We start from the raw sequence: 60673 nt of genomic DNA, 5'->3' as shown, positions 1-60673 counted from the left end.
AAGCTGACACCCTTGTTCTTTGTGCATTCATTCATTCACTAGTTCATTTATTCATTCATTCAACATTGCCTATGGGCCAGGCTCTGTAGTAGGCACTAAGAGATAGAGATGCCCAGGAAATGATCCCCGCTCTCCCGAAGGCCCAGCGTCCAGTGGGGCATGATCATTAAAGGGGCGTTTAGTGTTCTGGAACCTGGGCTCTTGCCTAACTCCCCACTTATTCCTTAACTGCCCACTGGCCATGAGCTTGAGCATCCCATAGCCATCTCATCTAACACCCACAACGGAACTCTTCCCTAGGCCTGTGCCACCCACAGTTTTGCCATCTCAGTATATGACAACTCCATCCTTCCAGAGACCCAGGACGAAACCCTGGTGTCATCATTAACCCCTCGCTTACACTCCACATCATAGCCACCCTTGTCAGCTCTACCTTCCAAGCACATCCTGAACCCAATCACTTCTCACTACCTCTACTGCCACCAGCCTGGTCCAGGTCACCACTGATTCCTGCCAGGGTGTCACCTTAGCCTCCTTACCTGTCTCCCTTGTCTTGGCCCTTACATCACCTCCTCTTCCTCTCCCCAGCTCCCCTCTGTCCAAGCACTCCTACCTCAGGGCCTTTGCACTGGCTGTTACCTCTGCCTGGAAGGCTTTTCCCACCCCCACCACCCCCTACCTTTTTTCCCCATAGCTCACTCTCTCACCTCCTTCAGATTGTCACTAAAATATCACCTTCTCAACATGACCTTCACTGAACTCTATTTAAAACTTACCGCTGACATCCTCTCTCCCCCTGTAGCATGTATCAGCACCTATATGCCACACTAGGTCTTTTTCCTGTTATCTTGTTTTTGTCTGTCACCCTGCCTACTCTCCTCTCACCCAGAAGATAAGTAGCACAAGGGCAGGAATGTTTGCTATGTTCTCAGTGTTTAGGACGGTGCCTGGCACACAGCAGACCCTCAGTAAATGTATTTGAGTACATGAGTGAACAGAAGAAGAGCTATGGATGAGGCTGGGGCAGGGACCCCAAGTGGGGGGCATTTTATGATTTCTGAGGCTATAGATCTTTTACAGTATGGTCCCTCACCCCACTATGGGCAGAAAGGTGCAGCAAGGGGGTTCAAAAAGTTGCTTTCCTTCTTTTTTCTCTTCCTTCCTTCCCTCCCTTCCTCCCTCCCTCCCTTCCTCCCTTCCTTTCTTCCTCCCTTCCTCCCTCTCTCCCTCCCTTCCTTCTTCCCTTCCTCCCTTCCTTCCTCCCTCCCTCCTTTCCTCCCTCCCTCATTCCCTTCCTCCCTTCCTCCTTCCCTCCCTTCCTTCCTCCCTTCCTCCCTTCCTCTCTTCCTCCCTCCCTCCCTTCCTCCCTTCTTCCCTTCCTCCCTTCCTTCCTCCCTCCCTCCCTTCCTCCCTTCCTTTCTCCCTTCCTTTCTTCCTCCCTTCCTCCCTCTCTCCCTCCCTCCCTTCTTCCCTTCCTCCCTTCCTTCCTCCCTCCCTCCNTTCCTCCCTTCCTTTCTCCCTTCCTTTCTTCCTCCCTTCCTCCCTCTCTCCCTCCCTCCCTTCTTCCCTTCCTCCCTTCCTTCCTCCCTCCCTCCTTTCCTTCCTTCCCTCCCTTCCTCCCTCCCTTCCTTCCTCCCTTCCTCCCTCTCTCCTTTCCTCCCTTCCTTTCTCCCTTCCTCCCTTCCTTCCTCCCTCTCTTCCTTCCTCCCTTCCTTCCTTCTTCCCCCCTCTTCCCTCTCTCTGTCTACCCGCTTCTCCCCTCCTCTCCTTCCCCCTCCCTCTCTTCCTTCCTCCTTTAGTTTTACCACATGAGGCATGCCTAAAGAATTTTCATTTAGTTTGCCTTCTTTTTGATGGTTATAAACAAGGCATCAAATGGTATGTAGTCTTTGGAGACTCGCTTTTTCACTCTGTTATGTTACCAGGATTTATCCAAGTTATTGCACATAGCTGCAGTTCCTTCACTTTTCACTGCCCTATATCATTCTAGAGTGTGGGTTTCACCACAGTTTATTTAGCCGTTCTTCCAGTATTGGACGTTAGGGTTGTGTCCAGGTTTCAGCGTCTTTATGTTGACTTTTATGAACACAGCTGCTCCGAGCCTTCGCGTATGCGTCTCCCGGGGCCCAGGTGTGTATACACCTAGGAGTGGAGTGCTGGGCCAGAGGTATTTAAATCGTTCAATGTTACAAGACAATGTCAAATTGTTTCCCAGTGTAATTGTGCCAATTTGTACTCCTTCTAGCAGTGTGTGAAGTCCCATCAATCCTTTTCCACAGGTGGTGGTTAGGCGTCTCGAATGGGCATAAATGGCGGCACACTGTGGTCTTTCCCAAATTCTTCACACTTCTTTCCACCTTCACCATTCTGCCGCTGGCCTGGGGGTGGAGCGTCGGAGTTTGTTTTTCTAACTGCCAAACTCAGCCCTCAATCCTTGACCCCAAATGGGGCCAGGGCCCCACAACCTTGGCGCAGACTGCCTTGAAAAGCCACCCCACACACACGCACTTCTGACCCTACGAGGCCTCGCTTTCCTCCTCCTTCTCCCCTCCTCTCCTGGAGCCCTATGTAGTCCCTCTCACCTGGTCACCCTCACACCGTCCTCAATCCAAATAAGTATTTTCATGAAAATGGGCCAAAGCCTATTCCAGTGAGAGAGAGAGAGCGCGAGCTCCCGCGTCATCTACAGGCCATATCAACAGCATCCCTTGGGGAAAAATCCAGTTCGCTCTGGTTTTGGGTTTTGCCACGCCTTTTCCCCACCGCTCCATCTGCCCAGTCCTCCTTTGTCCCTTCTGCTCACTAACTCACCAGGTCCCTGACCCAGGCCTGGCCTGGGAGAGGGAGCAGGAGGCAGGCCAGGGGCATGCTCTGTGGTGTCTAACGTGCCAGCTCCTCTAGGTGCTTCCACCCCCACCCAGGAGTAGAGCCTCCTCCCTTCCCTCTGGCTGCTTGCTGGGCCCACCTCACACACTCTGCAGCAGCACAGCTGGAAGCAGACGCCAGGTATCCTCGCCCCCTCCATGGACACTGCACCAGGCCCCCCAAACTCAGGCAAGCCCTGCCTTCTCTTTGCTGCCACTGCCCAAGGTGAGCTTTTGGTCCCACCCTGTCATCTTACTGCCGCCGCCCCCCCGTCCTCTCCTCCGGCACACACATGGTTTCACCCAGCTGGTCAGAGCTCAAAGGCTTCCATCACTGTCTGCAGAGGTAGCTGGCACCAGCCACGGGCACGGGCGCTTCTGCTGGCTTGGCACGGAAGGTTCATTAGTCAGGCTGCTACAGACACCTCCAAGTTCATTTCCTACTTCCACCTTTGGCTCCTCTCCCTGTCCCCACCTCCCTGTCAAGTCAAGGATTCTTCCTCCAAGCTCTCTTGATCAAGAGGAATGAGAGCACTTGAACTTGGGACTCCAAGTTCACTATTCAGGTCCAGGACTTTGCTCTTTGTGCAGACATGTAAATTCCACCCTAATTGCTCTCCTGAACCCTCCCGGGGATGCGGAGAATTGGCACCTAGCCGGTTCCCAGTAAATATTTATTAAATGAATGAATGAGCTGTTTTCCTTCTCTTTCCTGGGAACACAGTCCCTGAGGAGTTTCTCCTAAACTGCTCCATATGTTAGGCCCACTCCTTGCTCCTTCCTCTCTGATCAACCAGCGTCAAATCCTCCAGCTGTCTCCCTCCATTGCTCATGTTTTCTCATCCTCTCTTTTCTGAGAGTTACGTCCTGGCTCAGCCTGAGCAGCCCCCACCCAGGGAGGCAGGATGGCTCAGTGGCTGTGGGCTTTGCTGTCGGGAGCCAGGCTGTGTAAACAAGGATCAGCACGTGTGACTTGAGTGACGCATTTGCATTCCCCTTCCCTGACATGCCTTCCTTTCGCTCCATCACTCTGCCTCTAAACCCCAAGTAATTGCTCAATCTAATTTAATAGACGTGCCGAATGGCGGAGTCGAGTGAACTCTTCCCTGCTTTCCCCAGGGGCAGGCATGATGGGCATGTTTGGAGCCTCCTGCTCACTGTGTGGGCCCCGGGGTGGGTGGCAGCAGCAGAGGGGCTGTTGCAGAGCTGCCTCAACAGCCTCGGCCCACTCTGGCCAGGGGACAGGTATGGACAGGGCCCTGGCAGGCTGCCCCTTCCCCTGGATCTGCAGGCCCCTGGCACAGCTCCCCCTGTCCTCTGACAAGCCCCATCAGCTGCAGACTCAGCTTGACCAGTTTCCCCTCCAGGTCTCGGGGCATCGCTGTGCTCCCCCAAACCCTCCTCCTCCCTGAGAACTAACCCAGGCTCCACCATCTTTAGGAATCTCCCCTGCTCCCCCTCCCACCTCACTCCCACTCCCCAGACGATGGCCCTTCTTCAGACCAGTGATTTCTATGATAACCCTAACCAACCTCTCAGCTGCCCAGTGTCCCCAAGGTCTCTACGCTGTGGCTGCACTTGCATCCCACCCGCCCGCTGTGGAGGCCTTAGATGTTCCTGATTCCTGCCCATCCGTGGAGACAGGTTTTCGTGGCTGCCTCTCCCTCTGATTTCCTGCTGAACTCGGGTTCTGCCTGGCATCAGTCTTCCGGTACTGCTGGCTTCTCCCTCCTGGCATCGAGTACTGCCCGTTTTCTTTGGTTTCCGCTAAGTCACCATCAACACAAGGCATTTGTGTGTACTGACCTTACTGGGGTTCAGGAAGTGGGAGTGGAGAGGAATTACATTGAAATCACGCTCTTCAACGTCCAAAAGACTTGGGCCCTTCCGCCCAGGAACCCAGCATCCTATCACGTGGCTCGGCCCTTTCTGCCCCAGCCTTGTCTCCTCTCCACTCCCGAGTCCACCCTTTCCTCTCTCCTAGCTGCTGCTGAAACTCCACATTCTTCTACTTGGTTTTGTAAAGCAATTCCCCTTCTTCCCTCTTTCTGGCTTATCGTGACCGTGCCGTGAAATGGGTAGGACTGCAGTGGGCTTCACCTTTTCTTTCCCGAAGGGCCTTGAGGCACTTTCCCAAACAACGGCAGCTTTTTTTCTAAGGAGAAGCTCCGCATCTGGCTTTTAAAATAAGCCGTTATCTTGAAATCTACTGACCCTTACTTTCTATTGTGCTTGATCATCCACTCAGCAGCTGACAAGCCCTTGCGGAACACCTGGTGATGCGGACACGGCAAGGACATGGCCCCAGTTCCTTATGGGGCTCTAGATGGGGCGGGAATGCGGTGACACCGCCCCAGCAAAGGGGGAGATGCTTTGCCAGGGGCCTGAGCGAGGAGCTGCGGGACCACAGGGAGGAAACGCCCGGGGTGTGCTGCTTGGGTTGGTCGGGGCAGGTTCCCTGGGGCCGACTGCACCCTCAGGTGGGTCTTGTAAGTCGGAAGAAATGTGTTGCGGAAACGAGTCCAGAAGGGCATTCCAAGGAGAGGAAGGAGCCCGGGCAAAGGTGCGGCAGCACGCACGAGTGGGGGGAAACTGGCAGAACGTCCAGCTGCTCAGTGTGACTGGGCGACAGCATGCAGGGGCGTGGGGAGGAGACCGAGGCGGCAGTGAGGCCGGGGAGGGCAGTGAGTGGAGTGGGGGATAGAGGCGCCTCGCAGGCCCAGCACAGAAACGGGAGGCCCATCTTCTCATTTGTCTTGCAAACGTCCCATGGACGGGGGAGCCAAAATATCAGATGGCAAAACTCGTTTTCTAGATGACAAAACTGAGGCTCAGACACATTAAACGACTCTCTGTCCGGGTAGCTGACCCTTATCTTGCACTGCTCCCAGACAGGCCTCACGTGATTTTGTTAAGGTTGATTTTAATTAGTTAGCTAGTTAGTTAATGAGTTAATGAATGAATGAACTTTGGCTAAATCTTTTAGACCTTTGGCTGGGCCACATGTCCCCAGAGAGCAGGGCCCCCAGACCCTCCGTGTTCACCCAGCAGCGGAGAGGGATGTCCAGACCCTCTCCGACTGGAAAAAGAAAGCCTGCAGGCCCCGGGGAGCTTTGGCTGGCCTCAGTAGCCAGCAGGGCACTTGTCTAATCTCCAGAGAAAGGCAGAGAGAAAATGGATTATGGAGCAAAACCCCCTCTGCACACAGCCCAGGGGAGAAGACGCGGCTGCAGGAAAAGGCTTAACAACGTCCAGGACCCTAAGACCCCGATCTCCCTTGGTTTGTCCTCTGCCTCCAGAATTCTTTCAAAGCTGTGCAGAAATGGGGGAGGCCATGGATTATGCCCCTAGATGTTCTGAGAATTGAATGAGGGATTAGCTACTTAATGGCCATTGACTTTGATGATCCAGGCTCCCAAATCACCACGTGTTCTGATGCTCAGGAGCACATGCTGTTTCCTCGCACATAGCAGTGTACGTGTGTGCGTGCATGCCACACGTGGAGGGTGAGTGTGCACAGACCCGTGCAGCGATGGTGCACACTCATCTCTTGTCTGTGTACATGTGGGCAAGTGTGTAAGTATTTGCGTGTGCACGCCCGTCTGCCTGCCGGGGTGCCTCTCGGTGCGTTCTCCTGTTCATTTGCGTCTATTTCTACCAAGGCCATCCCGATTCACATGGCTCCGGGTACTGCTGCGTACTGCTCTGCGTGTTTATGTACACGTGTGCAGTGCGTGTGCTTGGTGAGCATGCTCGCTTGTGTGCACATCTCTCTGTAGGTAGGTGCAGTCTGTGTTCATATGAACAAGGATTCCATCTTTTGATCCCTTGAATGTATGGAACCCTTTCCTGCCTCCAGGCCTCTGCATGTGTGTTCCCATGCCTGAAACACTTCCCCCTGCTATCGGCCCCCTCATCCAACTTAAAGAACATACTCCCTGCTACGTTTTCTCACAGCGGCCTGTTATTTTCCTTCTGTGCACTTATTTCCATTTGTTATTATATATGTATTTGTGTGTTAGCTTGTATACTCTTTGTTTCTCCATGAGCGTCTAGTGTATAATAGGTTTACAACAAGAATTGACTGGATGAATCTATGGTGTGTGTGTGTGTGTGTGTGTGTGTGCGCGCGCGCGTGCACAGGCACCATGTACCTCTGAGTAGGGGAATATGTCTCTCTGGATGCCCACACCTATCTGTGTGCACAAGTCTGTGAGTACATCTGTATAGTAGGCACCTGTACACATCTGTACGTGTGACTGCATATATTAAAAATGGCAGGCGTTTTATTTCTTCTGCTCATCCCTGTTCCAGTGGGGATCTCCCCAGGTCCCAGATGGACTCTAGGGAAGGAAAGCTGGGGTGCCCAGAATGGCCGAGGAATGGGACACTGTGCCAAAGGCAAGCAGAGAAAACTCCCAAAGGGCTGCCCTGCACCCCTGGCAGTGGAGACCTACGTTGGGGAGACTGCAGGTCTGAGCAGACACTAGCAGTATAGACCCCAGGAAAGATCTGGGCATGTAGGTGATGAGCCGACACCACTGTTATTTTCTCACAAATGCTCCGTCAACATCTTTACTGAGACCCCGTCTGGACCATACCCTGAGCTGGGTGCTGGGGTGGACCCCAGCAAGGTATTCCCAGGAGCCACGACAGGACAAGCAACCCTCAATCCTCCCACATCTAGTTTATTTGCCCTCCCCATGCCCCACTAGATTCCGAGTTCCACGGGGCAGAGACCAGGTCTGTCCTGTCTGCTGCTGTACCCCCAGGGCCTAGCGCTGCATGATGGATATTAGTTAAATGACTGAATGAATAAGGGCATGGGCGGCCCCTCCCCCATATGAACAGAAAAAGAACAACTTCCATTTGTCTGCTGCCTTAAAACATGCAAAGAACGGCATCGTCCACCCTGCTGTGTTCCCTCCCCAATGTCAAGCCCCTCATGAGTCTCTTTCATCACTTATAAAAGTGGGGAGAGTGTGAACACAAAACTGGGGCAGGGGAAGGCAGCTAATAGAGCCAATGCAGCAGTAGAATGCTATAAAATAAACTTGGTTGAAAGGCAGTAGAGACTGAAGTCTACTAGTAAGACATACTTGGGGAAAACAGCTAGCTGGGCTTAAAGAAACTGCTAATAGCCCAGCCTGAGAGCCAGCGGGGTCATTTCAGCTAAAATGGCCACAGAAGCCCCTGCCCAGCCGGTCTGGACTAAGGAAGGCGAAATCACTTTGGGAGGCTGCCCAGGTCAACCTGCCACTTAGAGCTGCAGTTTTCTCCCCAGCAAAATGCAGGCGAGAAGACCCACGTGCTGACTAGAAAGTGAAGTGATAAGAGGCTGGCAGGTATTAGGTGTTCAGTCCATGCCAGTTTCTTCTTTCCTTACAGACTCTGCCACAAAATAGCTTCTGATGTGTCTTTTTATGGTTGGGATTGAGCAGACCCAAGTTAATAATCCCAGCGAACACATTGATTTATTGAGCATTTATTCTGTGCCAGATGCTGGGCTGGACACTTTACACGGGACCTCATTTAATCAACAGAACAAATCTATTTGTATTCCCATTTAGTCAGTGAGGAAACTGAGTCTTAAAGGGGTTGAGGGGCCTTAATTGAAGGTTAGTTACACAAGCTAGTGAATGAAAGGAGATGGTTTGGGGGGGCTTGTTTCAGAGCCTGGCTTTCTAACCCGTGTGCCATTTTTCTCTGAGCCTCAAATTCCCATTGTAGGGCCGGCCGAGTGGTGCGTTGGTTAAGAGCTGGTTTGGGACACCTGAGGGCCCCCGTTCGGATCCCACATATGAGGGCCAGTGACACTGCTCTCCACAGCTAAGACGCTGAACAACAGCTCGACCTGGAGCTAGGCTGCCGTGAGTCGCTGGCAATGGCGTAGGCTGCAGCCCCTGTGGCAGTGGGTTGCCATGGGCTACCGTGTGTAGCCAGCAGCCACTGTGAGCCGCCGTCCAGAAGCCGGCGACTGATCTGCCTCACCCGGAAGAGCGCAATGATTGTGCCAACTTGGGCCAGTGAAGCAACGCCCTCCACAACTAGACTGAAGAACAAAAGGACAGCAACTTGTCTGTTCCCCTTCCCCCAATTCCCCAGCGATGTTCCCATCCCCCAATTCCCCAATAAAAATCTTAAAAAAAAAATCCCATTGTATAAAACAAAGGGGTTAGAGTAGACCACTGGGTTTTTAGGATTTTCTAGCAGCTGAACACTTTTACTCAAACAGAACCCCAATGTGTAAAATAAATAAAAAGGGAACTGCCCTGATTGACATGGCAGAGCCCAGAGCCTCTCCGCAACCCATGTGCTGACCCCCAAGGCAGCCCCTGAGGCGCCTTGGAACTCAGGGGACAGACAATAGAAAACGTAGGAATAGACCATTTCTGTGGGCCCGGCCCTGCTAGCTCAGGTGTCCTGTCCTGGAGAGTGCAGAGATTAGGAAGGGTGGCTCTAGAAGCAGAAAGAGAGGAGGCAAAGCCACCATCACCCTCCACTTCCATTTATAAAAGTGGAAATCAACTAAAAACACTAAGATAATGCGAAAAGGGCCGGCCAGGTGGCGTGTTGGTTAAGAGTTGGCTTGGGACGCCAGCTCTGAGCAGCAGGGCCCTGGTTGGGATCCCACATGAGGGCCAGTGACGCTGCGCCCTCTGCAGCTAGGATGGTGAACAGCAGCTCGACCTGGAGCTGGGCTGCCGTGAATAGTCGGTGACAGCGTAGGCTGAGGTGAGGCTGCAGTGGGTTGCTGTAGGGCTACCATGAGTGGCTGGCAACCAGTGTGAGCAGCCAGCAGCCAGCGTGAGCTGCCAAGAGCCACCGTGAGCAACTGTCCAGTGGCCGGTGACCGATCTGCCTCATCCGGAAAGAGTGCAGTGATAATACCATGGGCCAGTGAAGTGACGTCTTTCACAACAAGACTGAAGAACAGAAAGACAGCAACTTATCTGTTCTCCTTCCCTGATTCCCCAACACTGTTCCCCTCCCCCAATTCCCCAATAAAATCTTTAAAAAAAAAAAAGATAATGAGAAAAAACTAGCTTGGAGGGTACTGGACAGAAGGAAGCCCCAAGCTGGGGGCGTGGCCTGGATGGGGTGGGGGCGGGGCTTGCCTGATTGGAGAGCTGTTGTTTGAAGTCCTGATTTAGGCAGCTTCTTGCTGCAAACTATGCATTCCATTGCCAGGGAAGATTCAAAATGGTAAAATAATTGTGGTGGCAAAATGATTCACGAATCCATGCAGGCCCAGGGCTTCGGGAAGGCAGTCAGATTTACACATGAGCACATGGTGACATGATTCAGGCTAAACAGATAAGCTTGTTCCACACGTGACAGAAGAAATTCCCCAGAGACTGCTGGGTAATGCCAGGCAAATTACACACCCAGGCCGCGCAAGAGAAGGCACATCACCATTGACAGTTTTTTTGGTTTTTGTTTTTTGTTTTTAGCTGAGCCTCCCTGCCACCTATTGGCAGCTCAGCAGCAGCTCAGCTCAGGCGGGGACTCGAACCGCTGTTGCTCAAGAGTGCGAGCTCTTAACCAAGTGAGCCACTCGGTGAGCCTGGCACATCACCATTGAGGGTGACACGCGGTGACAATGGGACACGTCAGGCCTGAAGGGAAGGGCCTTGTCCTCGAGCCAGGAAGCCATGTGGGTAGTGATTGGGGTGCCCTGGAGGGGACCGGGTTGGGTCTAGATCTGCAGCCAGCCAGGGAATCGGCTGGCCAGCACATTAACCAAACCATATTGGGTCCATGAGGGAGGCAAAGGTATTCTTCAAATGACAAAACGGCCTGCCCCTTCGGGTGGGCTGCTTCCATTTGGATTGGATCAGGCACCAGATGCCAGGTATGTCATAATGATTTTATCAATATCTCTATTCTCCTGCCCCCAGTCTTTGCATGAATACTTTTCCCTTCTTTTTTCTTTTTGGCCAGGTTAAGTTGCTTTATATGGCACTTTACCAAGGAGGCAGGTGGGGTTTTTTTTTATATTCCCCACAACAGCTTTCTCACTCTTATCAAATAAAGCTGGCCATGATAATAGCTAACATTTGTTGAATGCTGTGCTAAGAATTTTAGACACGTTATTTCATTTTAACCCTCTAAAGCAGTAATTCTCAAACTTTAGCATGATTCAGAATCACCTGGAGAGCTCAGTCACGGGCTGCTGCACCCCAGCCCCAGTGTTTCTAGCTCAGGAGGTCCAGGGTGTGGCCTGAGAATGTGCATTCTAACCAGTTCCCAGGTAATGCTGGTGCCGTTGGTCTGGGGAATAGGCTTTAAAAACACCAGTCTAGGGGTGGCCGGTTAGCTCAGTTGGTTAGAGCATGGTGCTGACAACACCAAGGTTGCCAGTTCGATCCCCACATGGGCCACTGTGAGCTGCGCCCTCCTTAAATTAAAACAAAACACTGGTCTAAAGAAAAGTAGGTACAATGAAGCGTAAGAGGCAGTTTTGTGCTTGTTCTGCAGCCTTACATGAGTTCAGATCCTACATTCCTTCACTTCCTAGCTGTGTGACCTTGGGCAAGTTGCTTAACCACTCTGTGCCTCTGTTCCTCTATCTATAAAATGGGCATAATAGTAGTAACACCCTCATAGGTTCATTACCAAGAACAAATAAATTAACACATTCAAAGCTCTTAGAAGAGTGCCTAGCACATGGAAAACACTTGATAAACGTGAGCAGACACTGTAATTTCCCATGTTCACACAACGGAAGCCACATCTAGCTCCCGTGGCCCTGACTATGACATAGTCTGGTGAAGCTGTGGCTTATGTGGCTGGTGGCTTATGGCAGGAGGCCTCAGAAGCACAGCAACCTCCAGAGGCACCGTAGGGGCCAGTCAGGGGTTCCAGGCTTGAATTCTGACACTGCTGCTGCCAGCTGCGTGTGCTGCTGGGAGAATCAAGTTTCCCCTCTGAGCCTGAGTTCTCTCATGTGGGAAAAACCTGGGCCTGCTTGTGGTGAGCTTATGTTCGAGGTGGATGGACTTTTTCACCCCAGCGATGGAGCCAGATCATAAAACATTCTAACTGCTGAGGAATTAGGGCTTGGCTCCAGAGGTCAATGCTGCTCAGACTTTTCCGCCGACGGACCCCTGCTAGACAGAAGCATTGCTCAGAGCCAGGCGGCTCCTCTGAAATCCTGTGTTTTAATCTTAAACACGCACACATATTTGATATTCTCCTCTCTAATATTGCCATGTTTGTTTGCACGTGAAGATAATAACATTTTTTTCCCCTGAATCTTCTAATAAAATAGGCATCCGGGAGCCGTGTATCATGTTTGCCTGGGGCTTCGGATCCTCCTTAGTACGCGTCTGAACACATCTGCGGAGGGCTCAACTACAGGAGAAGGAGCAAATGCCCAGATTCCCGGAGGACCTGGCCAGCCTGTGTCCTCCCCGGGATCATTTCCTAAGCCCCAGTTTCTTGGAAGGGTGGTGCCAGACCACGCGCCAGGGCGCCGTCCCTTCCACCTAGGGAGATGCCATCAGCCCCACACTGACGGAGGCGCCTGTTCGTGGAGAGGTTTTACATCAAGTGCTTTTCATTCAGAATTGGATGCTTTAATATATTTTACAGGAAGCCCTTTTATGTGCCAATAAAAAACGAGCGATTATAGCAGATGATGAAAAGCAGCTAGTGCCTCGGAGCCACTGTATGTTTAGAAAGTGCGGATACATTTCTCCCGAGAATGACACGATCGGGTCCCTTCTCGTTCATTATGGAATCAGGCAGAAAGGGGCTCTTGTTAAAGAAACGCAGAGCTTTACACAATCGCTTCACGTGTGTGCGTGTAGGGGGGCACAGAACAACCATCTCTGGCTCTAGTAGTTTAATACTTTCCTTTCTCCTTTGTAGGAAAGGAGATGAACATAAGCCAAGGGCAGTAGCCATGACCACCAGGGGCAATTAACTCAGCATTTTAATGACTAGTCCTTCTCTGCAGACTCCCAAACCCTCACCATTTCTAGAATCAACAAAAGCCAGAGTGAAGAGACCTTGAAAGGTCATCCCTCCCCTGTGAGCACAGTGGGACTCTCTCATGTTCTTAAGGAGAAAGGTGGAATCCTTGCACTTTTCCTAGGAAGCCATTATGGGGGCGAATCCCCTTCCGCCAACCTGAGGCTGGGAGATCAGGGAGAATCCTGGGATATGCTTGTGAACCAGGGTGGCAGTGCACATGGAGCGGCCATGTTCAGGCCCAAATGCTAAGCCCGGCCAGGCAGCCAGGAGGTATGGCCACAGCCAGGAGCCGAGCAGGGTTGGAGGGCCCCTGTGCTGCTCTGGACAATGTGCACCGCTCTACTGCCCGGCTAGCCTCGCTTGGTGCTGAGAGAAAGGCCGAGGTGGCATTAGATTTTATGAGGTATAGACTAAAGTTTTAGCCCTGACTTTAAACTTATAGTTTAAGCCAGCACAGGTCGAGGCCCAGAAAAGGCATCAGATAGAAGAAAGCAGAGGGAGGACCAGGCGTTGCCTTCCTGGGCCCTAATCTGGGCTTGGCCACTCATCATCGTATGACCTTAGGCCAGTGGTTCTCAGCTGGGAGTGACTTTGCCCCTCAGGAGACTTTGGCAATATCTGGATTCATGCTTCATAGTCACCACTGAGGGGGTGGGGTGCTATTGACACCTGGTGGGCAGAGGCCAGGGATGCTGTTAGCATCCTGTGGTGCACAGTCCCCACAAGGGAAAAGCATCAGCCCAAAATGACAACAGTGATGAGGTTGAGAAACCCTGTCTTAGGCAAACCCCTGAATAATTTTGTGCCCCAGGTCCCTCATCTCTGAAATGGGGGTGGCACTAATGGCACCCTCCTCATAGGACTATTATGAGGATTAAATGAACTAATGTATAATGTATATAAAGTGCTTAGAACAGTGCCTAGCATAGAATAAGTTCTGCAAATATGTGCTGTTCGGCCGGCCGAGTGGCGCGATGGTTAAGAGCTGGCTTGGGATGCCAGAGGGCCCCGGTTCGGATCCCACATATGAGGGCCAGTGACACTGTCCTCCACAGCTAAGATGCTGAACAACAGCTCAACCTGGAGCTGGGCTGCCGTGAGTCACCGGCGACGACGTAGGCTGCAGTCCCCTGGCAAGGTTGAATTCAGTGTCCTAGAATTGTAAGTTCAGAGCTGGGGAGGCAAGGTGAAGAGGAAATGGGTCGAGGGAGAGGGGTCCTGAGCAGTTGTCTCAAACCCTGCTGATATTTGAGGGTTCACTCTCTGTAGGGTGGACAGCCAGGGAGTAGGGCCCCCCACAGTCCACTGCTGCAGTGGTTTGTGCTTACACTCCTCCATCCCTACCTGCCCCAGGGCCACCCCCACTTGCCCCATGAGAGCTCAGGGTGGTCTTTTTCCTCCGGCACTGTGCCGAGAAGGAGGACTTGAAGCAGCTCAGGCTCCAAGTTGCAGGGACACAAGAATTGAGTTGGGTCCTATAATAGTTTGAATTGTGCCCTCTAAAATATATGCCCAAGCTTTCAGCATCTTGTCCTCAGATAACCTTCGAATGTGAATTTATTGAAATAGGGGTCTTCGCACATGCAATTAAGGTAAGGATCTTAAGATGAGATTATTATCCTAGATCAAGGTAGGCCCTACATCCAGCAATGATGTCTTTATAAAAGATGGAAAAGAAGACACAGAGATGCAGGTGGGGAAGCTCAGGTAACAACGAGGCAGAAATTGGAGAGATGCAGCTATAAGCCAGGGACCACCAAGGACTGCTGGTGGCAACCAGAAACTTGGAGAAAGGCATGGAACAGATCCTCCCTCAGAGCCTCTAGAAAGAACCAGCCCTGCTGACACCTTGATTTTGGACTTCTGACCTCCAGAACTGTGGGAGAAAACATTCCTATTTTTGTAAGCCACAAGGTTTGCGGTAATTGGTTACCGCAACCCTAGGAAACAATATATTGTAATTCCCAAGACAGAAAGACCTCAAGGCCAAGAGGCCCCGTCAGACCAGGCAGCTGGGTGGGGAGCTCAGAGGTTGGCCCTGGCCCAGGGTCACCTTTCAGGGCCTGGGACAAAGCTTTCAGCATCTTATCCTCAGAGAACTGCCCCATAACAGGGACCTTTTCTTGCTCTAATCTCAGACCTCTCCACACTTGGCAAGATCCAAGTTTCTGGGCCAGTTAACAAGGCCACTGGACGGTCAGGTTTAGGCAGCATAAACAAGCCACTGTGTGGGGAGAAAAGAAGAAAAGAGAAAAAAACGAAGTACAACCAAAGCTTTATTAATTGTCCAGGCTATTTAGCAGTAGGAGTTGAAAAGGAAGTAGTTAGCTGTTGAAGGAAGAAATGGAAAACTCTGGTCTTTCATTAATCTCGCTGCCCTCTGTGTCAAACGCCTATTGTCAGGGTGGACCCAAAGGCTGCCACAGTTTGCAGCAGAAATGCTAAGGGCCAACCAAATGGGAATGCATGGGCCCGAGAGAGAACGGTTCAATACGGAGAGTGTTTTCTCTGCAGCCAGAGGTGCCCATTTCCAGTCCTTTTCAATTTGTACACTTTTCTCCAATGACTTTTCAATTTGTACACTTTTCTCCAATGACTCCTCGAGGGTAATTACAGTTCTTTTCACAAATGAAGTATGGAAGATACGAGAGAGAGAGAGAGAGAGAGAGAGAGAGAGGCAAAGCTGTCAATAGTCCTGCAGGAATGTGCGGTCTGTCTCCTGCAGACACAGAAAGCATTGATCCTCCTTCCTGTGGGACTTGGAGCGTGAATGGAAGGCATCCCTGGAGGGAGGCTGGGGTAAAATCGCCTTCACCTCTGAGGGGCCCCACTGGCTGAGGAGAGGAGGTTCTGAGCCCCAGGGAGACACCTGATATAAGAGATGGGTCCCTCCCTCCCCCTGTCCCAGCCCCTAAGCAAGTGTTTGAGGACCCAAGGGCTTGCATCACTTTTTTGTATTTTTCTTGCTTGGATGTAGGATCCCAGGGCCCCAGCTATAGGAGCCCTAGTGGCCCAGGAGCTCGCCTTTCCACCAGTGACTTAGAGATTATTACCAAAAGGCACCTGCTTGCAGACAGGTACACAGGACACAGCTGCAGGAGACTATGGAGGCACTACTGCTGAGGAGGTGGGATCAAACAGATGTCCTCAGGCTGCACCAATAGGCTCGGATTTACAAGACGAAGTGTCACAAGTATAAATGTGCAATTTTGCCCGTGGGTCCCAAACCCAACTTCTGACTGACAGCTGCCCCCTCTGCATAGCGCTAGGGCTGTAGGTTAAGAGTGGGCTCAGCATGTCAGCTCTCTGCCATGGGTACCAACAACAGCACACACTTTTTGAGTACATTCTTCAGGCCAGGTAGCTCCTTAGAGAGGTGCTTTACAGCAATGTCCCACTGGATCCTCACCATGGCCCTACAAGATACTATTATCCTCCTTAGATTGCAGACGAGGAAACTAATGTAGAGAGCAGTTTAGCAACTTTTCCAAGGACCATCCCTAGAGAGTGGAAGTAAGATCTGAATTACAGACAAGCTGGCTGCAAAGCCCATTGCTCAGGTTGCTCCAAGCTGCCCCGAAAGACTACATGTGGGCTGCTTCATTGGAAGCCTAACACCTATTCCAAGGTTGGTGACTTGTTCTGCCCTGCTCAGGCCACAGCACATCGGGATGGGATGCTCAGATCTGTGCACCATGCTTCTGGAAGAATACTGACAGTTGAGGAAATAAAGCATAAAGCAGATGCAATACCCACCTCTGACTCTCCCTGTGGACCCTCATTCCCACTACCTTTAGCCCTTGACCTCTATCTCTGAACTCTCCTTGGTGTTTCAACCCACTAGCTACTCCCCAGAACAATTGCTTCCTTCCCTGCGTACAAGCACTGCCACTGCGTCCCAATTGATCCCAATGTTGATACACTCTCACCCTCCTTGTCCTTTTTTCCCATTTCACCCAGCAAAACGCCAAGCCCGGTTTAATCCAATGGTTCTTTTCTTTTCCTTAGGGACTTGGGTTCTTCAGGGGAGCAAGGTTGGAAAATATTGTACTGTAAACTGGGGACATGACCAATTCATAGTCTGCCCCTGGCGCGGACCCTCAGCTCTGCCAGCAATGACCTTCTACACATCAGCTTTGTCTACAGTCCCCCAACCCACTGGCTTTTCCAATTTTTGTCCCTTCATGACAAGATCCCTCACCCCAGCGCCACATTCCTCACTCTCAGCATATGACCTGAACTCCACTGGAGAGAAACACGCCAATTTATGGAGATGAGAGGTACTTTGTCACCTTATTGCTCCAATCCTTAAAAAAAAAAAAACAGCTTTATGAGGTGTAATACATACACCATAAAATCCATCCATCTGAAGTATACAATTCAATGATTTTTAGTGTATTGACAGAGTTGTGCAACCACCAACACATTTTAATCTTAGAACTTTTACATCACCTCAAAAAGAAATCCTGTGCCCATTTGCATTCACTCTCCATTCCCAGCCCTAGGCAAATGCTAATCTGCTTTCTGTCTCTATAGATTTGTCTTCTCCGGATATTTCATATAAATGGAGTCATGCAATATGTGACCTTTGGTGTCTGACTTTTTCCACTCAGCATTATGGTTTTGAGGGTCACCCAAGTTGTAACATGTAACTGTACTGGGTTCCTTTTATTGCAGGGTAGCATTCCATTACATGGATGTAACACACATTTTGTTTTTCTTTCCACCAGTTGATAGACATTTGAGTTGTTTCCACTTTTTTGGCTACTGTGAATAATGATGCTACAAACATTTACACACATGTCTTTGTGTGGAAATATATTTTCATTTCTCTTGGGCAGATACCTAGGATATTACCCCAGATCTTGCAGGCTAATCTGTATCTTTCCCATCTTCTTCTCCAGCACCAAAGACTAAGGTGTCTCTCCTCCAATGCTAGGAGAATACCTCAGTTAGAAGACAATGGTGAGCTTCGCCTTCCTCCTGGTTGCTTTAGGGGTCTTGCTTATCAGTCATCTCTTCTCTCTCATCACCAGCACTCCCCTCCATAGAGCAGGTATCCCAATAAGACCCTTCTCACAGTGATTCTGTGAGAATAAAATGAGTTAATACACATTAAGGTGGACAGACCCTAGGGTGGTACCCATGATCCCCACCTCCTGCGGTTCAGGCCTTTGTGTAATTCCCTCCCACAGTGTGGGCAGGACCTGCTTTTAACCAGTAAAATATGGGATGTCACTCCCATAATTATGGCACATTATATAAGACTGTGTCTTAGAAGATGGAGATATAGACTCTCCTTGATGGCTTGATAAGGTAAGCAGCCACATTGGGATACTCTGAGCCTCCTCTAGGGACTGTCGGTGGCCTGTAGCAACTGCAAGTGGCCTGTAGGACCTGTAGGTCCTAGGACCTCTAGGGAAGCCTCTAGCCAATAGCCAACAAGAAGGCAAGGCCCTCAGTGCCCCAACCACAAGGAAGCGAATTCTGCCAACAATCTGAGTGAGCTTAGAGGTGAATTCATCTTCAGTTGAGCTCCAGGTGAGAATGCAGCCCAGCTGACGCCTTGATTGTAGGCCGTGAGTCTCTAATCAGAGAACCCAACAAAGCCATGTCAGGACCCCTGACCCACAGAAACTGAGATAATAAATGCTCATTGCTTTAGACTGCTAAATTTGTGGTAGTTTGCTACATAGCAATAAAAAATGAAAATACAGAAATTGCTTAGAAGACAGCCTGGCACAGCTAGCAGGCTATGATGTTAGCTGGTGCTCATGATGGTACCAGATCAGCTATTTTCCCTTAGATTATAACCAAGCAAAGCCCATTTCAAAAAAATCAATGAAAACAAGTGAGAGTTTCCATTTTTGACAATATTCTTCCAAGAGCTTTCTGTATTCACTTCCTGCTCTTCTATTCACTCCCGTTTTTCTGCAATTTAATTCTTCTACTTCCTCTACTCCACTGAAGCTGTTCTCTTCAAGGTCACCACTCATTTCCTCGTTACTAAATCTGATGGATGGTTTGGGTCCTTCCTGGACTTGACTTCTCTGTGGTCTTTGGTGTTGGTGACTAAAGTGACTTTAGAGCTCTGTCCCAAGGAGACACTCACTAAATCTAAACCTCTTTCAGGAGGACCCAAGAGGAGGACCCTGACAGCCTGGCTCCTGGCAACTTTTATTCATTCGTACATTCGTTCATTCATACACTCACACACTTGCACACTTCAGGGTACTGCACATGCAATACTAAACCTCTCAGTAAAATAGAGACAGTCCCTACTTTCAATGGAGATTACGATCTAAGCATAGGGGCACAGGTTAAAATAAGTCAATGAATAGACAAGCAGTAAGATTTCAGAGAGTAATAAAGATTATGATAATAATAGTCAGGGTAAATTGATACAGAATATTACATAGCAGGGCTACATTAGACTAGGTGGCGGGAGAGGAATTCTTTAAGGAGGTGACATTCGAGCTGGTGTCTGAATGAAAATAAGGAACCAGTCACGAGAAGATCTGGGGGAAGAGCATCGTAGGGGGGACAGCCAAAAGTGGGAAAAATCTTGGGGGTGTCTCAGGAACAGAAAGAAGGCCAGACAGTGAGTTGAATGAGCAGTGAGTTATGGGATGTGAGGCCAGAGACATCAGCAGGGCCAGACCATATGGGGTCCTACAGACCCTGGTGAGGAGTTTGGCTTTTATTCCAGGTGCAGCCATGAATCAGTAGAGGTTTAAAGCCCATGAGTCATTGATGTGATTTTTATTCTATAAATATCATTCCTGTTGCTATATGGAGACTAGATTATAGAGAGGCAAGGGCCAAAGTAGGGTGACTAATTGGACGGCTATTGTAGTGGGGGCAGGGAATCATGGTGGTTTTGACTAGAGTGATGGAGGTCAGGTTTCCCAGGAGACAGACTTTCAAATTCTGTGATTTGCATGCAGGTAATTTACTGGGGCATGAACTCAGGAACATTTGTGGGGGAATGAGGAATGCAGGATTGGGCAGAGGGAGAAATCAAACTGTGATGAAGTTGCAACAGAGCCCTCATCCCAACCCAAGGGAAGCTCTAAAGCTGGGAGGACCCCTGAGAGCTGTCCTGAATTGAGGCGAGAGGGCCAGGGTTTCCTATCCTAGAATCAACCCATCACTGGATGTGGGATGTAGGCTTGGGGAGGAGGCATAACTCTAAGCAAAGGGGTTCTCTTAGCTGAGGGGAATTACTGGAGGATTCAGAAGCTGGAGGAATGAGGGAGTGGACAAGCCACAGCATCTACTATGGGTGGTACTGTAGAAATGCAGAAAATTAGACAGAGTCAGAATATAATTTCTAATTAGAATCAATAAAACTCACAGTTGGCCTGGTTGTAGGAGAGAAGAACAAGGAAGCAATCTAAGGTAACTCTGACTGTGAGGAAATTAGGAGTTCAGTTTGGGCCATGTGCCATCCAGAAAGCCTGATAAACATCCACGGGACCCTGTCAACTGTGGAGTAGGACAGGTGAGCAGGGGGCTCAGCGGAGATCAAGACTGAAGGCATAGTTTGGGGAGCTGTCAAATAAAGGATGGGGAACCTGCAAAGGACACTCAAGAGAGGCCCATGAAGTAGGAAGGAATCAAGGAGAATGTGTGTCCCAGACGCTAAGAGAGGAGCTGTTTTAATGAAGAGGGAGGAGCCATCAGGTTTGAGTGCCAATGAGAAGCTACCAAAGGATTTGGCAAGATGGGGATCACGGGTGATCTTGACAAGGGCAGTTTTGGTGGAACTTTGTGAATGGAAGCCCAGATAGGAAAGTTCAAGGGGAGAATCAGAGGTGGAGAAGTGGTTATAGTGACTTGACAATTGTTTATTTGAAATGTCTTGCTGTGCAGAGAAGCAGGGACATGGGACAATAGCTGGAGGGAGATGTCTGGTCATTGGAGAGGTTTTTAAAAGATGAGTTATTCCAGAACACGCACATAAACAGATGAGGATTATCTAGAACAGGGGAAGGGGGTGGAAGGAACAAAGTCCTTCAGAAGGCAAGCTGGGGTGGAATCCGGGGCATAACTCCATAAGGAGGATTTAGACATGATAGGCACAGGAGTCCTTCACCCATGTAACTGAAGGGAAGATACCGAGTGTAGATTCAGATACCAGATATCATCAGGCTAGGTGATTTGGTGGGGGAAAGGTGAGGGAGTTTCATTTTGTCAATGAAGTATGCGGAGCTTGAGCTAAACACTGAAATTTCAACTTCTTAGTCTCCACTGGGAAAGGCTGGGCTCAGGACCTGGCATCTTAGGAGCAGATCTACCTGGGCCTGGAAGGCTGCTTAGTGAACATACACAGAAGAAAGGAGTCTGGTTGAATGGAAGGACCACAGGCCACCTCAGTATCTGCATCCATCCATCTTGCCCATGGGATGGTCTTGCCATTGGAACCAGACAACTCAAAGCCTTGTGGCTTGAGCCCTCTGCATCTGTCCTTAGGACAGAATTTTCTGAGACCAAAGGCCAAGGTTTCTCCTCTTCTAGAGTGCCCTGGGACGGGTGCTGCCAATCTTTGCTCTGGGGACTCTCACTTTCTTCTGCTCTGTGACCAACTTTCTTCTGACCAACACATTCTTATTTTAGATTTGCTAGACATACAAAATAGGCTACAGTCCAGTACTCCTGGCCCCCAAACTATGTTTTCATTTTTAGATGACCCAGCATCTCTCTGCTTTAGTCCATTGATTCAAATTAACTCTGAGAGGCTTATCTATTTCCTTCATTTCTGAGTTTCCCAGTGTTGCTCTCATACAGAATTAGCCTCTTTCTCCACTTTCCAGCATCCTCCTTTCTCCCAGCGTCCCTCTCTTCTCATTTTTTGCCTCCCTTTCAGAACATGCCTTCTCATCTCCGCCAAGGTCTTCCCTTCCCTCAGGCATTGGCATAGCTGGGATCCCACCTTCATGTCTCTTTTCTTTTGAACTTGACACACTCTTCCTTGGGTTCCCTTGGGTTCCAAATCATTATCACCCGCCTAGAGCCTCAACTGATAGATCCATTATCTCCATTTAATATCTTTAACAAGTTAAGGGTCACCTCCATAATGAAACCCTTTCTGACCGCCCCGAATTCTAGTCCCTATACAGATCAATCTTAGCATCTTGTAATACTCATTTTTAAAATACATTTGATTTCTAGAGCAGTTGTGGGCCCACTGCTAAATTAAACAGAAAGTACTGGTAGTTTCCATATACCCACTGTCCCCACATGTGCACAGCCTCCCCGATATCAACTTCCCCCACCAGAATGATGCATTTGTTACAATCAATGAACCTGCATGGACACATTATTGTCACCCAGAGTCCATAGTTTACCTTAGGGTTCACTCTTGGTGGTGTACATTCCATGGATTTTGACAAATGTACAATGACATAGATCCACCATTACAATATTATAATAATATCATACAGAGTAGTTTCACTGCCTAAACATCCTCTGTGCTGCATTTATTTATTCCTCCCTTCCCCCCAACCCCTGGCAACCACTGGTCTTTATACGGTCTCCACAGAATCTTGTCCTGTCCAGAATGTCAAATAATTGGAAGCATATAGGCTCTTCAGATTGGCTTCTTTCACTTAGTAATATGCACTTAAGTTTCCTCCATGTCTTTTCATGGTTTGATAGCTCTTTTCTTTTTAGCACTGGAAAATATTCCATTGTCTGGATACACCACAATGTATTCATTCACTTACTAAAAATAGTTGTAATAAAAACTTTTTACACTTGTCAGTTTACATATCTGTCGCCCTCTACTAGATAGCAAGCCCTTCAAGAACAGGGGTGACCAAATTTTCATAAATTTAGCACCTAGCAGAGTGCCTGGTATATCGTTAATTCTTGATAAAAGCTTGTTAAATGAATGAATGCATGAACAAACTAAGAAGTCAATGAACAGTATCCTGCTGGCATCTACAACTCTATCTGTTCAAAGCTAAATGTGCTCTCCTTCTAATCCCCCCCCCATCACCCCCAAGTGATCCAGATACTCTTCATAGACTTTCTGTCTCACAGAATCCACCTGAGACAAAAAAAAAATTAGAATATACCCTAGATTCTTCTTTCTCCTTCACCTCCTATGTCTAACTACTCCCCAGGTTCTATTGACTTTACCCTTGAACGTCTGTCAAATTTTCCCGTCTGCCATACCTTTTACCACCGCTGAAGTTCAGATCCTATTCATTGCTCACCTGGGCTATTCCAGCAACCTCCCGGCCTTATTATCATCCCCCCAAAAGCACTCTTCACACTGGCCACCTGAGTGGTCTTGCTACAATATCCCCTCTCCTACTTAAAATTCTGCAATAAGCCCTCCTTTGGGATTACAATGGCACTCCTTACGAAGACCTTTCAAAGCTACTTATGATTTAGCCCCTGAGACAGCATGTGTGAAGCTCTTAGCACAGTGCCTGGAACAGGAAAAGCACAATAAATGTTCACATTATTGCCATTATTACTACAAAGCCTAGAGATGAAAAGAGTTTGGGAGGACATGAGAATCATCATCAAGTATCTGATGGCCGGGCATATGAAATATGCATCAGATCCTTTCTGTCTGGTCCCAAGAGACAGAATTGGACTGATTGGGTGGGGGCTGCTGAGAGATAAGTTTCATTTTAATTGAAAGGAGGCCTTTCTAATGGCTGAAAACATCCAAGAATCAGAAGGAAGTGAACACCACTGTACTAAAGGAGTGTGATTGGGTGCCAAGATGTTCTTGAATCCTGCTGAATCATTCACTGGATTCTCAAAGCCCAGGTAATTGCCACGGGAATTCGAACATCAGGCTGGGGCAGGAGTGTGGACCACACGACCCGTGGGTTCTGTGAGATGGTGGTGAGAGCTCTGCCCGGTGTCAGTTCTGTAAGCATCCACACACACCTTGCCATCACCAAGCCTGCCGTCTCACATCCTTCCTAACAATCCATTTCTATCGCCATCATTCTTTCTCTCCAGCCTGGACTATTTCGCTGGCCAACTGACAGCTCTCTGAGCCCATCCCCTCCCCTCAGGCCAGTCCATTCCCCGCCGCCCTTACAAAGTAGTCTTCTTAAGGCAACAGTGGACACCCTTCCATTTCTCTCCTCAAAAACCTTCCAGAACCCCGGCCCTTCGCCACTCCCTCCATGAAAAACCCCAAATGTCTAAACCTGTCGCTTCTGGCTGCACGACCTCTGGGGTCAGACAGACTCACTCAGGCCTGAATCCCAGCTCTGCCACCTACTATCTGCCTGACCTTGGGCACATCATTTGTCCTCTTTGGGCCTCAGTTTCCTTACCTGTAAATTGGGGATGATCTTGTTGACCTTGAAAGATAGCCATGAGGATAAAAAGAGAGTTGTGAAGTCTCTTCCAGAGGACTGAACCCTCAGGACACCATGTGGCCCCAGGACACCATGGTCCTGGTGCATATCGCCACTCACCCTGCCCTGCTCCAGCCCACTCACTGCCCCTAACCCACCATGTACATCAGGCCGCTGAACATTGGTCAAGTTCGTTCCCATAGTCTGGCTCACTCCTCATCTGTTTCAGCATCTTCTAAATCCCTGTTCATCTTTTTGGGGGCAGCTGAACCCCACTTCTTCCATGAGCCTCTCCACTGCAGGTCCCCACCAGAATGAACTATCCCCACACAGTCACTCCTACAGCATTTTGCTCATGTCTACATTGGAGCACCTGCCTCGTTGACTTTGTTTCCATGCCTGGTTCCCGTTGGGCCGTAAGCTCCTTGAGGACAGTGATCTTGTCTCATTCATTGCTGCGCTCTCCATCAGCCCAGTGCATGGGAGATGTCATTCACAGCGAAGGTAAAGAGATTTTTAAACTAGCTTGAACCTAAGTATTTTCATTCACTGTTACTTCAATAAGTGGATGGATGGGAAAGAAAAGCAGTCAGCCTAGATCTTACCCCGGCAGCCTTCCAATGAAGCCCGGGGGTGAGTGGTCTTTGGGAAGAGACAGCTCCACAGGTAGGTTGGCCACCCACCTTTTATGCCAGGTTTGCCACTGTGTAGGAAGGCCCCATCTCCAGAATTCCCCCACGGAGCCCCCTTCTCTAAATCTTCAACCACGAAGGTTCTTCTCATGAAAATTTCCAGAGACAGAAAAGAGAGGCCTCCGGTTGATCCTGCTCCTGGCGTATAGATGGAAGGCTCCACCTGGCTGCCTCAGCCTCCCTCTGGAGCAATCCCACCTCCTGGGTTCCAGGTCTCAGAGCAGGAAGCAGCCTGAACAGCTCCTTAGACCAAAGGCTGGCGCTGGGATCCCCTGTCAGCTGCTGGGGAAAATCAGCAGTAGAAACACAGATTACCAAGGAGGCTGGTGGAGGGTGGCAGACCCAGTCTAGCCAAGCAGAGCGTGAAACAGCCCAGCCAAGTACTGGCCTCGGTCAGAACCCATGTCCATCCAAGAGAGTGGTACCCAGAGCCCAGAGCAATGCCAGGCCCATACATACATATGTACATATGGGACTAGCTACACACACACACACACACACACACACACACAGTAAGAGGTCTAGGAACCTGACTCAGGATCTGGAGGTCTAGAACCAAACTGAGGCCCTGACCACTCACATTCTACAGCCCCCTGCCCCTCCAGCCCAAGCCCCCAGTAGCTGCCCTGACTCTGGTGCCTGGTGCTGATTCTCAGAGCACTGAGAAAGGACTGGCTGAGAATCCTCCCAGCACTGTGTTCCTCCCTCAGCCACAGCCTGAGCCCAGGCTTCCTGGAGCAATGATGCTCAGAGTCCAGCTATTTCAGCTGTGTGACCTTGGGCCAGGCAGTTCACCTCTCTGAACCTCCGTTTCTTCATCTGTGAAATAAGGACGACAGGATCTACCTCCCAGGCAGGTGTAAAGGTAATATGAGCTAACACGTATGGCACTTGCTCCGTACGTCTCAGAGTCAGTGCTCCTCCACCCATCTTCTCCCGTCCTATCAGCACCAGCACCGCGTGCCAGACACCATCCTAAGGGCTGGAGCTACAGCCATAAGCAGAAGAGAACTTTGGCCTCCCCAGTTTCCTTACATTTCACATAGAGGTAATCATGACCCAAAGATTAAGTGATGATAATTCTAATGTCTGGGCATCCGGGGCATACATTAGGAGCTTAGTCACCATCGGCCGCCTTTCTTTTTCTCTCCCAAGCTCTTCAAGGAAAGGGACTGCAAATCGTTCACTGTCAGACTTCCTGGAATACAATAGGTGCTCAATAAATGTTGAATTTATTCTCTAAATGGGCATTCAGGGGACCAAAGACTCAAAGACATTTCCCTCTTCTTTTCCCTCTCCCTTTCTCTCTGTCTCTGTCTCTCTCTCTCTCTCTCTCCCACTCTCTCTCTCTCTCTCTCTCACACACACACACACACATACACACACACACCAAAAACAAACAAACAAAAAAGCCAGTCATGAGTTTGGTTCCTCCCTGAGATGAGAGGTTATAACCCACAGTCCGGTCCCCCATTGCAGGGGGCCTCCAGGCCTCCTGGGGCCCCACAGTCTGGGCTGACAGGGAGAGAAACAGACAGTGGACCCAGGCTACTGTTTATTCATAACTGCCCGTGGGGGTGGGGCTCTGAAGCCCTTCCTGCCCCCACTCCCACTTTCATTTTAATGAAATGAAGCCACTCCACAGCCCCTACCCCCAAACCTTCCTAAGGTAAGAGTGAAATTGATTTTCCCTTTTAACTCGAAAGCAAGATAAACACATGGCACCCTTAGGGGCGGAGGGGAAGCACTTAAAATAGCTCATCTCGGGGAGCAGGCTGCTGCATGCAGTTAGTCAGAGGCACAGGCTGAATGCAAATCACAGAGGCGGCAGCTGGGCTCCCCCCACCCCCTCCTGCCCTGGGGAGCAGGTGAGCAGCAGCACCTTGGCCCCTCTGTCTGTCCCCTCCGTCTCCCACCAAGCTGGGCAGCAGCTGGCGGCTGACCTCTGTTCTCATAGAGTCTGACCTGGGAGGATTTCGCTCAGGTCAGCCCCACCTATGCCCACAGCCCTGCAACAATGGGTGCTTATTACCCCTGGGGCAGCCTGCTGAGGCTCTCCTGGTAGAAACTTCTGCCCTTGGTGACCTATCCTGGGTGTCTAGCACCTTCCCCCATGGATGGAGGTTTAATTTTGAGTCTTTCATCCCTCCCTCACTTATCTGCTCCCTGCAGGGATTGGAGAACCAAGATGATCCCGCAAGTCTTCTTTTCTCCTGTCTGACCCCCCACCCCCAGCTCCCAGCCATGGCTTGGAGAGCCTGTCCCATCTGGAGAGGCTGCCCACCCTTGTCTGTCTGGGCTGGTGTTGCAGGAAAGCTGCGGGTCTCCAAAGAGGATGCAAAGGAGGGGGGGAGAGGGGGAGCTGGGGAGGGGGGGCGGCTGGGGAGGGCGGGGAACTGACCCTGCCTGAACACCTACATGTGCCAGACAGACAGCGCTTTCTGTTTGTCTCCATTATTTCATTTAATCCTCACCACAACTCTATAATTTAAGGACTATTATTATCCCCAGTTTACAGATGGGGAAACTGCACCTTAGGGACTTCAACAACTTGCCCAGGATCACAAAAGCAGCGAGTTGCTCATAATCTCCCAAGGAAAAATCGTCCTCATTTTTCTGATGTGCGTGCAGGTTTGAGTTATCACAGCCTCTGCAGAAAATGGAGATCTCTGCCATGCTTTACTGGGACACCTCTCAAAGAAACCTCAGGGGAGCTGAGTCCATGAGGATGGCAATGCCTTCCTGTGGAGCAAGTTGGGGCCACCAATCCTCTGTGCTGGAGTCCACCCTGGAGTGACTTGGCCTCTAAGAGGATAAATCCAAGACCCGGGCCCCCCGGCAGCCATGGTGCCGTGACTCAGGCACCGGGGCTGCTGTCTATGCCCTGTCCCACAGACACCCACGTTGGGAGTCGCGCTGGACGAATGTCTCTTTTGCATTCACAAGTCCTGTTTGTACATGCCATCAAATATTATGCAGCCACTTAACACGAAGCTGTCGTTCTGTATTTATTGACATGGAAAGATGTCCACAACATATTGTCGAGAGAAATAAAAAGCATTTTACATGACAGCATGTGGAGTCTGCTCCCGTTCATTTAAAACCATGTCCATATGTGTTTACAGTCAGGCAGAGGTGTCTGAGAACGCTCACCAGGATGGCACCAGGGGTTGTTTCTGAGAGGAGGGTTTCAGATGATTCTTTTTACTTCCTTCTTGGTTCATTTCTGTGACTGATTTTTACAATCATGAACACATAGCATATTTTATTTAAAAAAAATTAAAAACACTTTTCAAAAGCTCACTATGCTATTTAGTTAGTTTTTATAGCGGACAGGGGATGAAACAGTGTCTTTTCTCCTCCTCTCTCTTCCTCCCCCTTCTCCCTACCTGTCCTTTCTCTGTGTCCCAGCCAAGTTCTCACGCAGAGGCCCTCTCTGTTGGGATCGCTTGGGGGTGAAGTGGCCAGAGTTAGAATGTCAGCTCAGACCCCTTGTATAAAATGGCCATCATGAGAGCTTCCACTCATTAAGGGTATTTGAACAATAAGTAAGATCAACTCTGGGGAGGCACATGGCCCACACCTCACACATAGTCGGTGCTGAAGGAGTGTTTGGTGGTGGCGGCAGTGCGACCACACTGATGAAGAGACCAGGCACCCCAAAGCCTTGGGGGAGCAACCTCTCACCGATATGAGGGGAAAGTGCCCGTCAGTAGCTGAGATGACTGACGCAAGGCCATGCAGTGTTCTCACGCAGAGGCCAGATAATTACCATACATGTTTCACTAGTGTGTTTACCTATCTCTCCATGGACCACATCCAGCCCGCAGCCTGTTTTTGGGTGGCTGTCAAGCTAAGAATGGGTTTTACGTGTTTAAAGGGCTGAAACTCATCAACAAGAACACACAAAGAATATGTGGCAGAGGCCAAACGTGGCCCACAAAGTCTAAAACACTCCTTATATGGCCCTTTACAGAAAAAGTCTCCATGGCAGGGGTCAGGAGCATCTCTGACATTACCTGGTGCTGGAGAACAAACAGTGAATTAGAGACGAAAACGATAAACTCAGAAGCCCAGGGCTATCTCCCTGCACTGTATTGGGGGGAGGGGGAGGCGAGGGGAACAACACTCCTGATGCTGAGTCACTGAGAAAGGCTTTGTCTTCACACGCTCTGCTCTGGCCGGGGAGGTGGGGTAAGACATCTGGGGTAATTTCCACTCCAGAGAGTAAGATGGAGTTTGGGGTTGCAGGGAAAAGCTTTGATGACACAGAAAATGTGCCCTGTGAGTCAGGTGGTATTAATATCCCTGCTTTCAGAGAAGCACACTGGGGCTTGGAGAAGATAGGCAGGCAGCCCAAGGTCACACCGCTGGTGAGTAGAAAGCTGGGATTCGAGCCCAGGCCACATAACCCTAGGTCCTGTGTCCTGACCTTTGCCAGCAGGGTTGTTCCTGGACAGGGCAGGGCCAGTTAGATGTGGGTCCTCAGGTAAAGTTACCTGGAATGTCAATGACTCACCTGAGTCAAGTAGACCTCTGGGGGTCACTGTTGCCACCTACCCAGTTGCTCAGACCGGCTTGTAGCCTGGCCTCTGCAGAGAGATTCAAGGCTCTTTGTGGACACCCATATTCTGGTCACCGGCCAGGTGGGCCAGGCACCTTGTGGGTTCCTCACGTACCCCATCATCTCCTTCCTTCCCCACACCCATCCACAACATCAGGGCAATGGCTCCACTCTGCAGACGGGAAAACTGAAGCTCAGGGCGTTTACAAAAGGTCACGCGGTTTGTAAATCGCAGATTCTGGACTTAAAACCAGCTGTCTCTAACTCTGGAGTCCACACCTTTCAATGCTGCTTCTTCTGTGGGGTGGGTGGGGCACCTCCTCCTCGTCTCCTCTGGGAGCACCCCCTTGTCAGAGATGCAACAGCACGCAAGCCGCCTGCCTGGCTCCCACCAGCTCTGTCTCAGAGAATCTGAGCTAGTCAAGTGTAGCAGGATTGGGTTTGCCGAGACAGACTAATGAAGCAATTTAAAAACAATTGTTTGGAACACACAGACATCTGGGTAATAATAGACTACAAGGCAACTGACCAGTGAAATTTCTCAGGGCCACTAACAGAGCAAGATCTACCTGAGAACATGTGGATGGCACAAGACTCACTGTGGAGGGCCCCACAGGCACCCGGTGAGGGTTTGACCCTCACTTCTCAGGATGGGCCTGTCCCCTCTTCCAGCATGGCCTGGCTGGGTGATGCATGTGAGCATCTGAGGGTTGCTCCTGTGCAGACGTACACAGGACAACAGGTAGATGCTCAGCTTGACAGCCTCGTGCATGCACACAGCTGCACATACGTTGGCATACTTGCAACAGGGCGCCCATGTACGTATGCAGCTCTATACTCTAATACGCATGCCCAAATATATTGCTTACATATGCATGAGCATATGCAAATATACATTCATAGATACGTGGTAGAACACAATACTGCCCCCCATTCTTTACCTCTCCCTGTATTCCCATCCTTTGCCATGTGACTTTGCAGAGCTTCCCCCTGAGGTGAGCAGAATATATTTCCCTTTCCCTTGACTTTGCACTGGGTCATGTGACTTGCTTTGGCCAATAGAATAAGGCAGATGTGATGGAGTACCAGTTCTAAAACAAGGTCCCAAGATGTCGCATATGTTTCCACTTGCCCTCTTGCCTTTATGCCAACATCATAAGAAGAACATGCTTGGGACAGCCCGCTGATCCCAGCAGGAGGATGTGACACATGTGCAACAGAGCTGCTCCAGAAGGACCCAGCCTAGATCAGCTGAGCCCAGGCAAGCCACAGATGTGTGCGCAGCGATAAATAGCGTGGTTTGTTATGTAGCAAGAGCTAACCAATAGGGAGACACATGAACAGAGACACAAAGATATGCACCTGAACAGCCCTGTGCGTACACACAAGTGCACCTGCACACACACAGGCACCCTTCTGCACAAGCACATTTTCAAATGCAAACACCAGCTTACCAACAGAAGGGCTTGAAGAGAACAACAGTGAGAATGAAACCCTATCCTGACCCACCTTCACCTCTGGGAGGCTCTTTCTTGTGGTCAGTGGAGAGTCTGTGAGTATAAGGTGTTTGACTCAAAATTCTTTTATAGGCTTCAAGGGGAGCAGCCTCTGTCCCCACAGTGGCAGGGCTTTTCTAGAGCCTTCTCTGAGCAGCTCTGACAAAGGCCCCAGTGTTAGCTCAGATTGCAGCTTCCTCAGGAAGGAGGAACAGGCTGTCACCTTGTGACTTGGGAGCAAGAACAAAGGGAACAGCAGAAGTGGCGTGGGTGGGCTGGGGCAGGGCTGCTCCACCGGTGGTGGCATCCCAAGGGCATAGGCCCTAGGTCCCCTCACTCTGTGTCTTGGGCTGTTCACTAAGGTGAGTGGGTATCCACGTGCTCCGTAAGGCTGATCCCACTGGAGACCCCACACAATGGCTGCCCCAGGGCTGGGCTGGGTCCTCCTCACTTTCTTGGGGGTGGGGAACATGAGCTCTGGACAGATGTCACATGCTCCTCTATCAATAGCTACTAGGTGTGACCATGGGCCCAGCAAGGTGGTAGAGTTTCATGGGGGTGGGGGAGGAGGCTCCAGCTCTTAAACCAAAGGATCAAGATTCTAATCCTATCTCCACCACTACTAGCTGGGCAAGTAACTTAGCCGCTCTGCACCTCAGTTTTCACATCCACAAATTGAGCAGTAATATGTAAGGATGAAATGAGATCATCACTGTGAAGGCCCCTAACTCAGTGTCTGGCACAGAAGCCTCAATAAAGGGTAATAGCTATTACTACCCTTCTAAACCATTAGCTCCTAAGGGTTGGAGCTCTACCAGTGTCGTTCAATTTTGTACAATTGTAGCCCCAGGGCCTGACACATAGCAGGCATTCAATACAAGTGTTGAATGAATGAACTCATGAGTGATGATAGAGAAGACAGAATGAAAGTATGAATGAAAGTCTCCAAGATCTTTAGGGACATGGATCAGGGCTAAATTACAAGGCAGATGGGAGCTGCCAGACATCAGGTGGTGATGACGTGGAACAAGCATCGTCTACAACCCCTTCCATGGACATAGCCCCACGTAGCTACCCAAACATGTTTACACCATCACTGTCTCCACTTTAGAGATGGGGAAACTGAGATTTGCAGAGTATGAAGCAGCTCTTTTGCCTCCAAATCTCAGGAGCCCTCAACTACCCCCATAGCTTCTCTCGGAGTGAGGACATTCGAAGGCCACTACTCCAACTTCTTTCTCATGGAAAGATAGATCCTTAGAGGAAAAATGACCATCTCAAGGCCATGCCATGAGGAGGACCCTGTGTTTCCTGAGTCCGAGGCCAGTGCATCCTCTCAGGACCCCTGAACACCCTGTGACATATGATTTTCGAATCTGTGCACCTGCAAACTGATGATACACACAGCTCAGGATGGATTCCTGCCTTCAAGTCTCAGGCATGGGAAAAATCAGCCTGTGTACTCATGGGTGGCAAGGGAAAAATCCAGCCACCCGATCAACAAACATTTATGAAGCGCCTACTGCATGACAGTCATCTATGCTAATAGCTAGGATCCTAAAGATAGAAAAGACATAGACTCTGCCCTCCAAGGGGCCACAGTCTAGGAGAGAGGCAGATACATAAACAGAAGATCACAGTGCATGGCAGTTTCTAGCAGGATAGAAGATGCTAAGTGAGTGGAGAATTGGGGATTCCTAATCCAGGCTGGAGAGATCAGGCAAGCAGAGCCAAATAGATGCCCACAGGAGCCCCCCAGAAGACACAATACTGCACCTATTCACACCAATATTATTGATCTGTCTTGATGAGAGGCTCAGCCTGTCCTCTAGGTCCTGCACAATTCAGCTTTGCTGCCACATTTGCATCTCCCATCTTTCAAAACAAGGTAACAGCAGACCCTCCCATTCTCCTTTACCTTTGAGGGTTCTTACTCCCCACTGATATTCATACCCCCAGCTACTTATCAAAGGAAGTCTTCCAGGTGTCTGCCCAGGAGGAGTTCTGCTAAACAAAATTTACCATGTCTGTAAATTTCCAATGGTGATTTAGGGTCTCTTATGTCGAGGTGCCCCAGGCAGCATCTGGGCTGATCATTTCCTTAATTTGGTGCTGTAGGGAAGTAGTCCTAAAAGAAACAACACCTGAGTTGGGTCTTTTTTTTTTTAATGATTTTATTGGGAAATTGGGGGAGGGGAACAGCATTGGGGAATTGGGGAAGGGGAACAGACAAGCTACTGTCCTTTTGTTCTTCAGTATAGTTGTGGAGGACATTGCTTCACTGGCCCATGTTGGTATTATGATCATTGTGTTCTTCCCGGGTGAGGCAGTCAGTTGCCGGTCATTGGACGGCCGCTCACGTCGGCTGCTGGTTGCCCATGCTGGCTACCGGCCACTCACGATAACTTATGGCAGCCCACTGCAGCCCCACTGCAGCCTACGCCGTCGCCCAGCAACTCACGGCAGCTGTTGTTCACCATTTCAGCTGTAGAGGGCGCAGATGGACCCCATGTGGGATCCAAACTGGGGCCTTGATGCTCAGAGCTGGCCCTCCCAAGCCAACGCTTAACCAACGAGCCACTCGGCCGGCCCCTGAGTTGGATCTTGAATGAAGACGAGGTGCAAGCAGGGGGAAGGATAGAAGGACTGCAGACTCAGAAGTGCAAAGGTATGAAAAAACCTGACCTGGCTAAGAAACAACAAGCAGCTCCAGTGGCCGCCATGGGAAGATGGGCTAAAGGAGCAGCCAAGTATTGAGGAAGCCAGCAGGCTGTGGGCTGGGGAGGGGCTTGGTCTGGCTGTTGTCAGGTGGATCCCATGAAGGACAAGGGATGGGGTTAGAATGTTGCACTCCCATTTGTTCATTTAACAGCTATTATAGTATTTGGGTTTGGAGATGACATCAGAGGGCCTTGATCACGCTGGCTTGTGGCCCACAGCAGGGACTTTGAATTTAATTCTGAGTGATCTAAGGAAGCCACTAGAGGGTAGGAAGGTAGAACGAATGGACTGGAAGGGATCATGCTAGGACTGGGAACAGACAGGGAAGAAGAATGATCTGAAACCTGAACCTGAGGCCCCTCACTGTTCGGGGCTGAGAGATGAGGAGGAAGCTGCAAAGGGGGGCTGAGGAACAGCCAGCGGAGGAAACCACGTAAAGAAAGGGCTTCAAGGAGGAGGATGTGGCCAACGTGTCACCTGCTGCTGCAGAATGTAGAGGAATGACCATGGGGCTTGGCAGCTCGGAGGCGGGAGAGGGCCAAGCTCTTGATCAGAGTAGTTCTGGTGGAATGGGCTCAAGAGGGAACATGAGGAGAAGGCCTGGACCCAACAAGCACTGAGCACCCTCCGCTGCGAAGGGGAGCAGAGAAACAGCCTGCAGCTGTTGGGAAGGGTGAAGTCAAGAGAAGGTTTTTCTTTTCTTGTTTTCTTTTTTCGAATTATATAATTAGAGCACTGTGTTTATGATGTGAGTGATCCAGCTGTGATGGGAAAAGGTGATGATGAGGAGGTGTCCCTGAGTAGGTTTAAGGGGATAAAGTCAGGTGGAAACGTGCAGGGCTTGGCCTGACACAGGAGCCAGGTGGCTCCTCCACCGTCACAGGAGAGGGGACAGATTGTGTGCGCACAGGGAGCTCTGTAGCTGTGGTGGTGGAAGTCTGTGAAGTTCACTTCTGATCGCATCTGTTTTCTCAGGGAAATGAAAGGCAAAGTAGTCGGCTGACCACGGGGAGCAGGGAGGGGTTACAGGTGATTTCTCCTGAGGGGGTTTCATCCTGGGCAGCCTGTGGGCTGGACCACCACTGCATCTTTCCTGACTGACTAGGGGTAAAAAGGACACAGCTGCCTCTGTCCTGAGCTTCTGTCTACCCCCACACCTGCCCAGGACCCCAGAGGGCCCCAAGGGTGCTCCACTAGCACCCAGACCCTCCACAGCACCTCGCATCACTCTTCCTGACAAGGTCTTTCAGAAACAGGTCAGGAGGGCTCAGAGTGCCCAGCCCCACCCAACCTGCCTCCAGCCCATCTGGCTAGCCCCAGCCCCAGCAGGCAGGGGATAGGGCGGGAGCTTGGCGGCTGGGAATCAGGTGGAAATCTCCTGCAGGTGTCTACTGGAGGCAATGCCTGCAGCCAGCTCTGCTCGCAGCCAGTGACAGATCTCGTATCCAGAGACGCTTTGGTGTTACTGCTAAACTGTGTGATTACACTTGTCAGACCCTCAGAGGAAGGCAGACAGACTTCCCGTGCCTTCAGGTGCCTGCATGATGGAAAAGAGAAGCAGCTGTCAGCTCGGGCCTCTGTCTCCCTCCCGTACTCCGGCTCCTGCTCTCAGCCTCCCCACAACAGCAGTGGGACCGGACAATGCGGGGCGACAAACATCCGACCCCAGCAGCTCATGTTTCGGGGCCAGGCTTTGTGCCAGTCACTAGACACACATGAGTTCACTTAACCCTCAAAACAGTACTATTTTCATCTACATTTTACAAATGATGGCACTGAGGCTCAGAGAAGTTAAGGAACTTGCCCAAGGTCACCCAGCTGGGAAATGGCAGAGACAGGACTTGCAGCCCAGCCTATTCATTAGTAAAGCACTCCACAGCAGCTCTCAGTGCTTGTCCTAACAGGGTTTTCCAGAAACGGGTCACCGAGGACCTAGAGTGTTCAGTCCCATCTAGATCTCTCTCCCAGGCAATCTGGCCAGGGTCACACTGCCCAGGTCCAAAACCTACTCAGTCACTTACTACCTTAGTGATCTTGGACATGGTGTATGAACTCCCCTAAGTCTCTGTTTTCCTATCTGTACAACGAGGTTGTGACAGTGCCTCCTTCCCAGGGTTGCCACAATAGCCTGGGCCATGCTGATCCTAATCCTCCTCCTCTCAACATGCCCCAGAATATGGTGTCAAAACCCCAGGCAAGGGCAGGGACAGAACAGGCCATCTCCTCCATCATTCTGGACATTAGGCCTCAACTGATACAACCTCACAGCCACATCACTTCCTTGGCTCACATAAAGCTTCTAGTCCCCTCTGCCTCCCAGATCTCTTAAACATCAATGTCAACAAGCCAAGTGGCCTCGCTACAAAGAAAGTGAGTTGCCCAGGGCTCAAAAAAGTGAGGTGCAAAGCCCTTTCCCAGAGGCCTGTGTAGCGCCACACACCTGTTCCCATTATCCAGGAGCCACCAGATGGGTGTTCTATGTAGATAAGATTGATTATAAATGCAAATTGGGAGTGGGCTGGAGATTGACTGGGAGGAAGCAAAACAGTGGGTGAAGGATTAAAGCCTGGAGGAGGGAAGCAAATGAGGAGCAGGAGGAGAGAAGGCAGAGTAGGGAAAGAGCCGGAAGCCGGGGCCTGAGCTCGTGACTGCAGGAGATGAGCTTTGAAGAAGCCCTGCTGCTGGTTAAGTAAAAGCTCTGCAAAGGTGAGAACAGGAAGGGCCCTGGGAGAGTCCTGCCAAATTGCATGACCTCTTAGAACCAGGATGTGGGCCGCATAGTCAGAGGGGACCACCAGCCTCTGCAAGACCAGAGAAACCCAATGTGAACTGAGCACAGTTCAGTTAATCCACACACAACCTCGTGCCCCTTTTACACACAAGACAATAAGGGCACTTGGCTCTCCGCCTGGTGAGAAATCCCCAAGAAACCATTTGCCAGGGCTTCTTGCAAACCTCCAATGACAGAGAGCTCACAACCTTATGAGACTCTATAGCTAGAGCATGACCACACCAGGTTCACATGTAGATGAACTTGACTCCACAGCCCAGAGTGCAAAGGACTTGGAAACTTCCTCATGGGCCTCCCTGCCTCTCAGGGCTAGGCTTTCTGCCAGGTACTCTAAATACTACATCATAGCTTCCCTCATGCCCACTGCTCCAGAGAAGGGCTTAGAAAACCAGGTGGTGCCGGCTGAGGTGGGATGTTTGTGGTCTGCCCACCCAAGGTCTCATCCTGGGCCAGGGAGAACCTATTGCTCTGAGGCCACTTGTGGTTGGTGATGGCCTGGCCTGGGCTGGTGTGAGACAGACAGACAAAGAGAGATAAGAAGACAGAGAGGGAGAGAGAGAGGGAGGGAGGGAGAGAGAGAGAATGTAAAATCCAATAGGCTCCTCTGAGTAGACTATGCTACAGAGTATGTCAGTTCTTTCCTCCACTTGAGACAGAAAAAAAGGCAATGGTCCCTGATTACAGGGACCCTGACTCCCTCAACAGAAGTTAGGCAAGTAAGTGAGGCTAGCTTCAGACGGTTCGGGACCAGGGAGATGGAGCCCAGCTGATGGCACACTAACCCTTCTTTATCCCCTGCCTGTAGCAGACATCACTAATCAATCATGGTACTTTTTCTTGATAAGGCTGGATGGTGGTTTTATTTTAGATAACAACACACATCCTAAGGACCTTGGGCCCCCAGTGGATATAGCCTTTAGCAGTGTGAAAGGCTTGGAAGGCCAGATTGAACTTTACCCTGGAGGTCAAGGGCAAATCTCTAACTGAGCCTTAAAACTACTATCACAACTCACTGATTTTGGAGCCAATTAGGTCATTTAGTGCAATGTCCTGGCAATGGTCACAAGTGGCCAGTGTTTGAGCCTGAGCCCACATAGGACAGGACAGGACAGATATCACATCTGTGCACCCTGTCTTTGCTGGCTTTGGGCCCAGCACACCAATATTTGCAATCAGTGCTAGGGAAACAGCGATCCAGGCCACGGTGTTCGCTCCACCCAGTGCCTGGCTCTCTTATTTTCTTGGACCAGTGTAATCAGAGACTCAGGACTACTTTTAAATGATTAAGAGAAAATCCTGGAATCAGAGTTTCTTTTTAGCAGCTGTGCCACCAACAAGGTGCTACTACAAACACCAGCAATTATTCCAGAACACACAGAGAAAGCATCATTTGGGCTTCTGCTCAGCCTGAAGGAGTTCCCATTTTACCAGTGTGAGCCCCTCCACACTTGGCTATTAGGGTGAAGTAGGGCAGGCAGAGAGACAATCGTCCACTAAGGATGTCCTCAGAGCCTGAGCCCACACGATTAGCAAAGACATCTCAGCATCACGTATGGGAAAGCAGATCCCCATGGCAATGCTGTCAGGATGTGACTGGCTGACTTTAAATAATGAGATGCCTACAGATCAATGTGCAGGCTATGATCTGGCCTGGGAAACTGCTTGATTGAGAGTTTAGGGCTGAAAAAGAGGAATCCTGGAAAGGGACTGTGGCCAGCTGTGCACACAGAGACTGGTCTGAAAGGGCAAAGGTTGGCGATGGTCACCTCAAACATGCTTCTTTACTCTGACCAGTGTTTGGAGCTTCAGCCCATGTTTCCTTCTATTATAGAGCATTTTAGAGCAGAAGTGGCACACTCAACCGTCTTTCATAGTCTGCCTGTGGCAGGCATCACTAATCAATCATGACACTCTTTCTTGCTAAGGCTGGATGTTGATTGAGATTGCTTCAGCCCAGAGCTCCAGCCAGCCACTACCATTGAAAATGAGGAAATACTTAGTTGCTAAGCTCCTTTTATGATTAAGCTGGCTCAGAATGGGAATTATTGACCTTCCCACTACTGTCCATGAAGGATTATCTTGGCATTTGTTTTAGTTTTGATGTACTAATGAAGGGTGTTAAAAGGATATGTATGGCTCCAAGCAATAAGGTTGGCCCCAGAAGGCTGAGAGCACCTTACTGAGTGCTGATTGGATGGGGCTCATTTAATGTTTTTTCTGCCCAGAACACCATCCAGTTTCTAGGAACAGCTGCCCACTCTTCTCTCCCCAATGTGGTTTTAGGGAGGGCTGCCAATCATAGTACCTACCTCATGATTATACTGAGTAGTTCAGATGTAGCCTAATCATGGACCAGATACCTGCTCTGGGCCACACAGAGGTCTTCCCTGAGAGTTTTGGACCCAGAATTAACAGAAGAGAGACTGGTCCTCCCTGGTGATTAAATAATGGGGTGCAAGGCATGGAAAATACCAATAGTCATTTCTTGACATATGGAGGAAGGTGGCTTAAGGGAACAATGCTGACATATAAAGATGAGCAAGATGGAGCAAGAAAGGTGGAGAGTGAGAAAGAGATAGCGACAGAGAGAGAACCTGGTAGTTCTAGTTCTTCCCTAAGCCAAGCTACACCCCTTCAATACCCACATGAGTCTTCTGACAAAGTCCCTTTTTTGGTTACATTTTGAAATTGGGTTTCTGTCACTTGCAACCAAGAACATGGACAGATACCAGTCCCTAGCAAAGACCCACAAGAGGAAGATAAAACCACTGGGTGGGACTCCTGGAGGCAAACATGAAAAGCTCCCTGGGATAAGGGTTCTCTGCCTCCATGGAATGCAAGTAGTCATGGTAACAGAGAAAGCCTAACCTGGTAGGGAACCACAAATAAGGAAGAGATTTTGACAATTCTACTACTTATGAAGTTTATTCCCATTGGCTGGTCCTGGGATATTATATTGCCTAGACCCACACTTATTGTGCATGAGGTCAATAGAATGTTATACTATGAGGCAGGCTAATCTCCGTGTCCTCTGTGTACTTTGCTCCAGGGTTCCCAAGGAGTGGGGTAATAACCTAGGTACAATAAAAAATAAGCACATTCCTGGGAAAAGGGGCCCAGTTTCTACACTGCCCTTTTGCCCAGAGAACAGTGGCATCCTAGACTCTCCCTTGCAGGGCATGCACCTCTGAAAATAGCTAGGACAGGAGGGGGTCTTGTTCAAACACCTACATACTCATCCATGCTTCTGAAACAAGTCTGTTGGCACCTACTGTATAATAGATCACATGCTGGGCACCTCAGATACAGATAAACACACATGGCCTTGGCCTTGAGGAAGGCTCAGGCTAGTGGGGCATAGAGACATTAAATAAAATGCAGTGCAGTAGTTTTCAACAGAGGTGTGTGATAAAATTCTAGAAGGCCACAGAAGGCAGGGTAAGTCAGCCTGAGGGATTAAAGCAAGCTTCACCCGAGAAGTGGCATGTGAGTTGAGTAAGAGCTTATTCAGAGGACAAGATCCCAGGATTTTCCCTAAATTCCCAGAATGCTCCTAGGTAGTATGGTAGGTACTTCATGCTCACCCTCAAACACATCTTCCTATACAATAGAAGCTAGAAAGGGAAAAGCTACATTTCTCTGATACCCTCTGCTAACTAGGGTTTTGCATGTGGCCTAAGTTTTGCCAAGCAGACAGATGGGATGAGACATGGAAGGTGGAAATGAGCCAGCGGAGGTGGGAGCTATGGGATCTTCTACAGACGCTTTGGCTAAGGGTCCACTGTGAAGCCCTTAGTCGATGGGAGGTGGTAGCCTTGGGGCTTCACTATTCATAAAATAGCAGTTCTATTTTATGGCAGGACATTTTTCCTGGATTTTTTCCCCCCGGCCCTCCCAGATATTCAGATATTCTGTTACTCCCTGATCCTTATAATAAATCTATTTTTATTGAAATCAGATGGAATAGAATTTGTCTGCCACGAAGACGCCTGAGTACGGTACCAGGTTCTGCTTTGGTCTTCCATCTATTCTAGCAGTATGGTACAGTGGTTAGAAGCATTAACTCTGGTTTTAGAAAAGCCTTGGTTCAAATCCAGCCCTACAACTTTTCTACTGATGAGGTTTCTCTACCTATAAAATAGTGGTAATGGTAATATGTACCTCATGGTGTTGTTATAAAGCTCAAACGAGATAATGTATGTAAAGCCCACAATACTAGACATATAGCAAGTGCTAGACAGACAATTGTTATTATTCTTATGCTTGGGTTTCTCTGCCAGCCAACCCAGTCTTCACACTGCTTGTGAAAAGCCATTTAAGAGCAGACAAAAGAGCATTCATGGCATAAAAATAGGAAACCTTGACAATCCACAATACAAACTGAACAAGATGAAATGAAACAGGAGTAAATGCACAGCCCTAATCTCAGGTAAAGAAAATCTGAACAAAGGCAGGGAGGCTGAGACACAGGGCTTTGTTGCAATATATATGAGGCAGATTAGTGGGATTAGAAAACAGATCAATGTGCATCACTAGTGTGATGTCACCAAAAAGCAACTACAGTTTTTGGCTGCGTAAATAAAAGTAGAATGTAGAAAGAGGGGGGTGGAAACCCTAGTCTGTCTTCATCAGCCCACACCTACAAAGTTGAATTTAACTCTGGGAAATCTACCCATGAGAGGGAGGCAAAGACTGGTGTGAGTTATAAGCCACCTGGGATAATAACTAACACTTATTGATCTTTTACTATGTGCCAGAAGCCACTTCTAACCCATTCTTAACTTTTCTCTCAGCAGGCTAGACTTGGACTTATGGAAGTTGGGGTGGGCTATGCAGAATCAGTCCTAATAACAGCCATGACGAGGATGGCAATGTGTGGCATCCATGCCACCACTCGCCCCTCCCATTCCATGGGAGACGTCACTACTCAATTACAGAACTTACTGAGTCCAAATGTGGCTTTCAAAATATCCTCTCGACCCAACATGGCATTCAATCAAAGCTGAATCCTATAGACAAGTCCTTCACCACAAGGACAGGATGGATGCATGGTGATCATATTGTGAATTGTGACCAACCTAAGCAGGGATTCATAAACCTTCTTTCAAAAATGAGCTGAAAGACATGAAAGACTAGCTGACAGGACCCCCAGGGGGGCAAACACAGATCAGCCACTTTTCCTTAGGGCTGCAGGTATAGAAACTTGGTATTGCTAATGCACTAAGAAGATCTTTGTAACAGAGGCAATGCTATATATTTACCAAATCCCATTTTATTTTCTTCTTCCTGGTGCACAGGAAGACTACATTTCCCAGCCTTCCTTGCAGTTAAGTTGAGGTCATGTGACTAGGTCTGGCCAATGGGTTAAGAGCAGAATTGATACATATCACTACTAGGCCAGACCATAAAACCCCCTGGTTGAGTGGTTATTCATGCCATTTTTGCCCCCTTCATCAGTGACCTTAGATGCCTTGTGTTGGGGATGGCAGCATTGCAAGATGGAAGGAGCCTGGATCCTTGGGTCACCACTGGGAGGAAAGCTCCATGAGTTGCTGCCCAACCCACATCAGACTGTGATACGAGCAAAAACTAATTGTGTTAACTTACCAAGGTGTCAGAGTATATTTGTTAATTCAGCAGAGCGAGCCTAGCCTGACTACAAAAACGTTAGCACCTGGTGTCTCTCCAAGTGTGGTCTGGGATTAGAATCACCCAAGAAGCTTATTAGAGCTGCACATTCTTGGCTCCACCTGAGAGGACCGGGAACCATAAATCCTGGGAAGGGCCCAGGAGTGTACAACGTTAGCAAGCAGTCTAGTGATTCTTATTCTCCTCAAAGTTTCAGAACCACTCACTGCTCAAGTACTCTTGTAGGAGGCAATTTATCACTTTACAGTGAGAAATAGAATTGTCAAGCAGAGCGGAACTCTGGGGTCAGCTGACCAGGACTACCTTTACCCATGGACATATGTAAATGAAAGAAACTGAATTCCCACCTGAAGACCACTTGGGGTTCTGGAGTCAGCCCCAAGAATTTGAGAAAAGAAAACTTGAAGGTCTTAGTATGAGCCATGCGGCCTGAGACTCTCCCAACCATCACTGCACACTCATCTGGAAGATATCCTGCAGACACCACATAGGGGACCTTCTTCCCCAGACCATGCTGAAAGCAGCTAAACAACATCCTGCTCCTGCATCCACCCTCTTTAGACTCTAAAGATCACTCCTCTACTCTCCCAGCCAATCCTCAGGCAGGAGCCAACAGAGTAAATTAAATGATGCCCTTGAGGTCATCCCAGGAGAGTTTCACACAATGCCTCAGTGCTCCCTTACTGTTCATCTCCAGCATGGGATTGGGCGGGGAAGAAATGCACACACCTGGTGCATACATTGACCCTTAAGTGTTCCCTGTTTTCAAGGTGTGAGGGCACCTTCTCCCCTTCCCTGCTGAACATGTGGGCTCCAGGGCACAAGATGGATTTGAGCCCCAGCCCTGTCACTCACTGAGTGGGTAAACTGGGGCAAACCATTCCATCTCTCTAAACTGCAGTTTCCTTACCTATCAAGTGGAGATAAAATAATACCTACCTTCTACAGTTGTTGTAATGGTTACATGACACCTGTATTTTTGACAGCCCCAAGCCTTACCCTGCATATAGAGTGCTGAATAAAATGTTGTCAAATGACTTGAATGAGGTACTCCGTGTGTGATGTTTGTGAATGACCAGATATGTGTGTGGGAGGAGGGGCAGTGGGGGTGGGGGAGATGAAGATGAAAAGCCTGCATTTTGACAACTGAGAAGCCTGGAATTGAGTTATAATCACCCTATGGAATATTATACAGCACAGAAGATGAATCAACTGCAGCTACACAAACAGCTTGAAGGAATCTGAGAAAATGAGCTGAGGACAAAAGGTGCAAAATAAGTTCTTTTGTTTACCAATAATATAATACCTAGACTTTATGTTTTAAAAGAAAACAATGAAATTATAAACACAAAATTCAGATGGTTACCCTTGGTGGGGGAGCAAGAAATTACCCTTAGGGAGACGGACACCAGTGTTTCATTGGTTTTGGAATGTCCTAATTCTTAAGTTGGGGTAGAAACAGTGGTGTTCATTTTATTATCTTCATTTTACACACACACACACACACACACACACACACACACACACTTACGATTTTATATGAATCAGATGACATGAAAAGAGAGAAAGGAGAAAATAAAAGAATGCCTTGTTCCTTCCTGTATGGTGCCATACAAGCAACTTCCCATAAGAGTAACAACAAAAAATCCCCATTCCATTTGTCAGTTGAATTCTTACCATCAAATTAATAACAGCAAATATTCATGACTCCTTGGACCAGGTCCTGCTCTGAACACTCTACACATACTATAGTAACATATTTAGCTTCCATGAAAACCCTATGAGGTAAGGCACTATTATCGTCTGTATTTCGCAGACGGGGAAACTGAGAGAGGTCACCTTGTCCAAGGACATGCACGTACCTAGTGGCAGAATTCACACCCAGCCCGCCGGGCTCCTGAGCCCGTGATCCTAACCACTGGGGTGCACAGCCTTTCCTGAGCCTGTGGTTTGCCTTGCTGGCCCCAGTATGCCCTCAGTCATCACACTGGCCCCTTTCAGGAGCAGGTTATTATTCCCATCTTCCGGAAGAGGAAAAAGGCTTCCTCTGACAGGCAGGGGAGGGGCCACATTCAGACACCACCCCTCACCAGATCCATAGCGGACCCTCCCAGCGGATGGATCGTAGCCCAAACTCGGGTCTCCCTGTAGGCAGGTGCCATGAATCAATCAGAGTCGGCCCACACCTTGAAGCCTATTTGCCACCCCTCAGCTGTAAACGACCTCTGCTTCTGCGGGTCCTCGGAGGCCCTCCCAGCCCTTCTGTCTGAAAGAGCTCTGCCTACCTACCTTCCTCCACGTCTCCCTTGGCTGCGGATAGTACCTGACTGCCACCTGGACACTTCTGGCCCTGACAGGCTGCCCCTCCCTCTGTCCAGTGCTGCACTTCTGTTACAAATCAAAACTGTCCTTGGACAAGCCTCTGATGCCCCATGCCTCAGTTTCCCCAAATGTGAATTGAATAAAAGGCTGCATGATCTTTCCTGAGTCTGAAAGAACAGTAGCTGTTTCCTGTGCTTTCTGCTTCTCTTGGAGGAAGAGGCCAGTTAAAGACCAGGCCCTCTTGGGGCCCCATTTTTGGAGAATCGAAACTTTGGGGCATGGCCGCCCTTGCCCCTGTGAGCCCTAGATTATCCTCCAAGCAGCTCGTGACAATAGCACATTGCAATAGATATTAATTGCTACATTAAATTGTATGATATTGCTTAAGAGAATGTTCATTTAATTTCCCTGCAACTGTGGTCAACCTGATCTTTAATCGAAACTGACAGGCGCAATTTAAATCAGGTAGCAAACTCCCCTCTCTTTAAAGGAGCCAAGAATGGCATGAATATTAAATGGGTCAGGACAGTTGGCAACACTAATACAGTTTAAATCAGAACAAGCCTCAGCTAGAGCTTTTAATTATTCATGCTCTCTTGGTAAGTCGGGCCCTGACAGCAGTGTCACCAGGAGTTCAGGAAACTTCCTTGATGTGACATGAAAGACAAGGGGGGAGGGGGGGGCGAGGGGGACCTCAGCATGGCCCAGGGTCCCAGGTTAGGCCTGAGCTGTCTGAAGGTAATCTGGCTTGGAGAACGTGCGTGCAGGTTGCTCTTGCAGTCTCTGGCATCACTGAAATGCTGTATGCTAAATCCAGGATGGACAGGAACAGAACTCAGAAGAGGCATAGGCAGAGAGAGATGCACAGCCAGAGAGAGAAATGTGCATATGGGGGCAAAGACCAAGCTCAGAGACGGAGACAGATGTACAGACAGAGATGGAGACATGCAAAGACCCGGAGAGAGAGACACTAAGCTAGAAGCAGAGACACATGGAGGCAGAGCCAGAAATTACATCAGAGGCATCGAGAGACAGCAGTGCCAGCCAAGGACAGGGACAGCTCAAACCTGGGCATCTCTCTGTGAGTACCCCGGCGTACCTACATGAACAAGTCCCAGGGACAGTTGCCTGGGACCGAGGGCAGAGCTTGCCTTGAGGCACCAGCTCCTGGACTAGCACAGGCTCCACTTGGCATTTCTCAAGCTGAGCCAGGTCCATAAATCACTGGGGATGGGAGAAACTTTTGTGCAACCTTGGACAAAGCATCCGGCAGGAGAAATGGTGGGAGGGATGATGAGGGGCCTGGGGACAGGAAGGAAAGACAGGACAGATCAGAGATGAGACAGATGGATGAAAGAGGCAGGAGAAAAGACCAAGAGAGGTGGTGCTGGAGGGAGAGGCACAAAATCGTGAAGGAAGATGCACACATGGAGATGGACAGAGAGACGCATGGGGAGACAGCCACAAGCAGCAAAGAGTCAGAATTTCCTTTCCACACTGACCTTTGAAATGTTGTTTGCTGGGAAATTGCTATTCTTAAGAATAACCTAACTCCCTGCGCGGGAGGCACTAACAGTCTACATGACACTTTCCCATCCACATGCCACCGGTGTCCTTGCCCCCTCCCCAGACTCCCCAACTCTAGAGGGGCGTTCTAGAATATCCATTCCCCAAAAGCACTGCCCAGTGCCGAGGTAGGCCGCATGATGAGCCCAGATGTAAGTCACAGGCGTTCATCTCCATTCTCTCCCCCTGTCCGTATTTCCTGCCTCTTCCACCTCTTGAGATGATGCACATGACGCAGTACAAAGAGCAAGGGAGGAAAAATCACTTCTGACTTCCAGCTCTTAGGCACAGAAGCCTCAGTTTCCCCATCTGCCCAGAGCGATGTGACAACCTTAAAAGATGCCGGTGAAGCTGGGCTGAGAAAACAGCGAGTGAAGGAGTGAGAACTATGTGCATGAGAGAAATTGTCACGGCCCACGCAGAAGGAAAGACACTTCCTTCGTAGGTGCTTTGTAGAACTTGGAAAAGGGTGCCTAAAATGAGGTGCATGCCCCAAACCTAGTCTCCCCACAAATCCAGCCCCCCCGGCAGGGTTCCCTACCGCTTCCTAAAGGACAAGGTCTGTCCCCGCTCCTCCTCACGTAGGCCTGGGGGGCAGGAAGGGGGTGGCGGCGGAAATTTGCATCCAGTCTCCTGGGCTGGCTGGTCTCCGCAGGAGGGGAAGGTAAATGGAGAGGCAGCCCAGGCTTCCTGAACGTGTTTGCCCTCCGCAGCACTTAACATTTACACACGCCGCCGCCGGTGGAGGTGGTGAGCGGTCTTAGTGCCTGAGACTGGCCAGGCAGCCGAGGAGGGAAGCCAAGCCTGGCTGGGCCGGGCAAAGGAGTGCATGAGGACTTTCATGTTCAGTATCTCCATTCTCAGGGTGGGCAAACATTGCTGTCACCTACCAGGACCAGCCGCAAGCCCCTGGTAGGCCTGAGGAGGTAGGCATGGACTCTGTTGAGGGGTGCCTGCCTGGGCCCTTCTATCCAGGGGCCAGCTCCAGTGGAAGGTGAATGGGCACCCAACACTCCCTCCCATTCACTCAGCATCTCCACCAGCCCCAAACAGCTAAGATAGTACAGCATTGTGTCCATGCGGCAGGAAGGGCAGCAGTTACTGTTTCCTTCTAACAGCTGAGGCCCAGAGAGGTGAAGTGACTTTCCAGGGGTCACACAGCAAGATGTGGGGGAGCCAAATCTCACATCGAATACTCTGGGGAATGTCTCAGCCAAAGGCATTGCCCCTTATGTCTGCCTTATATTGACCCAGTGTCCCTGAACTTGGGGCCAATGTGCAAGGTGCTGGGATCAAAAAGAAATTAGGGCTGGCCGAGTGGTGTGTTGGTTAAGAGTTGGTTTGGGACACCAGCTCTGAGCATCAGGGCCCTGGTTCGGATCCCACATGAGGGCCAGTGACGCTGCACCCTCTACGGCTAAGATGGTGAACAACAGCTCAACCTGGAGCTGGGCTGCCGTGAGTCACCAGCGATGGCATAGGCTGCAGTGGGGCTGCAGTGGGCTGCCATGGACTACCGTGAGCTGCCAAGAGCCACCATGAGCGGCTGTCCAGTGACCAGCGACCGATCTGCCTCACCCAGGAAGAGCACAATGATCACAATACCAACATGGGCCAGTGAAGCAACGTCCTCCACAACTAGACTGAAGAACAAAAGGACAGCAAGTTGTCTGTTCCCCTTCCCCGATTCCCCAATAAAAAAAATAATAAATAAATAAAATCTTTAAAAAAAAAAAAAAAAAAAAAATTTTTAAAAAAAAAAAAAAGAAAGAAATTAAACCCATGCCTTGTTTTGTAAGATTTCATAGCCCAGTGGGGAAGATGGTGATAAACTTTAATATTGGTTAAACAGACGAACCTTGAATGGACGCCCTGAGCTGTCTATGTCTTCTGTCCTACAGCAGCACAAAGCACTTCTGGCTAATATCTAATACTTTCACTGATATTAAAGTCCTATGGTAGGACTAGCCACATAATTTTGGAGGGGGCCTAGTGCAAAATGAAAATGCAGGGCCCCTTGTTCACAAATTATTGAGGACTTTGAGAATATGACAGCAGAGCATTGAACCAAGCATGGGAACTATCTGAATATGGGGCCCTCTGTGACAGCACAGGTTGTAGGCCCATGAAGCCAGTTCTGCCCTGGGGTTACAGACAAAGAGTAGATAATAGAGGTGTTTGTAGAGGCCACAGGGGCGCCTCAGGGAGGACCAGCCCAGGGACTAGGAATGTGGTACAAAATAATATACAAGAGCTTACACATAGAATCAAACAGATCTTAACTGTTGGGCTTTGGGCAAGTTACTCAACCTCTCTGAGCCTCAGTCAGATAATAGCTTATTGGCCTGACTAAATTATACATAAAAAGCAGCAACAGTCCTCGGCACACAGTAAGCACCAAGTACATGATGATTATTACTGTCCCTTATTGCTGATTACAATGAACTAGGTAAGCCACACGCAGCCCCTCCCCAGCCTTTCCTTTTAAGGGGTCAGTGGTATATTGACCAGGCCACACGGTGACCAGATAACGCCACAGTAGAAGGACATCCATCTGCTGGGGGATTTTTCTCAAGATTGAACTATGTTGGACATTACCCCGTAGAAGAGGACAGTATTAGATAGTAGCCATAAGTACTTCATTCTGCTGTAGGACAGAAGGTACAACCAGCTCAGGGCGGTCTATTCAGGGTTCATCGGTTTAACCGATATTAACTGAGCACCTTGCAAGGGCCAGGCACTATGCTAGGTGCTTAACACACAACTGAGAAGCAGCCAGTACGGTCTCCTCCCCTTCATGGAACTCACAGGCTAGTTTCTACCACAGCAGAGCCAAAGTCTTGCTTTAATGCAATCATAACAATAGTAACAGTGTCAGAGACCATTTCATTGATGACTTACTATATGTAGAACTCTGAAAATGCTTGATTCGCATTAACTTATCTTTATCTTTACAACACACCTATGAGGTAGGCATTCTTGATAACTACCTGTTTCAAAAGGAGAAATTAAGGCTGAGAGAGAGCCATCAAATCTCTTAGCCAAGATCACAAGCCAAAGTGAGCAGCATTCATTCATTCAACACGTATTAGATGAGTATTTACTCTGCGTTGAGCTCTGTGCCAAGGGAAACCAGGGTGAGCCAGACAGACCTGCCCTCATTCTAGTGGGAGAGACATATAATGACCCAGAAAAATAAATAAAACAATATTATTACAGGATTTAGTTAAAGCAAAAGAAAAACGGGGGAGGGTGCTACAGTAGAGAATAACACACGATCTATTCTTCGTGGGCCCTAGATTGGTGCTGAGCACATAAGAGGCGCACAATAAGTATTTGCTGACTGACTAAATGCAAAAGGAGTGCATGGGGTATCATTTTTGCTGACCCCTGAGAAGTGAGAAAGAGCTAACCAGGCAAGGCTACCTTCAGGTACAGTGATCACCTGCCAAGGCCCTGAGTTGGGAAGAGCTTGGCGTGTTGGTGGAACTGAACAGAGGCCAGGGAGGCCAGGGCGCAGGGAGCAAGGTAATGAATAGTAAGAGACGGGGGTCGGTAGGGGTCAGGCCCCTGGAGGCCACCAGGGTAATTTATCACAAGGGCAAAGCCAATGGGCGAGCTCAGGACAGTGATACAATCTTGTTTACATTTTAAGGAGCTTGTTGTTTGCCTTGGGAGGGATGGTAGATTAAAGATGGCCACTGGTTCTTTGCTGCCCTTCTCATGGATAGGCAGAGTCTATTTCCCTCTGGCTTTTCACCTATTTTGACCAATAGAATGCAACGTAAGTGGTGCTGTGTCATTTCCAAGATGGAGTCTTCAAAGATCCCCAGCTTCTATTTTTGCCACTTGGAATGTCCCCCTATTGAAACCCAGATGCCTTGGTGAGAAGCCCAAGCTACACAGAGAGGCCTGTGGAAAATGGAGGCATTCCAGTAAAGAGCATTGGCTGAGCCTACAACTGCCAGCTAGGTCAAGCCTCAGATGACTGCCGCCCCAGCCAACACCGCGTGGAGAAGAAGAACCGCCCAGCTGGGCCCAGTCAACGCACAGAACTTGAAAGAAAAATGGGTGTTGTTGTTTTAAGCCACTCAGTTTTAGGGCGGTTTGTGACTTAGCAATAAATAACTGAAACGTGGAGAACAAATTGAAGGTAGGCAAAAGCAGATGAAGAGATAGGATTTGAACCCAGAACTCAGTGACTCCAAGATCCTGCTTCTACTCACCATGCTATGTAACATCGGTGCCTCTCTGACCATTGATGCCCTCATCTGACTCTCCGGCCCCTCTGCCTGTCTGTCTCTCAGACTCAGGTCCCACTCTCCTGCCAGCTCTGGCTGCGTCAGCCGTCTCCTGGTCCTGACCCTTTCCTGGGGACCCTGTTCGGCTCCTGAAGCCAGAGGGCACATGAGGATCCTTGTCCATCTGGCCTTTGTGGCCCTGCCACATCTTTCGTCCTGGCCCTAGAGTCAGTGCTGGCCTGTGGAGACAGCTTTCTCCTTCCCCCTGGCCCTGGGGAGCAGGCCGCTGCCCTACGAGCTCTCCCCTGCACTCAGACGTGACTCAGTGACCTTTACGAGCCTGAGACTTGATGGGCCTGGTGTTTTATTAACCTAATAAAAAGGCAGTCTGGTTTCAGGGGCTTAACATTTCTGGAGAGAGGAAGGCTCTGCCCTCCGGGGCATTGGGAGGAAGAAATACTGTCTTGGGCTGAGCTCCCCCAGCCCTGTTCTCTGGGACTTCTCACAGGGAGGCAAAGAGCAATTCATTGTATTTCCCATCAAACAGCAGCAGCCAGCCACAAAGCTTAATTTAATTTTGTAATCAGTGGAAGCGCAGGCAGAGGAAGACTGCTCACTGTTTTTTCCACTTTGCTTTTTAATAGGATATCTGACAGCACACATAATACAGCGGCTTCATACAATAAAGAATGTGCACACATGCATATATAGGCATGGCAAAGCAGCCGGAGCGGGGAGGAGCCTGGCTTTCGCCGGAGACCTTTCCCCTGCTCATTTGGTAGCTTGTGGATGAGTCACTTCCTTTCTCTGGGCCTCTTTAGCTAACACAGTTATTTTCCTTATGTCTCTCAGATGTAATGAAAACAATAGCTGATATTTATCATGGGCTTACTACATGAGCTAAGGGATGTGCAACGTGTCTCACTGAATCTTAGTAATAAGACTACAAGTTAGCTACTGTTATTATCTCATTTTATAGAGGAGGGAACCAAGGCACAGAAGGGTTGAGTGACTTGCCCAAGGACGCACAGCCAGTAAGTGGCTTAACTGTGTAACAAGAGAGCTTTCTTTTTCATTACTGATCATTTATTTTTATTCATTCTGATAATTACAACAGATAATAGTGAGTTTGAATGATAGTTTAGGTTGTCATTACAAACAAAATGTCTGAATGCTGGCTGGTTGGCTTTTTTTTTTTACCATTTTTAAAAGATGTTTACTAAAATATAGCTAACATACAATATTATATTAGTTTCAGGTGTACACCATAGTTATTCAACATGTATACACCTAAAATAGTGATCACCATGATAAGTTCAGCAGCCATCTGACACTGTACCACGCTATCACATTATTATTACTATATTCCCTATGCTATACATTACATCCCCATGACTTATTTGTTTTATACCTGGAAATTTGAATCTCTTATTCCCCTTTACCTTTCCTCCCTTTTGAATTTTTCAATCACAGTTGACATTCAATATTATTTTATATTAATTTCAGGTATACAGCATAGTGGTTAGACATTTGTATAATTTAAGAAATGATCCCCCTGACTAGGCTAGTACTCACTTGGCACTATACATAGTTATTACCATATTATTGACTATATTCCCTATGCTGTACTTTACATCCCCACGACTACTTTGTAGCAATCAACTTGTATTTCTTAATCCCTTCCCCTTTCACCCATCCCCAAACCCCTCCCATCTGGCAACCATCAAAATGTTCTCTGTATCTATGAGTTTGTTTCTGTTCTGTTTGTTTATTTTGTTCTTTAGATTCCACATATAAACAAAAACACATTACATCTGTCTTTTTCTGTCTGTACTCCACTCAGCATAATACCCCCCAAGTCCATCCATGCTGCCACAGATGGCAAGAACCCATTCCCGTCCCTGGTTGAGCCATAGCAGGCATCAAAAGCGGGCTTTTTATTAAAAGCAATGGAAGCTGACTCTAGATGTTTAAGCACAATAGATGGCCACCCAACGGATGGTGAGTGTCCACAGAACCAGCTTGGCCTGATGGTCCACAGAGCCGGCCTGATGGGGAAGCCACCTCTGCTACCGCCAAGCACCACCATGCTGTTTGCAGTAGGGCTGGGAGCTTGCCTTGTGTGCACCTGGTCCTTGTCTGGCACAGATACCGCTCCTGCCCCAGGAATTCCGCCTTGTACCCCTGTGGCCCCCCTGAGCCAGAGGCCTTGACAGTCCCACTCAACAGCAAAATGCAGTCCGTGGGACCTTTTTTTCCCCCATTTTCTCAATTCTAGAGTTTAGACAAGTGGGTTTGGCTGGTAGAGCCCAGGTCATCTGCCATCTCCCTGGCTGCAAAGAGGGCTGGGAAAGCAAGAATTCTGGGTTCTCCCTCGGAGACCAGCGCATGGGGGACTGGAAGTTGTCCTAACATAGGAGGGTGGTCCAAGGGTACATACAGCCAAGGCAAATGTCCAGTACCCCCCCAGGATCAACAAAACAGTCTGACCTGTAGCCTGCCCTGGACTGGATCAGATGACATATAAGGGCTCCTGTGGGACGGTGAGGCTGGGTACCGGGGAGATGGGGCTTCACTGTGGTGGCAGCTGGGAAGAGATTCAGGTTAGTGACCACAGTCCTGACCAAATGGAGTAATGTGTGTCCAGATTGCCATCAAATCTGGTTAATTTGGACTCGACCTGCTGTCCAGCTACACCGAACTGCTCACCATCCCCTGAGCACATCCTGCTGTTTCTCACCTCGGTGCCTTTCCACATGATTTTCCCTTTCCCAGAATGCCTTCCCTTTCTCTGCATAGCAAGGTCCCATGTATCTCAAAATACTGACAATAGTGTGTGTGTGTGTGTGTGTGTGTGTGTGTGTTAACTTATCTAATACAACAATCCTAACAAAGAAAATTTTAGCCTCATTTTACAGGGGAGGAAATCAAGGAACAGAGAGGTTGAGTAACTTGCTTAATGACACACAGCCAACAGGAATTTGAAGCCAGTTGCCCTGGCTCCAGAGGCCATGCCTGCCACCCCTATGCTACATGTCCATTCAAATGGCACCTCCTCTGTGAGACTGTCTGAAAGGGCTCCATGCCACGTCCAGCCTTCCCTCCTCGAGGATCCCGCAAACCCCGCCTATTCCAACAGGGTCAGTTACTTTCATTTCAGCCATCCACGTACATGGCTCTGTCTCCTCCACTAGACTGTGGGGACAGGGGCTGAGTGTGTGTTGTCTGTTTTTTAACCTCCAAGCCCCAGTGCCTGCCCAGCCTGGTGCCTAGGAGCAACTCCATGCTTGTTCAGTCAGCGAGTGAATCTGTTGAGCAAATAAATAGGATAAAAACAAATCATGGCCAAGTCTGTATAACTAAAGAGGAGCAAATGTTCCCCAATGCTCATTTCCTATCCCCACCCCAATACCTGCAGGCTCACTCCTTGGGGTGACAGAATCTTATGAGGGCCTTGCCAGGGGCTGCTGTCATCCCGTCCCTACAGATCAGACACCCTTAACAGTAATCAAGCAGTAAATATCTCAAACTATTGCGTACTGGGGACTTACCTAAGTCTGGTGACCCTCCCTATTAATTAAAAAGAAAGGAAAAAAGGAAAGAAGAAATGATATGAATCTTGATTAAGAAGTTACTTTGACATCTTTCTTTTTTCATTTGTTCTCAAATACCATCTATGGACCAGCTGCATCGGAACACCTGTGAAATTTTGGGCTCTTTTAGCTGCAGATTCTTGAGCTCCTGCCATGGAGATTCTGGTTTAGTTGCACTGAGGTGGGGCCTGGTACCTGCCTTTGTAGGTGATTCCTGGGGCGTTCCCCTGCCCAGCTAGGCTTTATATCACATTTCCCACTAGAATGAAGAGAACATTGTCAGTCCCTCTGCACAGATGGGGCTGGAGGAGGCAAGGGCTTTCCCAAGGTCAGCAACTACTAGGTGGCAGGCCTAGGGAGAGAGGGAGAGAGGGAGAGAAGAAGAGAGAGAGAGAGGGAGGGAGGGAGGGAGGGAGGGAGAGAGGGAAAAGGGAGCAAGGGAGAGAGTAGGGGAGAGAGGGAGAGAGAGAGGGAGAGAGAGAGAGATTTTGAGAGAATATCTTTGTGGAAGTGGAATGCCCAGTATGAAAGAAGCAAGTAAAGAGAGTGAAAGAGTAAGTGATGAGCATCTGGTTTCCTCCTTTGCTGTCACGTGCCAGCTCCCTCCCTGGGTCAGCCTCCAAGCCCCAGCTCCCATGTCTGCTCCAGGCCTGAGCTGAGCTTCCTGTTCCAGCTGGTCTTGGTCCTACCCTCCAGCCCATGTCACCCTCTGGACCTGGGAGCCTGCTCTCCTGCCATCTAAGTTCTGGCTGGCAGCCCGCTCACCTCCCCCCACCCCCCACATTACCTGGCTCATAGCAGCATATTTATGACAGTGTCTTTAGGAGACCATCCAATGTCTCCATTTCCAACCCAGAGAATCCCCCTTGAAGAGTGAACAGAGTGATTTCCCGGGGCAGAGGGGCATCTGATACAACACGTAAACCTAGCAAGTATTTGCAAAGCACCTGCTGTGACTCTCACAGAGAGATAAGAGAGGGTCCCTGCCCCGGGCGTTTACCATCTTTCTGGGGATTAAGACACTCAGAAAGAGAGAGAACAACCCTCATGATCAAAGGCAGCATCCTACAATTCAAAGAAATGCTCAGACTGGGAAAGACAAAGCTGGAACAGTCCCTGTAAGAAGAATGGGTCAGGAGGGGGAGTCCAGCTGGAATGTTTACTCAGGTTAAGTTTTCAGTGGCAGATGTGGTGAGGGAGGCAGTCAGGGTCCCACATCAGGAAAGTGGAGTGAGGAATAAGAATGGCTCCTGTTAACAGCACTTCGAGGTCCAGGCAGCACTCTGAGCCCTTGACATGCATGACCTTCTCATTTAATCCTCAGGACAACCCTATGAGAGAGGTTCCTCTGAGGGAGGCCACTTACAGATGAGAAAACCAAGGAGCAGAGAGGTGACGGAGCTTGTCCCCAATTGCCCAGCTAAAGCAGCAGCCCTGGAATTGGAGCACAGGCAGCCTGGCTCCAGGGTCCACATGCCTGACCCCTCTGCTATATTCCCTCTTTAAGTAGAAAGAAATAAGAGCAGGAAAGTCCAGCACAAATGTGGAGTGGGGTCAGGTTCCACCGCTGCCTAGTAGGAGAGGAAGGGGAACAGGAGCTGAGGCGGGCTCTCCAGGTCAGGCCTGAGCTGAGCAGGGTGCTGGCACAAGGAGTGTGGGTTCTTCTGCAGATGATGGAGAGCTGTCAGGGTTTCTGACCAGGCAACAGCGGGGGTCACAGGCCCAGGGCTGAGGAGATGAACCTGGTCCTACTGTACAGGGTGCTCCAGGGTAGACAAGATGCAGGACGTTTCTGCACAGCAGGGGCAGGTTAAGGGCCTGTACCCAGGAGCTGGGAGGGGATGTCAAGATAACGGAGAGGAAGGGACTCCTGGGAAGTGCCCACCCGACCCTCTCCCCAGGCTGCAGTCACCACTCCCGGCCACTGGCCAGCTGAGTGACTCTGCCGCTCTCTGGCTGTCTGTAGAGTAAGAGACCATAGGGATCAAAAGAGGCCATGACTGTCACCCTGGGCCTGGCAAGCCTACGCACTGTTTTAATAGGAGCTGACGTTCCTATGCCTGATGTCATTTTCTTCCCCTTCAACTCTGTAGTGGCTGAGCTCCCCACCATCCATTCTGAATCTCCCTGTAGGCTTTTACCAGTATTTTCTTAGCAAGTGACCTCGCATCATTTTTTTATGCAGCCAAGATCATAAATTATAGAGAAATAAGTGAATGTACTTTCGGCCTGGGCCTTTGCATTTCCACTCGGTCTCTGCCTCTGGTCGCAGAACCATTTATTTGCCTCCTTAGCTTCAGCCTGTTCCGCTGCTGTGGCCTTGTGGCCGGGCCGAGACCCCTAACCCCTTGGTGGCGTATTAACCAGCCTGCAAGGCGTCCACTGGGCTCTCAGCCACTCCCTAATGCTTGACATCTCTGTGTCCTGCCCCACACATCCTCCCTCCTTAAGGAGAATCCATGGAAGGGTCTGGAAGGAAGACCCTATGGTGTGAGGTCACGAATTCCATCCCTGGAAGGCTGCTGGGGCCTGAGGAGGCCAGGCTTAGCCCAGCTTTGGGCTGGGATGCCCGAAAGACAAAACAAAGGCCCGTGACCACAGCAGGGAAGCCGGCAAAGTGTTCTGAGACATTTTTCAACAAACATACCCAAGGGCAGATGTCCAGTGGGCCGGTGAAGATATGGATTGGAAGCGGGAAAGAGCCCCAGCTGGAGTGCAGACCTGGGTGTCATCTCCACAGAGGTTTATATTTAAAGTGGATGCTTCTGCTATTTTGGTCTCAGGTGACTTGACTAATGTTGGAAATTAGCTGTTGCTAAACATTCATCATGACACAAATAATCTTAAGTATGTTACATTCATTCATTGACAAATACTAATTGAGTACGTGCCAGGCACTGTGCCAGGCGCTGGGCTATAGGGGTCAATAAAACAGACATGGTCGCAGCTTAGGAGGGTGGGAGAGATGTAATTAAACAAATACAAGTTTAACTACAAATTTGGAGACCACAGAGGAGAGGAGATATATGTTGCTCTACCTGGTCTGAGGGTAAAGGAAGGTTTCCTTGATGAAGTGACTTTTAGGCCAAGAATTAAAGAATCAGCAGGAATTGGCCAAATGAGGAAGTAAGGGGAAAAGCATGCTAGCAGATGGAACAGTACCTGCGAGGGCGCTGAGGCAGGAAGGAGCATGGGATGAGGGAGAGATGGAGCTAGGCCCATGTGGTTGCCATGTACTGAACAAGGGAAGCATGACTGAGATGAGAGACTAGCCGTGAACTTGGCCACATCACACAGGGTCTTAGAGGCCATAATAAGGATTTTAGATTTCATCGCCGGAGCACTGGTGACTCGTTGAGGGTTTTTGATGAGGGGTGACGTGGTCAGATCTGTGCTTTAGAGAGCTCCCGCTGGCTGTACATGGAGAAGAAGCTGGGGGAGGGGGACGTGAGGAGACCTGAGTCGAGGTGCATCTCAGCCTGATCCCTGGGCCAGAGACATTTCTGTTTAATTCACTCAACAAAAGTGCTCCCCGTGCCTGTTACACGCTTCTTCCTCTACCTTCATTGTCTGTTTCAAGGAAGGACACCACTTCCTGTCCATTGGTCCAAACCAGAAGCTCGGAGTCCCCCCAACTCTACTCCCTCTCTCACCCCCACATCCATTCTACCTCCATGCCCTGCCCCTTCTATTCCATCTCTCCATCTCTATGGCCACCCCCCAGCCCCCAGACAGGCCACCATTCTCCCCTCCCTCCCTCAGATGCTGCCACAGCCCCCTGAGGGTCCCCTTGTCCTCAGGCTACCTCACTCCAGTCCACCTCCACACCAGGGCGATCTCACATGTCCCTCGCCCTCGTTGTCGCAATGGGACCACAAGCGTGTCATGACCTGGTCCTGTCTACCTCTGCCCACCCCACACCCACCTCCACTGCTCTAGCACTGTGAAACCAGGGCTATGCTCTTTCTTGCTTCCCAGCTTTGCATATGCTGTTCCCTCTACCTGGAACATCGTTTCCACTCTCCTTCACCTGACTCGCTCTTCGTATTTCAGATCTCAGCGTATGCCATTTATTCATTTTTTCATTAATTTAACACACTCACTGACCTTTAAAACGTGCTTGGTGCTGGGGATCCAGTGGGAACAAATTGGCCATGGTCCCTGCCCTCACGGAGTCTAGAGCCTGGCCCCAGGTGTAGAGCTACATGTCTGCTCTGTGCTTCCACAGCGCCCATGTTTCTGCATGGTGGAACGTGCAGTTTATTGTTACTATGGATTGTTCCCCCCCCCGCCCCGCCTATATATTCTATAGGGACAGGGGCCAAAGCACCTAGTACAGTTCTAGGCAAATAGTAGGTTCTCATGTGCTACACAGACAGAAACCACTAAGACCCAGTCCCTGCCCTGAGTGGGTGATTGCAAAGTTGCTTTGACCAGTGAGAGGAACCGCACCGATGCAGCTTGGCTGTGGGATCATTTCTGACAGCACCAGATCCCTCAGTGCATGGCTTTTCTGTCCCAAGCCTGTCGCCCAGGGCACCCCCAGCACCACCTTGCCCACCACCCACTTACGCAGAACTCAAGAGCCAGGAGGAGACCGATTTCCCTTCCAGGCTAGAGCAGGGGCATTGCCACCCCCTGGAAGCCCTGCTTTTCCATGCAAAATGTTAATTAGAAAAAAATGTTAATTAGCCCAAATGTTAATCCAGCCAAACTTTCATCATGTGCCCAGCCGCTGCAACAGGTGACTCAGCCCTCCCGCCTGCCACTCACTCGCCTCTCTCCAGGCCACTCTGCGGAACTGGACTTTTCCTGCCACTTGGGGGAAGAAACAGTCCCTGCTGTTGAAGGGGAACAAAAGAAAAAAATGCCCATGGTGGGAGAGGAGAAGGTATTCATTCGCTAAACACAAAATCATCTTTATTCCTGTCCCAGCCCTGTGCCACTAACGTTGGGTCATGGGAGCAGGGTGCACCTGTGCCAACGTGGATGCCATGCTTTTTCAACATCCGTTTGTGACATGCCCCGCCGGGACCCTGCCCCATGCCCCTGCTTCTCATGGCTGAGGCTACATGGAAACGGTTGAGCCATCCCTCCCCCAAGTCCTGCCCTAGGCAAGGGTTCTAGAGGCCTCAGTATAAGCCACCGGGTCCTCTTAGGCACAGCCTAAGCGGCCTGGAGTCACTTTCCGCGCCTGTAGACGGAGCTGAGAATGCCTACCTGGTGGGTTCTGACAAGCACTCAATAAGGTTACATACGTGCAGGCTCAGTGCCCATCAGCGAGCATCTGCGTCCTTTCTTTGCCCTTCACCTGCCCCTGCTGATGCTTGCTTCTGCCCCTGCAGGCTCAGACCCGCCAAGCTCCCCACCCTGTCCCCAGAAGGAAGATGGCAGGCTTCTGCTTTGTCCTGCCCGCACGCAGTGGCCTGAGGGACTCCTGTGGGCAGCCCGAAGTCTCTCCATGAGAACGTGATGCAGCCGAGCACTCCAAAGCTGGCCCCAGGAGCCTTCACAGTTTCTAAGAATCTGCCCATTCCTCCCGCCCCATTGGCCAGTCCCAGGACCAGAGCCCTCCCATGTCTGCACCCCCATTAGCCCATCAAGCCTTCCTCCTACTCTGCTATTGGCCAGTCAACTCTGTGGGGCTTTTACCTTGGTTCCCAGCCTTCCATCGGCCTAGAGTTTCTAACCTGGGTTATCAGTGGAGTTTTAATGCCTACCACGCTTCTGTGGCTGTCCTTCCCCAGAGCTGCCCTCTGTCCCCTTATCTAAGACTCTGCTTCTGGAAAGGAGCGCTACCATGAGTGGGGGAGCAGCATAGTATTCAGCTTATGACTCAGTGACTTGAGCTCTAAGTCTAGCCTCCGCCTCAATAACCATGTGGCCTTGAGCAGGTCCTTTCATCTCTGTGGGGAACTATTGGCTTTGCAGGGCCAACGAGAGAATTAAACATGATAACCCATATATGGTGCTTATCACAGTGCCCACTACATAATGGTAGCTAACACATATAGTGTTCTAAGCATTTTACACATGTTAACTCATCCAATTTGTGACCACTTTATGCGGTGGATGCTGATAAACTCCCATTTTATAGACAATGAAACCAAGGCACAGAGAGGTTATATAGGTTGCCCAAAGCTACACAGCTATTAAGTGTAGCAGTCACATATTCAGACCAAGGGAGGCTGGCTTGAGAGTCTGCTCCAAATCACCACACTGCATCTCCCCTCTATGTGAAAACCATTATAGTAAAACCTTGGATTGTGGGTAATGTGGTTTGCAAGTGTTCCGCAAGACAAGCAAACATTTCTAATACATTTTAACGTGGTAAACGAGTGATGTCTTGCAATATGAGTAGTTTATTTCCGGAACAAATTATGCTCACAAACCAAGGTACTACTGTATTTCCAGTCTGAGTATTGTTTCCATTGTCAGACATCCTGACGCCAAGGCTGTCTGCCAGGCTTCTGAGTTGGGCCACCTCCTGGTATCCCTCGCTGCCCCATCCCGCCCCTCCCACCGCACAGATCAGAGACCCAGTGACTGCAGACTGCATGTCTGTGTGTGAGAGGGAGTGCAGACACAGCCTCACATGCCATGTGTGCCTATGTGTGCAGATGCTGTCAACCACAGGGAGCACGCCAGAGAGGCCGATGATGGAGCAAAGGCAGAGACAAAGAGATGCTGCTGCCAAATCTCCCTCATCTCCAACAGAGAGAGAGAAAGAGGGAGAGAGAGAGAGAGAGAGAGAAGGAGAGTAAACAGGCTGGAAAGAAGGGGAGACAGAAATAAACAGAAAGGGATCAAACAGCTCAGTGTTTAGAAACAATGTGCATTCTTGTGAGTGACAGAGA

General features: G+C 49.6%; 1 non-coding gene across 1 annotated transcript; it reads left to right on the top strand.

Moving 5' to 3' along the window:
• The first annotated feature begins 11174 nt into the window (after positions 1-11174).
• On the top strand, positions 11175-11248 carry TRNAV-GAC (transfer RNA valine (anticodon GAC)). The gene has a single exon. It is a non-coding gene; the product is annotated as a tRNA-Val (tRNA).
• Positions 11249-60673: the final 49425 nt, after the last annotated feature.

The sequence above is a fragment of the Hipposideros armiger genome, unplaced genomic scaffold (genome assembly GCF_001890085.2).
Source record: "Hipposideros armiger isolate ML-2016 unplaced genomic scaffold, ASM189008v1 scaffold_10, whole genome shotgun sequence".
Lineage (NCBI taxonomy): Eukaryota > Metazoa > Chordata > Mammalia > Chiroptera > Hipposideridae > Hipposideros > Hipposideros armiger.
This window is presented reverse-complemented; position numbering and strand designations above follow the sequence as displayed.